This window comes from Microplitis demolitor, chromosome 4 (genome assembly GCF_026212275.2).
Source record: "Microplitis demolitor isolate Queensland-Clemson2020A chromosome 4, iyMicDemo2.1a, whole genome shotgun sequence".
Taxonomy (NCBI): Eukaryota; Metazoa; Arthropoda; class Insecta; order Hymenoptera; family Braconidae; genus Microplitis; species Microplitis demolitor.
Window position 1 is genome coordinate 6,542,559 of NC_068548.1, and position 71,136 is coordinate 6,613,694.

Consider the following 71,136-nt stretch of genomic DNA (forward strand, 5'->3'; position numbering starts at 1 on the left):
ACGTCTTCAAGTATTTATTCATCCAATTAATTATTAATTATCAGGGGTTATCCATTTATTGTATGGTCAAATTACCCTCAGTGACAGAGATCCTCTCGTTCAACGGAATAGAAATTTGACTTGGCGCCTCGCAAGTTCTGCGCCACGGATTCAAATTAAAAATAGCGACCAATTAAATTCTTGGGTAAAAAAAAATCTATAAATTTAATTTTTGCGGTTTTTATTTTTATTAAATGTACACAATACGTGTCCACCGGCAAAATAAAGTAAATAGTAATTTAGATGAAATTAAAATGTTGCCAATATTTTTAATTATTTTATTGTCATTTTTTAATAAAAATTGTTACGCCGCGGAACAATCTCTTGCACTTTTTACTGATGAAGAATTAATGCAACATATTACTACTGATCCTGTTATTGTATTATTCAGTAAGTATCTGTAACTTTTTAAAAAAATTCATTAACAACCATATGTTTGTAATTGTTTTTTTAGCAAAAGATGATTGCGAGGAATGTAAAAAATGGGAAGAAGAATTAGTCGGTTTGCGCGATGAACTAGTCGACTCATTATCAGCGTGGGTTGTTAAAGTATCTGGGAGCTATTTACGTAAATTATACACACCATACAAAGAGCCGGCTTTGGTGTTTTTCCGAAACAGTGTTCCGCTGCTTTATGATGGTAATCATCATTATTTATTTATTAATATATTTGTAAATATTTACATTAAATTCTGCTAAGAATTTCTTAAAAAATGAGTACCCACATCAATATATTCGAAGTCGGATATATATATGTCATATATATAGTCAACGTAGAAATGTATGACAAGTAGATTTCATTATTTTCTAAATATAGAGTTGTAGGTACTCGTTTGAAGAAATTTGCAGGATTATAAAATAGTCAATTCATAAATTTGACAATTGGCCGTTTTACCCTCATGTTAATTTATAATGACGTTATTTTCCATTAATATACAAGCTACAAACATAATAAATAAAAATGGATATTTTTGTCATGATCTACATAAAATTTTCTTCAATATGAATACCCACATCAATATTTTCGCAAGTAGTTCATAAATATCTTATATATAACAAATATATATAAACCTTATTTTCAAAAAATCCGAACATATTCATGTGGGTATTCATTTGAAAGGACATCAAAAACCCTATTGATCTATCAAATCAGAATTTCAAATCCTGTTCATTACCCCCCCCCCCCCCTCCTTATGAACATTTTATCTCTACTGATTTTTTGTTAACCAGGTCCTTTGGATGACAAGGAAATTTATGACACATTTGTTCATAATAAAGAGCCTATTGTTAAAGAGCTAACTGATGAAACATTCGAGCATTTAACACAAGCCAGCAGTGGCGCAACTACCGGAGACTGGTTCGTAATGTTGTAAGTATTTTTATTAAAATATCACTAAACATTTAAATATTACTTTTTTTAAATATATTTATTCATTTTTTTAATAGCTACAGTGACAGTTGCGTCGAATGTCAAAGATTAGGGGCAAGATGGGAAGCAGTTGGCGCTAAAATAAAACGTCGGATAAATACAGCGCGAGTTAATAAACATACTACTGGTGCAGCAACTGCAAGACGATTTAGTGTCTTTGAAGTTCCGCAATTAATACTGTAATTAAAAAAAAATTTTTTCTTTTACATCTCAATTAATTTTTTTCTAATTTTCGCGTGGGAATTTTTTTTATCCGACAGATTCCGTCAGGGAAAAATGTACAGATACCAAGTCCCAAAATATGATGTCAATGCGATGGTGTCTTTTGCTGAGAATTGGTACAAAAATGCCCAAGGTGAAAAAGTACCAGTACCTCAGAGTCCATTGTAAGTATTTTTATTTTTAAGAATTTGGTAATTGGCTTTGAGAGAAAAGAGGAGACTTTTGATTGGGAGCATGTAACTTGGAAAGTATTGATTTGAGAGATTTTTACAACAAATGCTTTTTTATAGCTTGAAAAATTTCCTATCCAAAAATGCCCCATGACATTCGTAAATCTCTAACGCTTCAATAATTACAACAGTTGAAAATTTATAAGTAATAAATTCTTTAGAAAAATATAAATTTTTGTGATTAATTTTGTTAGAAAGCTCATAACTCAAAAAGTATTAATCTGAGACATTTTGACTTGGAGTAATTTTTTGTAGCCTGGAAAATTTTCTATCCAAAGTTGCCTCATGATGTCTATTATCTCGAATACTTTCTCAGTTACAGCCATTCAAAAATTTAACTCTTACATGAGTATACTGATTAGTTATAAAAATACATAATTAATTAATAATTAAATTTATTTCTAGCGATGATTTAACTTTAATGATTGCTGATACTCTGAGAGAAAACCCATGGATAATGAAATTAGGGAGTATGATAATTTGCATAATGGTTATCGTCTCAGTAGCCTCGAAATTGCGAAATAAAAATGAAGTTGCGGATAAAAAAAAGGATAAATAATTTTTTTTTTTTTTTTTTTAATTAAAAAATGTGGTTTCTTTGATCTTCCATTAGTATAATGAGTAAAAGTCAAAGAACCGAATTATTAAATAACTTTTTTTTTTTTTTTTTTTGAAAAAATGAAAAATTATTATTTTTTTAAATAAAAATAATTTTAAGTTTTTAATTTAATTTATTTTATTTTTTTTACATTTTATTTATATAAATATTATAAATTAATGGAATGGCGTTAAAGTTAAATTTTTTTTTAGAAAAACAAAATAAATAAATAAAAAAATTAGAATAGTTATACATCCAATTAATAGACTAATTAAACTACCCGTCTGATAGACTACACTTTCAAGGAACTTAGAAAAAATCTATTTCTTTACAAATTTATCTTTAATAAAAACTTCCAAGCATAATTACTTTACGCTTATTTTATAAAATTACCTAGAGCTCCCATTCATACATAGTACAATAAAAAACAAAAGTATTTAGAGAGCTTACAATTAATAAGATACTTAAAAGTTTATTTTTTGGGAAATTTAATAATTTAAGAAATAAATTTGTTTTTCTGTGGGCTGAGTAGGTAGTTGGTCACAATAAATATTATTAGTGTTTAGTAGAGCTGATTTACTATAAAATGAGTACCCACATCGATATATTTGAACTAGATTATATATATGTTATATATATGTAAGAGTAAAAATGTATGAAAAGTAGATGTTTCGAAAATGGGATTGTGGGTATTCATTTAAAAGGGAATTTTACACTCCACAAAATAGTCGAATTAAAAATTTTTCAACCAGCCATTTTACCCCACTCATTAATATTAATTAATGATATTGTACATTTGGTACGTTACGTACAAAATGATTCAAAATGTATAATTTTATCGTAACGTGCACAAAATTTTCTTTAAAATGAGTACCCACATCGATATTTTTGAACAAAATTTTATTTATTATATTTATATATATATATATATATATATATATATATATATATATATATATAATTATAAATATATAACTGTACTTTAAAATTTTCTAACCCAGGCTTGTTGGTACTCATTTTAAAGGTATTCCGAAAGTCTATAGATCTATCATATTAGAAATTAAATCCATGTGTATTTTACCCCAAAAAATTAACTTTTAACGCACGTTATAAATCGCAAGCATGATTTTTTGTGCTATATTAACAATTATAAAAATAAATTAAAAAAAGTCTTAATAAATAATAATTAATCTAACTAAATCAGTAATTATACGTTAAATAGTATCAACACTAGGATTAATTCGAAAAACAGTGGCAGGATTCGCAAGAGCACAGCGAATAGTTGTTTCGAATTTTTCCGAAATAGAAGAAAACTCCATCATATTGCTGGGCTTTGACTCAATCCAGAACTCGTCGAATTCATAAAACAGGTAACTATAAAATTGATGAAAGGCACGAACACCTGGTAGAGTTTTCGACGAATTGTAGACGTGAGTTTTAGCGCTACCATCTCTGAGCAATCTTAAGGCCATACTTGTTATATTAATACCAACAATTGCAAATGCGTAGCCATAGCGTGGATGCACTGAGTGCAATAACGCGTGTCGAGCTGCATTTGGATACTCATTGGCAAAAAAAACCAAATTTTCAAGTCCCAAAATTCCCATGCCACGAAAATCCGTCTTTGGGTCATCGCCCTAGAAATTTTAACTCAATTCAATTCAAAAGGCCTCAAATTTCAGTTTTCTACTTTACTATTTTCCATTCATAAGGCAAAAAATCGAGATTTCATAGAAAAAATAAAAAAAACTTCAGAATTTACCAAACCCCCAGATTAGGCAAACGGCCTATTTTGCCCCAAATTCCAAACAAACTCTCCCACTACTTTATTATTCTCTAAAAAAACCTCAAAAAAATTTCAAAATTTCCTAAAATTAGGCGGCATAAACCCGGCCCATTTTGCCCCAAATTCTCCCGAGATTTCATTTTTCCCTCTCGAAAACTCTTTTCCTAAAAAATCTCAACTTTTACCTCAAATGGAAAAAAAAAAAAATTTACCTGAAATCCAATGTCCTGCCATTGCTTGGTAACGCGGGCTTCAAGCTGCTCATCTGGTTTCAAAAGATTCCACAATTTCAACAAAAGCAACTCGTGCTCAGGATTATCAGAATCGTACCCAGTCTTTCTGAGCTCCTCGATCCCGGAGATGAGCTGCCTGTACCCCCAGATCAGTTCCACGCATTTGCCGAAGGACCGGGCGAAATCGGGATGCGCGGTAGGGTTTATTTTTTTAGCCAAGAGGACGGTTCTGATCGCGTCTTCAAGAATCTTCCTCTCAGACTTGTTATTGATACCGCGTTGCTCGGCCACGGTATTGAGATTACCGATCATGGTCTTAAGCTCGGGGTTTCGGGACTGGTATAGAGACCGTTCGACTGCGAGAGTTCGCGCCGCCCCGGATGGTTCCCCATAGCAAATGCGTTGCAACTCGCACATAGAAGTCGTTTGCCTTAGAAACCACTTAATTATTGGCCTGAGGTACCAACAGACTATCGACCAGACATACCGATACATTTTTATTTAAATTGTATAACTTTTAAACTAAGGAGGATCGGGATCAAGCGACCGGATTATCTGGGGGTGAGACAAGACACTTTTTTAATGGAGGTCAGGAAGCAAAACTTGGACCCAAGTGACGACACATTTTATAACAAGGCTTGTTTTGAAAACAATTTGTTCGGGCGCGAGCAACCTTTGTTTTGATTTGTTTACGTTGGAGATCTTGGAGGTTATTGATTTATTTTTTTTCCGACTAGAGTTGGAGGTTAGGGATGCGCGTGCGTAGATTACAGATTTAGATTAAGATTGGCTTTTGTTTATAAGGTGGAAAAGTCTGTTTTAATTATTGTAGAGAGAAAAATGTAGAGACCTAGTGATAGGTGGCGATGAAGGTAAATTCTGAGGAAGAGTTCAAAGATTTTTAATCACCGTGATCGGTGAAAAGTGTATACCCTGGTTGAAAAATCAGATTCACTTCAAAAGAATTTGGTTGGAAATTTCCTATAGAATCCTATTCAGAATTTTTATGGAATGAATCGGTTCCAATCGGAAAATCATAATTGCATAACTCATGATGCGAATCATCAGAGAGTGCTTTACGATCGAAAAATTTTTTTCGCCTCACTTTGGCAACTATTTCAATTATTATACCTTTGTTGATTCACGGAATTAAGATATGTTGCACACCATTTTGAAGATAATTTAATGGAGATTAATTTCATACTTTTCAAAAATTTATTTAGTTCAATACAAACCGAAAAACCATCAAAATAGTTTACAAAAATTTTCTGTCCGTCAAGTATGAAACCCGTAGACACGATAACTTGCGAAAAAATCCAGTAATTGAAACAAATTTTTTTAAAAAAAATTCTTTGAAAAATTTGTAGATCCTCTATTGAAAATGGCTAGGTAACTCAGTGTCGTTTAATTACAATTAATAAAAGAATAAAAAGGCTGTATAACTATACATATATATATCTACGTAAAATTAATATGGATGGTGATATATCTACACATTATACGTACATTACTTCCACCAGGGGCGCTTGCACATTACCATGTGTTCTATAAAAGAAAATTAATAAAAATACTAAATTACTTTATTTTCCCGCTAGAAAAGTATTTAAATTCCGTAGTTATTAAGAACTTATAAACTATTTTTTCATTATTCTGTGCTTTAACTTCGGAAAAAAATCATCAGATCTCGTTTTCAGTTCTATTTCAAGGATCGAATTTTTTGGCTTAGCTCTAAAAGCTGGTCGTTAAAATCTCAGACCATTCGCTGCTAATCTACGAATATTTAAACCAAACTCTTTATTTATAGGCATCATCTGATAACTAACCTTCCAAATTCGCGAAACATAAATTTTGAAAAATTTCAATTTCATCTAGGAGTACCTATTCTAAGTTTTTTTTCATTTATATTCAATCAAGCTAAAAAATCATTGTCAAACTTACCAGCTCCAGCAACCGCAATCACCAGCGTCAATTAAAGAATCGCCATAAATTTTTTTCAGTTTTCTTTCTCCTGCAAAATAAAAATCGTGATCAAAACAATTATTTTATTCTTAAAAATCAATAAATATGTAAATTAATTAATTATTACTTTTTTTTTAACTCAATTAATTTTTTTCCCTCCGAAAACTTAAAACAAAATGGGACTTCTTTCTTACTTGCACTTTTTTCAAGAAATTCAATTAAATTTTTGTTAATTATCACAATTATTCATATAATTATCATTAATTGCACTTCACTACACTCACTCACACTTAGACACTAATTAATAAATCACTAAACTAATGAAAATTAAATTTTAAAAAACAAAAAAAAAATTTTAAACGAAAAACGAACGACGAAATTTGAATGAGACTGAAGTTAGTCGACGTCTAATAATTTTTGGATTTTTTTTTAAATGATAAATTATAAACTAAAAAATATTCGAAAAAATTGCGCCTACAGTTTTTAAAATTTCCTACATGTGCATTTTTTTAGTTTTTTTTTTTTTTTTTTTTAAATTAAATCGTTAAAAAAAAAGTAAAAAAATTGTTAATTATCTGCCAACTTCAGAATCATAATTTTTACACTCCCGATCCGGAAAATTTAATTTATAATCAAAAGCATAAGTATCGAATTTCTATTGCTAATTATTATATCACTATACTTTTAATTACTTATTTTAATTATTTAGTAATTAATTTCCGCTTCAAAATAATTACTGACACTTATAAATTGAATTTAATACAGAGAAAACTTAGACGCGCACGATATAGAATTGGCTGCTGACGCCATTTTGATTCAACCACGCGCGCTTTTATTTGAACTCGAATGGTGGCGCTGCGAACGCAATTAAAATTCAAATTACAAAAAGTTATTATTTGATAATATATACGTGAATTAATTTATATACAATTAAATATAAATGAATATAAATTTTTCATAAAATTTTTAAAAATAATTAAAAATTTTTATTTTCAAATTGAAATCCACTTCATTTAGAAATATAAATTCTAATGAGTATAAATGTAACTGACAATTGTTAATTTTTTAAATTTTGAAATAAGTGACTTGAATGTGAGTCGAATGAAATAAAAAAAAATCACATTTATAGAATTTTAAAATCAGAATGTGCATTTGTTTAAATTTTTATATTTTTTGGTCTGTTCGGACTCTCCGCCCGGCGCACTGGGGTGGTTGCAATATACCCAGAAAAATTTTAATTCATAATTAAATTTAATTAGTAGAAAAAAAATGAATTACCAATTAAAAAAAAATGTATTAATTATCAGTGTATTGATTAAAGTAAAATTTGAGTGAAACAAATCTTAGTATTTCGAATCGATCATTAATTAATAGAAATTAATGTTAATTTCGTGTGCGAAAAAAGCGTCAAAGTACCCTCGGGTAGCGGGTCCGGCTTTGTCCCTTGACTGCAATACAATCTGCGAGACAGGTTGGTGACACGAGACTACGGTCCATATATACATGTGTATAAATATATATTACAATACATATTTGTATATATATTTAAAATAATTTGTTAATTATATATTTTTTGTTGTTTTATTTTTATTGGTGTGTTCGGACCCGCCACCCCAGGGTACTCTGACGCTTTTTTCGCACACGAAATTAACATTAATTTCTATTAATTAATGATCGATTCGAAATACTGAGATTTTTTTTGCTCAAATTTCACTCTAATCAATACACTGATAATTAATACTTTTTTTTTTAATTGGTAATTCACTTTTTTTCTACTAATTAAATTTAATTATGAATTAAAATTTTTCCGGGTATATTGCAAGCGCCCCAGTGCGCCGGGCGGAGAATCCGAACAGACCATTTAATTGTTTAATTCGTTTCTTTGTAATTTAAAATTTGTCTTATATCTACTACATTCACACTCATAAATTTTAAATATTTAATCGACAAATAAGTGCCCATATATAACGAATGTGAATATAGCAGACATGAGACAATTTATAAATTTCAAATAAATAAATTAATTAATTTAAATAATAAAGTTTAAAAAAATGCGCGCGCTGATTTTTCGATTAACTAAATACGCATTTAAAAATTCTTTCTCTACTCACATTTGATTTATTTGTTACAAAATTTAAAAAATTCCCACTTGTCGGTTACACTCGCACTTATCAATCATCATATACATGATGAATGAATTCAGCTGACAATTGTCAATTAAAAAATTCGTAAGCATTTGAATTAAATGTAAATATAGACTAAAACATAGAAAAAATTCGCATTTATAGAATTTAAAAATCAGTATGTACTTTTTTTAATTTTAATATTTTTAATTGTTTAATTGGTTTATTTGTAATTTAACATTTGTCTGATATCTGATATTTTCACACTCATTTCATATATTTATAATAATTTATATTTGAAACAAAAAAAAATCAATTTTATATCAAACAAATAAAATCTAATTTTGAATTATTTCCTCAATAAAATTAAAAAATTTCAAATTTTCCGCCATTTCTCCCTCGCCTCCTAGCGTAAATAAATTCACCTAAATTTCAAATCCCAGCACTCGGAACACGCCTTAATTTTCTCTCTCTCCCTTTCTCTCTTTAATTCTCATGAGTCTGAGTCATTTTAAACAACCGCGTCTACAAAATCCCGAGTTTACAAGCCAGTAACCTCTGCCCTGTCAGCCCTGTCTACTTTTGTGTCACATTGTAACGACTCCTGACAAAAAAAAAACTCTATAGTTAAATCAAATCCATTTTCTTTATTATTTTTTTTTATACGCGTCCCCCAGCCCCAGTATATACTCAGCAGTTCGTGTACAGTACGTAGCTAGTGTACATCATAAAATAAGTATTCAATTCTAGACAACAAATTTAAAAAAAACACTTTTTTTAAAAATATGTCACAATGAATTTATTCTACGTATTTTTTTTAACGGCTTTAGCCGTCACTACTGCCTGTAAGTATTTTTTTATAATTAGTTTTATATTATATATTAATTATAATGGTAATAATAATAATGATGATTAGTTTACTCGATCGACATCATCGATATTAATTGAGTAATTTAAATGTATGTGATTGTACACATTTTTTAACCGTGACTCCTTCATGACCAAGCCCATCATGGCGTTTTTAAATTTTTAATTTAATATCATTACTATAATTACTATTATTATTATTATTATTATTATTATTTATTTGTTTTTTTTTTATTGTTATTATTTGATACTGAAGATAACAATTGTATAATAGTTTTTAAATTTTTATAAATTAAATAAAATTATTTTTAAAAATAACAAAAAAAGATTTTTCACATGAGTGTGAATGTAGCAGACATCAGACAAATTTTAAATTACTATTAAATAGAGTAAATAATTTAAAAAATAATATTTATCATAAATGCACTTATTAATTTCAAAATTTTTTAAATGCGCATTTTTTAAAAATTTAATTTTATTTATTATTTACTCTATTTATTAATAATTAAAAATTTGTCTAATATCTACTACATTTATACTCATTTTTAAAAAAATATTTTTTATGCTTTTAAAATTTTTTCTTATTCTAAAAAATAATAAAAAATGTTTAATTGTCTGCGACTTCTACTATTATACTTTTTATTTATTAATTATAATTATTATATTTTTCTAATTATTTTAAATACTAATCAGCTTGTAGAATTTAATTATATGAAAAATTAAAAGTAATTTTATTCGTTTATTGATTTTCATTCATAAGTTTCAATTTTTTTTTTTTAAACAATGACTATGGATCAAACAATCATTTCTATTGTAGCAACCATGTCCCAGATTAAGTTTATAAATACACTCCATTAATATACCATTATATATAATATATTTATTTTCTAATTTTAATAAAATAATTGATTTAATTATGTGAAATTTGAAATTTGAAATCTTGTTTTTTTTTTTTTTTTTTTTTTTTTTTTTTTTTTTTTTTTTCAAATAAATTTTTAATCTTTTATTTATTAAATTGATTGGAACTCTTTGGGAAGTAGAAATCGGAAAAAAATGCATTGAAATGAATTCGTGGAAAATTTAATTCCGTACAAAAAAGGTTTCTTTGGTTTTTTTTCGTAAAACCCATAGTTCAATTAGAATTTTAATTTAAAAAAGAAAACCAAAAAAAACTATTAGATTCGATATGAAATGTTACTTTTACTATCTTTGAAACAAATTTCCGGATGAACTATTGAAAATAACACGAATATCATCAGGAACATTTTTGTAGGAAATTTAATTCTCTCCAAAAAAGGTCTCATTCATTTTTAACGTTAACTCAATAGTTCATCTACAATATTGTTTTTAACGAAGCTCTGAAAATTTAATTAATAATTAAAGATACAAATTATTTAATATTGATAAAAGTTAATATTAGTACTATTATTATTTTACAGATGATTACGAATGTAATACACCATTATTAGATCGAGCTCAACTCCATGCAACTTCTTATATGAAAGATCGTGAGCCACATCAAGCACGACTTTACAGTATGTTTATTTTTATACTAAAATAATTATTCCACTACATCCAATAGTAAATTTTTTTATTATTATATGTTGTCGTTATTAATTAGTAATTTGAATTTAATTTTCATCTAATTTCATTTTTTTTAAATGTACGAATGATTTATTTGCATCCGTGTTTTCATGTATTTATTGTTTTTTCGCTCTAAAAGTCACTGATTGCTAGAAAAGATAAAAAATTACCAAACACGGAAACCCACTGATTTAAATAATACATCCTATAGTCGTAAAAAATAACAAAAATATATAAAAAGCTCATAATTTTGTGGTCTCAATTAATTTTTATGAATTATAAAGACGAGAGTAATAGTCAGCGGTAAATGCCCGTTAGTTTGAGTACCCACATGCTGGGTTTAAAAATTCAAAAAAAATTTCGAAAATAAAATTTCGATTTTTCCACCAAAACTAAGACTCATGGTGTGACTACTCAAACAACGCGGAATCAAACGCTCTACTCAGTCCCTCGACTCATTAGCTTCTCTAAAAATTTTTCCAATAATAATTTGAAAAAAACACGAGAATAAGTCACAATATTTTCTTTAGGTTAAACCGACGTGATTTCTACCTAAAAAAATATAAAATCGCAAATTTATAAAATGTCAACAAGTATTCGATGGTCATTTAATTGGTCAAATTGGAGTCCTTCGCCTCAGCAATTTCGTCAAGCGATTTCCTTCATCCAACCAGAAGAGAAACAACGTCTTGGACGTTTCGTTTTCCGTAAAGACGTACGCGCTTCCTTGGCTGGCCGACTACTAATTCGTAAATTCATAAATGACCACACGGAAATTCCTTACCGCGATATTAAAATTTCACGTGACGAAAACAACAAACCGTGTCTCGAAAATACTGTTAAGTCCCCCCTTCTCTTCAACGTTTCCCACCAGGGCTCTTACACTGTCCTTGCCGGGGAAATCAATCTCCCGTCAAAAACTGCCGGTGACTTAAAACTCGGGGTCGATGTTATGAAACTAGAGTACTCTGGTGGTAAAAAATTGTCTGAATTTTTCCGTATAATGGATCGCAATTTTTCGAAACGGGAGTGGGAAGAAATTCGTTACGAAAAATTTAACAAAGAAACGGGAGTGGGGGAAAAAGAACGGGAACGATTTCAAATTGAAATGTTTTGCCGGCACTGGGCACTGAAGGAAAGTTATGTAAAGGCAATAGGAGTTGGGATTGTTGTAGATTTAAGGAGTTTAGATTTTTGTACGAAATCAAAATTAATTGAAAATGAAGTAATTCGAGACACGGTTCTTTTTATTGATGGCAATGAGGCCGATTGGGTTTTTGAAGAGACTATTTTTGATGGCCACTGTGTCGCTGTAGCGATGCCTAAGACACTAAGGGAGGGAACGGATCTAGTGAGTGGGGGTGGGAAATTCGAAGAGCTCAGTTATGAAGATTTGGTCCGTCGAGCCGGAGCTCTATTTGAGGAAGATGATAAATATTGTGACGATTATTTTTTAAAAAGTGAAAAACCTTAATCTAAGAAATTTGTAATCAGTGGGTTTCAATAAAGAATTTTAAAAAATAAAATTGTAGGTCTTATTTTTCGAATTTTGAATTTGTGGATTGGGATCAAATTTTTTTGGATGTTTGACCTGATTGATGACTAGAATGCTCGATTTCCTGTAGAATAAGTACCCACATGCCCTAATTTTGATTTAAAAAAAAAATTTTGAAATTTTGACCAACACGGAATTGGGGCTTGTAGGTATTCGTTGAACGCAGTATATAAAGCTCTGGAAGATAAGAAGTAAATTGTTGTGAAAATTTTTGGGACAAAAAAATCCACAAATTTATGTCTTAGATATGTAATTGCTAGCTTATTGTATTTATTTTAGTTTTTGAGCAGATAAAAAATAAGATAATAAATTTAGTAAGTAATAATTTTAAGAAAAAAAAAATATGTAGTAGCATGATATTGATTATATTAGGCGAGAAATCATGGACGGCGAGCAGCTCAGATGCCAAGCAGTATTTTATGATCGATCTTGGCCAGGTGATGAATGTGTCATCTATCGTAACGAAGGGTAGAGAAAACCATGGCGAGTATGTCATGGAATACTCAATCAGTTACGGTTTCAATAATCTCGATTACATACCCTACAAAGATGAGAATGGCAACAATAAGGTAAATCCCTTAGGTCTCCTGAAAAAATAAAAAAAAAAAAAAACTAACAACTAATATCTGCTCAAAAATAATCTGTACTTTTTAAAGCTTTTGCTTCTGCATGTGGTAATGGCTTAGCTTTGTTCGCACAAATGCACTCGATTAATATAATTAATTATTCTAACGCTTATTCTTAAGGTAACAGTATCCAATAGTGACCGAATACCGTACATATTTTAAAATATTCAAATGAAAACTGATTTTTCTAGTTATTTCTCGTACTACATTAATGTGAGGTTAAAAATAATATGGTGAAGTTGTAGAATATTCAATTTCCTTTTTATTGAGTACCCACATCACTATTTTTGAAAAACAATTTTTTTCTTAAATTTTAAAATTCGTAAAATTTTGTTTTTCGAAATAGTATGATGTGAGTAATCGTTAAACGCAGAATTCAAAAATCTTCTTTGCACTTATATTCATTTTCTTTGTTCCCAAAGTTGAGATGAAAAATAATTAAAAATTGTTAATATGAAATATATTTTTTTGTATTTATGAAATTCAGTTAAAGTAAATAAAAAAATAATTATTAAACTTTTGAGAACTTTTAATTTCCTCTAGAATGAGTACCCACATCACTATGTTTTGAAGAACACTATTTTTTTCAAATTTCGAAATTCGTAAATTTTCAAGTTTTCGAAATAGTATGATGTGGGTACTCGTTGAATGCAAAATTCAAAGAGCTTCTTTGTACTTATGTTCTTTTTCTTTGTACTAAAGTTGTGATAGTAAAAAATTAAAAATGGTTATTGTGAAATACGTTTTTTTTGTATTTTTGAAATTCAGTTTAATTGAATAGAAAAATAATTATTACAATTTTGAGAACTTTTAATTTCCTGTAAAATGAGTACCCACATGCATATGATCTAAAAAAAAAATTTATTTTCAAAAATTACAATTAAAAATTTTGAATTTTCGAACCTCACGGAATCCAAGCGTGTGGGTACTTGATTAACGCAGAATTTCAAGCTCTCTAACACCCATCAACTAAATTTTTCTTAACAATAACTTGAATTGAATAAAAAGGTCTTAATTGAGATACTGTTATCGCAACCGCTTAACTAATATTTAACAAATGGTTATGGGGCAAAAGAAAATAATAAGGGTATTCACAGGCAAGAGTGCGTGGACACCGAGTGATAATTCGTACAATCAACACTTAACACTGGATTTGGGTGATAGATTTGAGATAAGAAGTATCCAAACTCGTGGGCGTGCTAACACTAGAGAATTTGTTACCGAGTTTATCGTCGAATACTCAGACGATGGTCAAGCTTGGACTAGTTACGAAAGTCAAGATGGTGTTGAAGAGGTAAAAAAAAAAGTTAATAAATAAATAAAAAAAAATTTTTATTTATTTTTCAGGACAAATTTTTTTTTTTTTTTATCACTAACAAATATCACAAACTAAAAACTTGCACATGCACATCAATATGCACGTAACACGGGGAAATATAATTAACTTTTTTTTTTATTTATTTTTTTTATCTGAAAATTTTTTTTAATTGACATTAATTTTAATCTAGATGTTCAAAGGTAACGTAAATGCCGAGTCTATTAAATTAAATAGATTTGAAGTACCTATAATTGCTCAATGGATTCGTATTAATCCTACAAGATGGCAAGATCGTATTTCCATGCGCCTGGAATTGTTCGGATGCGAATATGGTAATTATTTTTCCATTTTTCTTAATAAAAAATTCAAAAGTATATGGACGTTTTAGAACATCTAATTTCCGTTAGTTTGAGTACCCACACTCCTATTTTATTTTTTACTAAAAATTATCCATTTTTTAAAAATTAAAATTCGAATTTTTTTTATCAAAATTAAAACCCATCATGTGCGTACTCAAACAACGTGGAATTCCCCTTTCTACCAAATCCCCACTGTCTCAATTTACAAAAAAAAAGTTACCTACCGCAAAATAATAAAAAACCCCATAATTATTTAAAAACAAATGATGATTTATTACAGTTTCCGACGTAATGCACTTCAATGGAACCTCATTAATTCGACAGGACTTGGTCCGCGAGCCTATAGAAACAGATCGTCATGCGATGCGATTCCGGTTTAAGACAAACCATGCCGACGGTGTCCTCGTCTACTCGCGGGGCACGCAGGGAGATTTTATTGCCGTCCAACTCCGTGACAATAAGATGTTACTTAACATAGATTTGGGCTCTGGAATAACAACCAGTCTGTCAGTTGGGAGCCTTCTTGACGATAATATGTGGCATGACGTACAAATTTTTCGCAACCGTCGCGACATTTCATTTTCCGTTGATCGTGTTCTAGTCAAAGGGCGAATTAAAGGCGATTTTCATCGTTTAGATTTAAATAGAGCAGTAAGTTTGACCCTTGAAAATAAACAATTTATAAAAAGAAATTTTACAAATTTTTTTTTCTCTAGTTTTATATTGGAGGAGTTCCAAACAAACAAGAAGGTCTGATAGTAACCCAAAATTTCACTGGCTGCATTGAGAATTTTTTATTAAATAAAACTAATGTGATGCGTGACCTAAAAGAAACTGAAGCCCTGGAAGGAATTGGAGAAAATACACGTTTCCTTAAAATCCATACGACTTACACGTGTCCCGAACCTCAAATCGTGCCTGTTACTTTCGTAAAACCGGATAGTTTTGCAAAATTAGGAGGATATGAAGGTTCTACGACTCTAAATGTGTCCCTGGCATTCCGGTCTTATGAAGAAAAAGGGCTGATAATGTTCCACAAGTTTATTACAGATGGATTTGTTAAGGTGAGGAATTCATTTTTTTACTTGATAAGAGATAAGGTCATTTTTCGACTATGTCTATATAAGGAGGGTGTAGAGTTTTTGATTTGCTGTAGAATGAGTACCCACATCGATAAGTTTTGATTAAAATTTTTCTTTTTGGAATCTGGTTTAAATTTTGAAATTTTGGTCCTATAGAAATATAAGACTTGTGAGTACTTATTTGACGCGAGATTTCAAGTAATTTTTATATCACAGACTTGTTTTTCATTGATAATTTTTTTTTTATAAATTTTGTAAAATAAAAAAAATGGATTTTTACTCATATTTTGAAAGCTGGGTTAATTTCTTTGGTGAATGAATATGTAAGGAGTGTAGAGTTTGTAATTTGCTGTAGAATGAGTACCCACATCAATATTTTTTAATGAAAAAATTTTTATTTATAAATTTTAAAAATGTAAGTTTTAGATTTTTTTGGCTAAATTTAAACCCTATTATGCGAGTACTTAAACAACGCGTAATTTCAAGCTCTACAATATTTTGATACTTAATGTCTTTTATATTTAATTTGCAGCCAGAGATATCGAATTTAGTAATTGTACTAAAAAGTTTTATTTATATTTTTAGCTGTTTTTAGAAAATGGGCGTATCAAAATACAAATAAAGACAAAAGGAAACCCGGAAGCTGTACTAGATGATTTTGAGGAAAATTTCAATGACGGTAAATGGCATCAAGTCATATTAACCGTTTCAAAAAATAGTGTTATATTGAACGTCGACGGCAGGCCGATGAGAACAAAACGTCTGTTAGATATGTCAACTGGACCAATTTATCTTATCGGTGGTGGCCTTTTGGGACAGGGACGTGGTGATGTCGGTTTCGTGGGTTGTATGAGAAGTATCACTATCGATGGTACCACCAGACTACCGACAAATTGGAAAAAAGAACATTATGATGGTGAGGTAATTTTCGACGCTTGTCAAATGCTGGATCGATGTAATCCAAACCCTTGCAAGCATAACGGTATCTGTACTCAAACTTCTCATGAATTCACTTGTGATTGCGAGCATACTGGTTACATTGGTGCTGTTTGTCATTCACGTAAGTTTATAAAATTTATATCAAGTATATTTTTTCTTTACTACTAACTTATTTTTATTTAAAAACTCATAGAGTATGTAGAATTTTTAATTTTCTCTTGAAAGAGTACCCACATCACTATGTTTAAAAATAAAAAATTAAAAAAAAATATTTTTAAGTCTGAATTTTTTGACTTTTCCAAATAGTGTCATGTAGGTACTCATTCAACGCCTCTTCTCTCGCACTACACACTCCACATACCTATTTTTAAAAATAAAATTTCTGTGTGACAAAAAATGCCCAAAAATCCTCACGTACTTAAAATATTCTAGCCAAATATCTACTGTCATGTGAAGCCTACAAAAACTTGAACTCCGGGGACCAACATAAAGAGACGAAGATCGACGTAGACGGCAGCGGGCCCTTGGATCCGTTTCCGGTCACCTGTCAATTTTACCCCGACGGTGTAGTCATGACTGTTATAAGACACAGCAATGAATTATCTACACCAGTCGAAGGATATGAAGAACCTGGAAGTTTTCAACAGGATATTTCTTACGACGCCGATTTCGATCAAATCGAGGCAGTGATAAATCGATCGCTCTCTTGTCATCAGCATATTAATTATGCTTGCAAACATTCGCGTCTTTTCAATACTCCAGGTAATTATTAATATAAATATAATTGGATTAATAAATATAAAAATAATAATAATTATAATAATTTTTTAAAGTAAACTCAAACGATTTATTCCGTCCGAATTCCTGGTGGGTAAGTCGCAACAACCAAAAAATGGATTACTGGGGCGGCGCATTACCTGGCTCGCGTAAATGTGAGTGCGGAGTACTAGGAAATTGTATAGATCACACAAAATGGTGCAACTGTGACGCTGGTTTCGACAGTTGGAATGAAGACGGAGGTGACATTACGGAAAAAGAACACTTGCCTGTACGACAGCTGAGGTTTGGAGACACAGGAACGGCTTTAGATGAAAAGGAGGGCCGGTATACTTTGGGACCACTTATTTGTAGAGATGATGGTAATTTTCTTTATTATTATTCTGGAGTTATTTTAAAACCTGCATAGAAAAAAAAATTAACTTAGATCAAGTAAATTATTTTCTTCAAAATATCTTTCTTGTTTCAAAACATTTAAACTTTTTTAATTAAAAAAAAGTCCATTCTTACATAAATACATTATTACTCTTCAATGGAGAATAAAAATTGTTCTTTCAAAAATTGTAATTTTGAAAGAAGCATTTTTTGTTTTCAAACAAGATGCATACTTATTTCTGCTAAGAATTTTATTCTCTTGGTTTGAGGCCGATAATATTGACTCAGGATTGAGTCGGCAAATCTTGATTTAAGAATCCTGAAACTCCTTAAGCCAAGAAAAAAATTCTTGAAGCAAAAAAAATGGTATTCTTCAAACTAGTATCCTCGGTCCAAAAATATCCTACTTGAATCAAGTTAACTTTTTTTTCTATGTGGGAATTTTCGAGGGATAAATGAGTCCATGGTTGTTGTAGAGGCCAGTAAGACGAATAGTTTGAGTACCCACATCGTAGGGTTTTGGATTGTTTCCAATTTATTGAACTTGAAATTTTTGAAAAAGTTTTTGAATATAGTGATGTGTGTACTCAAACAAACGGAAATATTATTCGCTTCATTGTCCATGTAGTGAAAAAATTCCGCTTCAAACGAGTACCCAAATCATATTTTTCCAATTAATAAGAATTCAAAAATTTTTCAAAAAATATTTTCTTATTCAAACATATCGATGTGGGTACTCATTCTTCAGCAAATCAAAAACTTTACCGCCCTTAATATATAATTTCGCCTTAAAATCCTTCCAGCTTCTAAAAATACAAGATTTTATTATAACCAAATTTAATTTTAACTTTCAGATCTTTTCCAAAATGTCGTGACTTTCCGTAAAGCCGATGCGACTGTCGATCTCCCAACTTTTGACATGGGCCACAACGGTGACATCTACTTCGAGTTCAAAACAACAGTAGAAAATGCCGTCATAATCCACAGCACAGGTCCCTCTGACTACATACAAATTTCCATAAATTCCGGTAAACAAATTCAGTTTCAATACAAAGCCGGTGACGGTCCTCTAACTGTCAGTGTCCAGACCTCCAACACTCTCAATGACGACAACTGGCACACAGTATCCGTCGAACGTAACCGCAAAGAAGCGAGAATTACCCTCGACGGGCTTGCAAACCAGATCCGTGAGCCCGCAGGTCCCGTCCGCGCTCTCCATCTCACCTCCCAATTAGTCGTCGGTGCCACGACCAAATACCGCGACGGTTACGTCGGATGCATCCGTGCCCTCTTGCTCAACGGAAAGCTCCAAGACCTTCGCTCATATGCTAAACGCGGAACTTACGGCATCCACGAGGGCTGTGTCGGTAAATGCGGGAGCAATCCCTGCCTTAATAACGGCACGTGTATCGAACACTACGACAGCTACGAGTGTAATTGCCGATTTTCAGCTTTCAAAGGCCCCATATGTGCTGACGAGATCGGGGTAAACTTGTCCCCCAGCTCATTGGTCCGTTACAACTTTACCGGCAATTGGCGGTCGACTTTGTCGGAAAATATTAGGGTTGGATTCGTAACCGTCGACCCCCGCGGGTTCATCCTGGGCCTGTTTTCAAACACCACTGGTGAATACATGACCATCTCGATCTCCAACAGTGGGAAACTCAGGATAATATTCGACTTCGGGTTTGAACGTCAGGAGTTTATTTACGGAGAGAAAAATTTCCATAGAGGGCAATATCATGACGTGAGGGTACAGAGGAAGAATTCGGGCGCCACTATGGTAGTGACGGTTGACGGTAACGAACCGATGGAGCAACACTACAACATAAAAGCTTCAGCAGATGCACAGTTCAATAACATCGAGTACATGTACATTGGAAGAAATGAGTCGATGAACGAGGGCTTTGTTGGATGCGTGTCCAGGGTACAGTTCGATGACATCTTTCCTTTGAAGCTTTTGTTCCAGCAGAAGGTCCCGGACAACGTTCGATCGATACCTGTGGAAATAACGGAAAACTTTTGTGGAGTTGAGCCGATAACCCATCCCCCGAATATTGTTGAGACGAGACCGCCACCTATTGTAGATCAGGAGAAAGTCAGGGCTGCTTATAATGAGACAGATACGGCTATTTTAGGAAGTATACTGACGGTGATTGTAATTGCGCTGATTATAATGGCGGTGTTGATTGGAAGGTACATGTCGAGGCACAAGGGAGAGTATTTGACGCAAGAAGACAAGGGGGCGGAGCTCGCGTTGGATCCGGACAGCGCAGTCGTTCATTCGGCGACGGGGCATCAGGTGCAGAAGAAGAAAGAGTGGTTTATTTAGGGAGGAGAAGGATAGAGCTTAAGGAGATTGTGCTTTTACTTTTTGGAAGATGGATGGAATTTTAGGTTTGTTTTTTAGATGAGAAGAAGGGGGTCACGAATTTCAGGGAGCTTTTGTGGAAGTTTTTAGGTCGCAAGCTCAGAGCTTTAGGGTGCATCTAGAGATTGGGGAGGTCTAGAAATACTTCGATTGAAGATTGAAGGGATAAAGTAATTTTTAAAAGCTCTGAGCTATTTCTATCGAGTAGAAAATTTACTGAAAGCTTAATTACAGAACTGCTGGGTCCAAGTTTTTTATAATTTTAGAGAGCTTGAGGTATATAGTTAGAGCTTGCAGATATCGAGTGTTATTTTTAAAAGCTCAGTTCGCAATAAGCTTGAGCAATTTTGTTGCAAGCTCTAGTTTTTTAGCCTTGATGAATATTACCCTAAACTACTTACCTAAAAGCTCTCTACAAGCTTTTTTACAATAGTTCCGACCGGAATAACTTCATTTATTAAATGTCAGATTTAAAAGAAACAAAAAGCTTTGAGTAATTTTTACTTTATTAAAAAAGCTCGAGCTTGCGACAAAGTGATCAAATTTTCTCGCAAGCTCGTGCTTTTTCATGGGTTATGATTGATTTCTTGTCGAAATCAACGCTTTCAAGCTTCTCCAAGAGCTTTTTGGTAAAAAAAGCTCAGAGGGCTTTTTTGAAAAACCAAAATTTTTAATTGTTTCAAGTCGTACAAATACTTTATTTTTAATAGCTTCAAATGTCCATCTTGAGCTTTCAAATCTTGGCCCAATTTTCCAGAGCACGGTCCCAAAAATGTTATCTCATATCAAAAAAACTTTCACAAAAGCTCTAATAATATATCTAGTTTATAATTTAAAACAAAACAAAGGCCTCTTTGTATTTACGTACAAAAAATTGTTTGAGTTTGATATTATTTTTTATTTTTATTTTTATTTCTTATATTTTTTGTTAACAGTATTAGAAGTAATTTTAACCGTCCAGCGATGATGATTTCGTTTTTATTTCTCTTTCTTTATTCGTTTTTTTTTTAAATATTTTTTATTTACTTATTTTATCGTAATTTTTATACTATTTTTATTTTATAATTTTTATTTCGATTATATATTTAGTGTTGTCTGTAGCATTCCACATTCTTTTTATTCACAAAATCTCGATATTTTATTTAAAAATATTTAAAATTGATTGTTTAATCGATTATATATATTTAAAATGAATTAGATATACCAAACATTTTAGATTTTAAATTAACTAATTGTAATTTTTAATATCGAAAAAATAATAAAAATTGTATATAAGCCATTTTTATATTATATACTAAATAAAAAAAAAAAAAAAAAAAATTGTATTGTCATTTTATTCTGATTTTGGCAGCATGCTCTTTACGCGAAACACTTGCGTGTTTTTTTTAATATTTTAAATACTACTATCATATTCTGCCGCCATTTTATTTTGAATCATGATTTTTAATTTTTCTCCCATTTCTAATAATTTATTTTTCGAATATTTAAATTTACCGCGCAAGTAATAAGAATAATTAATAAATTATTGATGAAAATAAAAAATTTCGAGTATATTTTTTAGTCTAATTAATATAATTATTGGCACAAATAAATTTTAATAAAGTAATTAAATTTCAATTTTGAAATTGCGCGCCGAACTGGCGCTACTGCGCGTTGCTGTATTCAGCGTTTAATTTTGGCTAAAATGGAGGTAAGAGAATGAATCGAAAAATCGATTGCTTTGTATCAGCTGACGGTCTAATAGCGGCAGTCAATATCATTAAAATGGCAGTAGTAGTCCAGATTCTTCTTTACGTTTAAATTGAAACACAGTATTGCAGTTAATTCGCGGAATTATTTATAAAATTTATTGCTCATAGTAATTGTTTAATTAAAATGTGTAGTGTTTGTAAAATTTAACTTGTGCAAAGTGTATGGGGTGTCGTTAAGTGTTGAGTGTTTAGTGTTAGTATAAAGTGTTGCAAATTGCTGATGCTGATAACCTCCAAGTTCCTGAGCAAAATCATCTGGCATCGTCTGGTGGGAAATAGCAGTTACGTGACGTTTGTTTAGCTGCTGTACACTTGGAGCAATTTAAATTAAATCTCCAAGTGTATTAGGATACCCTTCTGCATATTATTTCTCCACCAAGGTTTGTTCAAGCACTTGCGTATACTTTTTAAATTTTTTCATCATTTTTCTATCATATTTTGCTGCCATTTTATTTCGACATACGATTTTTAGTTTTCTCCAGTTTCTAATAATTTATTTTTCAAATATTTAAATTTACCATGCAAGTAATAAGAATAATTAATAAGTATGCACTCCAAAATGCGCTACACTACAGCTTCTCGCAGCGCATTTCGGAATGCACACACGATGGAGGAAAGTTTGAAAAACACAGTTTTGAGAAAAACGCGTTTGAAGTTTTGAGTAGGGTTTATATTATAACAATCTTAATTAATCATCAATCTGTGATTTTTTATCCATAAAGTACTCCATTTTCTTGCCTATTCTTCTGTTATGTGTAAGCTTGTATAGAAAAATCTCAGGTACCAAGTTGACATGTCATAATAGACCTAGCTTTCTATCAGTCAACTCAGCGCTCCGAACTTCTGCTTCTTCTAACTGCTGTATCTTTATAACAACTTGGAATTTTAAAAAATCACTTTGCTAAAATATTCTACATATGTTAAGGAAACAATTTAGGCAAAAAAAAATTTATTTTTTGAATCCATCACACGAGAGAACCCCCTTAATAAGCGAATGTTGGATGATACTAGTCGGCCGACGTCTAATAATGTTTGGATTTTTTTCTAAACGATAAATTATAGAAAAAAAAAATATTTGAAAAAATTGCACCTACAGTTTTTAAAATTTTCTACATGTGCATTGTCTTAGTTTTTTTTTGCAGTTCATCTGTTGAAAACAAAATCCGAAAATTGTTAATTGTCTGTTAATTTTAGGATCATGATGTTATGCTTCACGTATATGCCTTTTTAAAATAACTATGGGTTGTTGATACTCATTTTGAAGCTCATCAAATTTTCAATTTTTCACACATAAATAAATTAATTTATTAGATGTATTCATAGATATATATAAAAGTATGTACACATAAATTTAAAAAATAACTATGTCTTGTTGGTACTCTTTTTAAAGGGCATCGAATTTCCTATTTACTGACGGACATAAATCAATTATAGGGTAAAATGGACCGTGTACATAACAAATTTTTTTGAGCTGCCGACTTCTATACAAATTTATTATATCACCATTTTCACCCTTGTCCACTCTTCTGTGCTTATATTTATATAAAATTTAATTTAATGTAGCACATTATATGTGATATGACACGTAACGTGACACGATCATGGCGAAGGCTCTGTAACATCTTTCCTTATAAGGAAATCTTGCAAGACACTGTAGTCCGATTGGCTCCTTTAAATAATAATTTAAAAAACTCCACAAGGTAGGATAGGAATTACGAAAAGGAGAATCTCAGCGGGAGAGTTAAGATAGTGACACTTAAGACTACAGAAAACTCGTTTTTATATTTACTGGTAGGGGAATTATATAAAAATTATCGGGTATAATAATAATATATGCTAATTATAGACAAGAGTGAAAAGTGAAGAGATTAAACTCTACAAATATCAGTTATAGTTGAGCAACTATAGAGTAAAGTGAGAATATTGCCTTTTGGTAGCAAGAAATAATAACGACCAAGTTGATAAATAATTGGAAAGTTATTTTTAAAAATTGTAATTATTTATATGATGTGAGTTGGTTACTGTGATGGCCAGCTGTTAGTAATAAATTCCATTGAGTTTATTAATTATTTAACTATTTGTTGATAAATAATTATTGTGTCAATTGTAGTTTATTTTCATTATGAGTGATAATAACAATATGGTTTTTTAAATTAAATTTTTAATTGGTCCTGATTTATTAGTGATAAAATGTCCTGTCGACTAAGTACTCACATCACAAACTTTCGAAATAAAACTTAAATTTTTGAAATTTTTATTTTTTCAAAATAATATATTTTGTAAAAATTCATGCAAATTATTCATAATTATTAAATTTCCGGCGAAACGAGTACCCACAACATTATATTTAATTGAAATAAAAATTTGAATAATTAAAAATTTTGGAAATTATCGGAATTCGAGTATTTTTGAACCTAGTGATGTGGGTACTCATTAAATGGAGAATTTTGAGCTATTTAATACCTTCATTTTTATTTTTTATTTTTTTCGAGCTAATTTCGGGAACACAATGAAAATTTCGAAAATTTTTATTTTTGAAAATATTTAATTTTGAAAAAATTTCTATAAAAGATAAGAATTTTTTCTGAAAAGAATACCTACATAATTATCGTAAAATAAAATGAAAATTTTTAAATTTCGAAAATTTGACGTTTTAAAAAATCTTTCATGTGGATACTTATTTGACGGGAAATTTTAAGCTCTACAAAATCCTTATAAATATTTATTTAAGTTTTTCTATTTACACCAAATTTTTAAGTATTTAAAGCTCAACAGTATTTCATTTACTAAAATTTTAATTTACTAAAATATTATTATTTTTTTTTCATTGATATGAAACTTGGATATAATTTAGGTGAAGATTCAAGTTAATTACTATTGAAAAATGTCAAAAATACTGATTGGATTAATTGCCATTCTGGTTTTCATCTCCATGATGCAAGCAGTCGTTGCGCAATGTGCTGAACATGAGGAGCCTGTAAATATTCAAATTCAGTCTTGTTGACCTTTCGTTCGTCGCGTTGTGAGAAATTCATGTCTTTTTTTTTTTTTGATAATTTTCGAAAAATTAATTATTACTTTCTTAAACCGGTTCATCAATTAGTGTATCAGTGTATTATTGGTAGATATAAAAAGTTTCTACATTTTCTGTTGCTTTATTTTTTTTTTATAAATTTATGTTAATGCGAAGAAATTGTGAAATCGCGGGGATTCCCTCACTGTGCGACTACTTTTGTAAGTCAAATTTGATGTGCAACGTTGCCATATTGATAAAAAATGTTCTCAGCTGATTCAATCAGTTAACAAAATCGGAGCTTAGTCATATAAATAGTAAATAAATTTTATAGAACATATTCATTTTAAAAAAATGTAAATAAAAAATGAATAATCTGATCTAAAGTAGAGTAACCAAAATCGACGTGGCAACATTGCACTTTAATTAACGCTGTGGCGATTTCCTCACTGTGCGACTAACGACGTTCGGCAAAAGATAAGCGACGAACGAAAGGTTAAAAATAAATAATTTATGATTTAATAATTATGACAATAAAATTAGTGCACGCAAGATAGTGACTGCTGTTCTGGAAAATGCGTTTGGATGGAGATAAGACCCATTTCTGGTAACAATGGACGCTACTACGGATGCTCAAGAGTATGGAATTTCTAATATGGACCACTCCATACTACAGTTCATTCATTAATCAAAATTATGATTCATAAAAAGCATATTAATTTTAAAAACATTTTTTATCTGCACTGACAATATCAAATATTTTCTACTCGATTGAATAAAAAAAAATTACTGAACTAATTCATTGACTTGATTTTTATACCGTGAGTTTTTTTAATAAAGAAGAATAAAAAAAATTTGTTAACTTCCCGCTGAGAAAATTGAAAAATTTCAAAAATTAGGGAAGTTATTGGTTTCGGTCCGATTTTTGAAAATCGAATTTCTATCAGATTTTCACGTTTTAAGATTCTAGGAAGCTATTCTGACTAATTTCAAAATGATCGAGTGTATGTATGTACACGGAAAAAAATTTCCTGTTGCTGCAACAGGAGGCAGGCATGTTGCAGCAACAGTATTAATCCTGTCGTAGAAACAGGATTAACACTGTTGTAGCGACTTAATAGAAAAATATACACTGTAAAAAATTATTTGAAAATTACAATACAAAAGGAATTGAATTTTCATAAATAGATATTTGAATTGTATTTTCAATAAAAAAAGCTCCAAATTTAATGTACGTAATTTAATAATCAAGCTGGTATTTAAAATTAAGAGAAAGAATATGAATTTTAATGAGCGTACTTAAAATTTAGACTTGTTTTTTAAATTTTCGAAGCAAGTATTGAAAATTCTAAACACATTGAATTTTAATAATTCCATTTGAAATTTCATAATACTTATTTTAAAATTCAAATACTTGTATATGAAACTTCTGCGCGTGACGTGCTGCGCGTTCAGTAATAAAGGATTGTGTATTAATACTAATTAGTTAAATATATAATAAATTTGAGTAATGTGCGCGGTATGCATTAGACTTTATTGTTGTTAAGTTTTTTTTTCCTCGATAATATAAAGTAAATAAAAGTTGTGACTGAACTGAACATCATTGACAGTATACAGTATTAAATGTGATATAGCATAATGCTAATAAACATAATATAGTTTTATAGTGATTTAAATATTAAAATATTTACTTAACTTCTACTTTTTTAAACGTTTAAGGAAAAAAACTATAATCACCCGCTATATTATATAAAAAAATTTATAATGTTGTTTATAAGGAATTGATGACAGTTTACAAAATTTTGAAGTTTTATCAATAAACATTTTGTTACTTTACATACCTAATAGTCATTAATTTCCATATAATCATACACTGTTAAAAAAAATGTTTGAATTTTCAAAACATTGTTTATAACGCAATAAGCACATACGATTGTGTTTGAAATTTCATTGTAACGATCGTATACAGTTCAAAATACATGCGTTTGAATTTTCAAATAAACGCTTCAGATTTTCAAAACATTTCTTTGAATACAAGTATTTGATTATTAAAAAAATTGTATTCAAAAATTCAAAACGAAGTATTTGAAAAGCCAAAGTGTTGATTTTAAAATTCAAAAACGTGTATGTTAAATTCTATATGAAATTAGTAATGAAATTTCAAGCACAAATGTATGTGTTTATTGCGTTATATACAATGTTTTGAAAATTCAAACAATTTTTTTAACAGTGTAGTTACACAGTAAAAAATTTTGCGTCATTGCGTCAAAAAACTTAGTGTTAGAAATTTTTGTGTTAAATATTTAACACTTTTTTGTGTTGACTAAACAGAATAAATGTTAAATGCACACATAAAACTATTAAATATTTAACAAAAAAATTTTTAACACTAAGTTTTTTGACGCAATGACGCAAAATTTTTTACTGTGTAACGATATTTTACTATTAAATCGCAACAATAGTTAATCCTGTTGCTACAACAGGATTTTTTTCCGTGTAGGTATGTAAATATCTGTAACTTTTAAATGGATGAACTGATTTTGATCGTCAAGGTGTCATTCGACGCAGCTTGTTAATATCTAAAGCTGTCAAAAATTGAGCTTGATCGGTAGAGTGTGTTTGAAGATATTCCAAAAATAAAATTTTTTCAAAAATGTGTTTCTTGGATAACTTTTAATGTGTCCGGTGGATTAAATCTGAAATCTAATGAGCTCTAAAACTTTATAAGCCGCGTCGAATGCCCCCTCAGCTATCAAAACAGGTTCATTCGTTCAAGAGAGACCCTCAACAAGAGAATTAAAAAAAATTTTTTAACTTCCCGCTAAGAAAATCGATGATTTTCAAAAATTTCGGGAAGTTATTGTTTTCACCCCGATTTGCGAAAATCGAAATTTCATGAGATGTCGACGTTTTGAGGTCTTAGGAAGCTATTCTGACTGTTTTTAGAATGATGTCCGAGTTTCTGCATGTGTGTGTGTGTGTGTGTGTGTGTGTCAAATTTCAGATCATTTGATCAAGTAGACTCGAAAATATTGGCGAATTACGAAAAAAATTAAAACAAAATTTAATTCAATCAAAATTATTCAATATCCAGAATTTTTTTTTGACCTTTTTTAGGGGGTACCCCATTTTGTCCGCAAAAATGAAATTTTTTTTTTTTAATCGCAACTGAAAATTTTTTTCTATTTACATTGTATATCATTAAGAAAAAAATATATCTAGTGTATTTGAGTCCTCAAAAACATAGTATTTCCTTAAATATATCGTTTTGTCCCGCCCTCCTCTACTTTGATACATCATATTCTACAATATATTCAGTTTCACGAATAATTATTTATCGATGGTCATTTTTTGACTTGAACTTTTTTTTTATAAGAATTATAAAATCGCATTAACCAGTTAAAAAATTATTAACTGTATTTGATAATTAAGTTGAATAAAGAAAAAATTTTTTAATATTTTAGAAATAATATTTTACCAAGTTAAATTAACAAAGTTATCATTACTTATATAGTTAATTTTACTTTGAAACGAGTACTAAGATCAATATAATCCATAAACAAAAGAATTACAAAGAAAATTAATTTTGATTTTTTTTTTCTTTATATAATGAGTTAAAAAAAAGATCAATATCATTAGTAGTAATTAAATTTTCTTTGGAATGAGTACACACATCAATATATTTGGCAAACTTAAAAATTTGGGAAAAAAAAATTTGAATATTTGAAAAAATTGACCGTTTTGAAACCTGATGATGCAGGTACTCATTCGAAACAGAATCCAATGAACTGAAGTTTTTTTAAATTTATTTTTATATATTTGATTGTATTTATTTATTTCTTTTATAAATTTTGGGTATCGAGTTAAAAATAAAAAAAAATAAAATAAATGCATTTTTTTAAATACTTATATTTTCGATTCAGATTATATATTATGATTCAAATTAAGAAGAATGTGATAAAATTGAACTGTAAAATCTGTATGAAGATTTCTAGTGTTTCGGGTGCAAGTATGGGCAATCTGCAGCTGTCTGCCCAGGACCGTGTGCATGATCACAGCTTCCCTGATTGCACCAGTGTCTTGCAGGGCAATCATCGTCTGTTATGCAGCTCTGGAATTAAACAAAAAATTTTTTTTCTCTGAGTATATTGAGCGTGTTTATATAGAATGTATGTTAGAACTCGTGATTCCCTCCAAACTGGTACCACATCAATGTATTAGTAAAAAAAAAAAATTTTTTTTTTTTTTAATTCATACCTATCAATACTAATTATCGAATTTCCTCACGAATGAGTACCCACACAAATATATGTTGAAGACAAAAAAATTCCAAAAAATTTTGGCTTTCAAATATTGAAAATTTGACCATTTCGGAATCTAGTCATGTGGGTACTCATTCAACGCGTAATACAATGCTCGACAGTATAAGTAGATCGTCTCACTAATTCCAAAGGGACTCATATTTTTATATGTCTTTTTAGCTTTAGTCATCAAGTTTAAAACCAAAAGTGTGTACGATTTCTTTTTTAATTGCTAATCATAATGTCAATTTATTTTAAAGTTGACAATTTGAAAAAAAAAAAAAAATGTGAAAACCAAAAGGGTTTATACTTTAAGCTATATGCCCTTTAGGTTTTCAAAATTTTTTTTTTTTCATTTTTAGCTATAAAATAAGTCTACAAAGCAATTGGCAATGAAAAACAAACTATACGTCTTTTTGGCTTCCTAAAGCTAAAAGGGCGTGTAAAAGTATGTCTTTTTGAAATTAGTTACGCGATATTGATTTTTATTTTTTTGAATATTTATAGTAATTAATAGAAATTATTATGAGTAGCCGTTTCAAATTGATAAAAAAAAAAATTAATTAGATAGTCAGTTACCGAGACAGCTGATGAGAGGAGTAGAACAGCAAAAGTCATGACGAAAAACAAAAAAATTCCAGACACCTTCATTTCTAGTTTTCTTTTATAGTCAAGAATTATGAGGATGTGTTTAAAAAGACTGGTGAGTATGATAGATTTAGGCTGAATTATATACCAAAAGTTCAAAGCAAATAAAATGGAGTGGGAGCTGATGACTGTACTGCATAGTGTGTCAATTTTATCAACTATAAGCACTGTTGACAACAAAAATTTATTTTATTTTTTTACTTTTTTGAAGCTAAATTGATAAGTATGTAGATCGTGTATATTATCGAATTTGCTTTTCAATGAGTACCCACATCGATATATTTAATGGAAAAAAAATTTTCTTATATATTACGATTTAAAAATTTTGAAATTTTGAGAACTTGGAACCTTTATCATGTGGGTACTCCATCGACGCGTATTTTTACGCTAAAAAAATTTCATGTATTTATTTTTTTTTTAATATTCGCAAGTATATATTTTGTTTAAAATAAAAAAATATATATAAAACAATAATTTATTGGTTCTTATATTTTTTTTTATAAGGCATCGAAAGCTATTAATTATTGTTTTTTTTTTTACTGATAAGCTTCAAAATTACTCAAGTCTAAATTAATCAGAACATAATAATAGTTGTGATAACATCTGAAAAAGTAATTAAAGTTGTTTACAATTATTTTTACTGCGTAGTTTTATACTTGTTATCTTTTTTTTAAATAAATTGATAAATAATATTTTCTATTTTATGACTTCAAAAATATTTGTAGGATAAAAATTTTCGCTGATTTTTTAAAAGTATTATAAATATGTAAATTAATAAAGAATTTCATGCTCTATAAAATGAGTACCCACACCACGTATTTATTTTCAATGTTTACAAAAATACACATTCAAAATTTCCCATATTTTTAGTATATTTCACAGAAAACTAACTATTGCATTTGACTTTATGGCACAATTTTCCAAAAAGTTTAGTGTGTTCTGTCTTAGATAGTCGAGTAGGTTTCAAAAATACTATTAGCTCAAAAGTTTACAAACGTATACATATATTAGAGTGCTTCATTTGAAACGAACATTTTTTTTTTTAGCGAATACAAGAAAATTTTGTTATTTATGTTGAGAGAAAAATTGCCTGAAAATTTCAGCTCTTAATTTTAATTTTAAGTACTTCCTCTCGAGCATCAAAGTTTTCCCATTTAAAAAGTATGTAAATCAAACAACTTTTCTTTTAAATTACTATAACTTAGCCCGATTTTGAGCTATCGTTTTGAAACTAGTTTTTATTTGTAGAGTAATTGTTGCTTTTCAAAAGTGTATAGAACGGTTTTAGTCTAACTCGATCTAGACGATTGTGTCAGCTCCAAAAGTCAATTTTTCACTTTTTTCATTTATTTTTGTTAATAGTGAAGAAACGGATCATCTTACAAAAAATATGCATAGGACCAATCTTTTAGGTAATTTTGTCCTCTACAAAATTCCTCATGACACTTATATTCCTAAAGTACACTGTTCATGAGATACATGCATTTTAAGATTTTATAGTAAAAAAGATTAGTACTACAGTAAGCTTACATAAAAATGTAAAAATGTTGAAATGCATGCATATGGTCATGTGGGTATTCATTCGACGCGGATTTCCATACTCTGGACATCCGATTTATTTATTTTACTAGCTTTATAAATTTGTATGCTTATTATTGGCGTTAAAAAAAAACTGGAAAACAGTTGCGAAAGTTGATTAGATTTTGGAATCAATTCCTCAGGTCGTTTTGGAGAAATTTAAAAAAAAAAGTGAAAAAAACAAAATTCTTTTTTTTTGTACTTTTCAACTTTTTTTAGAATTTATTCAAGCTTGGTCGATTGCCGCAAGAATCATCTAAATCGGTTACAGAGAGAAGACTTCTCTGTCGGCCAATTCATTGAAAAGATATAGGAAGTTTACACACACACACACACACACACGCGCGCGCGCGCGCAAATAGCTTCTAAGGACCTCAAAACATCGACATCCGATGAAAACTCGATTTGAATAAAAAACAATAATTTTTCGAAAATCATCGATTTTCATAGCAGAAAGTTATAAATAAAATATATAAGATTGTTATTTAATTTTTTAAATACGTGATTAATTAAATACTAAATTAATCATGATGTCCAAATAATGATTCATTTCTTATCAATTTTTATAAATCGTTGTTTGATTTTTTCTGTTATGCGTTGTTACGAAACTATCATTATGTTTAAAAAAAATTTTTTTCAATTTTATAATCGCGATAGCTCTTAACGGGTTTAAATTTTCGGGTATATATATATATATACTTTGTTAGAAAATTAAAAGCTATTTAAAATGAATACCCATTACCCAAAATTATTTTTTCGTACAAATAAATACGTTGATAAAATATATATGTACATTTAAAATTTTTTTTTTAAATTATGAATTTAAAAAAAAAAAAAAAAAAAAAAAAACATCGATATTGTGAATTACTATTAAATTTCCTCTAAAATGAGTACCCACATCAGCATACTATTAAAAATATATTAAAAAAATTTTTTTGAATCATTGTAAAATATGGTGTTGTGTATATTCATTCGAAGCAGAATTCAAAGCTTCGTTACTTCTGTCTACTTATTTTTTTTTTATTTTTACATTTATTGAAAAAAATTTTTAAACTTTCTTTTGAATTTGAGTTTGGAATTAAAATAAAAAAATTCATTGATTTATTGTAACATTTTTATATTTTTTATTTCAAATATATATGTATTATCATACAAATTATGAGACTTCAATTGGAATGAACTGTAAAATCTTTATAAAGATTTTCATCATGCACGCATATGTGGGCATTCTCCAGGTTTAGGCGGATTTATACCTGCCCACAAACACTGACCGCTTGACTCGTCACATCTATGCTTCGGTGGGCATCCGAAAGTTTGGCAATTCTGAAATTTAATAAATTTATATTTATCTGGCTTACATAATTTTTGGGGACTAGGTTTTTACTTTGCATCACTACATATATACAGTAGAGTGGGCCGAAAATGAGCTTTTTTTGAATTTTTATTATTAATATCAAAAATATTTTTCTTTGAAGAAAAAAAAAATTTTTCAGAAAACAAAATAAAATTTAGGTTGATATCTTAGGCTCGCCAAATCCCGCTAAAGTTAGAAATTGTTTAAAATTTTTTTTTCAACTTATTTTGATATGAAATTTCATTCTCCACAAAAAAGGTCCTATAATAAAATAACGTTAAGTCGATAGTTACTGAGATAATTCCAATTTCGCTCTAAAAGATAAAATTTTTCAAGATATTATCACTTTTTCATGGTAAAAAATAAATTTTATCATAAAAAAAAATTTCATAGGAAATTCAATTTTCTACAAAACAGATTTGATCAAAATTTTTTAAAGTTGATAGTTACAAAGATAATGGCGATTCTTGGGAAAGCCACTAAGTAACGAGAAATGTGACTATCTAAACATAATACTGCCAGTTTCTGAATAACTGTAAATTTCAAGTTTGTATCAGAAGGCCGATTTTGTAAGAAATTTAATTTCCCATGAAATTTATATGATAAAATTTATACTATACCCTGAAAAAGTGATAATATCTTGAAAAATTATATTTTTTAGAACAAAATTGCAATTATCTCAGTAACTATCAACTTTCCATATGTAATTTTATTGTAAGTCCTTTTTCGTAGAGAATTAAATTTCAAATCAAAATGAGTTGAAAAAAAAATTTTAAATAACTTCTAACTTTAACGAGATTTTGCGAGCCTAAAAAATCGACCTAAAATTTTTTTAGTTTTCCGAAAATTTTTTTTTTCTACAAAAAAAAATATTTTTGGTATTAATAATGAAAATTCAAAAAAAGCGTATTTTCGGCTCACCCTAATGTACAGTGTGTAGAACTCGTGATTTTTTCTCAAACGAGTACCCACATCGATATATTTGTAAACGACAAAAAATTTTTTAAATTTGGATTTAAAAAAACAAATTATTTAAAAAAAAATTTATTTACATTTGCAATAGTTATTTAATTTCTGCTCGAATGAGTACTCACATCAATATATTTGAATGAAAAAAAAAAATCTTTGAAAATTTTAACTTTGGAATTTTGAAAATTTTGGCCATTTCAAAACCTAGTCATGTGGGTACTTATTCGACGCGTCATTCAATACTGTACAACACAAGCTAATGGATCTTAATTTTTTTTTTACATTTGCAGTAATTTTTAACAATTTTTGTAACAGGGTATTTCAAATTAATGTGAAAAATAAATTAAATAATAACTTACTTCGTTTGCTGATGATGAAAGCAGTACGGAGAAAATCAGTGCGAAGAGCAGAAAAATTTGAGATATCTTCATCTTTAATTTTTTCTTTACGAATCGGGGATAACTTAAATGTATCCGAAGAAACTGATGATTATGAAGGATTTATACCCGGGATTATATACTCGAAATTAAAAGAAAAAAAATGTAGTGGGAGGTGATAAACTTGCTGTTAAGTGTCGCAAATTTATCAATTCATAGAATTTACAAAAAAACAAGTTTTTTTTTATATTTTTCCAATTTTTTAAATCTAGGTTGTTTTTATAAAAAATGAGTACTCTAATCTTACGAAATATTAAATTTCCTTTCGAACAAGTATCCACATCGCTATATTTTAATGAAAACAAATTTTTCAAAGATTTAAAAATTTTTATTGTTTTTAAACTTTGTCATGTGGGTACTCATTCGACGCAGAGTTTAACACCTGAAAAAGGCTGGGACTCAATTATTTTTTTGTCAAAACAATCGAAAAATTCACTCCTAATACAATTGCTTATTTTTTTTTAGATTTGAGCTATTATCAGCAAAATGGATTATAAATAAATTTGTTATCATCAAATATGTATTTGTCATTACACAATATTACTCGGTTATTTTTAAATTAAAAATGTGTCCCAATCGTTTATAGCTTGGAAATTCCCACCTATTATATCCCACCTTTATCCTGATAAATTTTTACCCTCGTGTTTAAAAATATCAAATATTTTTTAGATCAATAGATAACGTCGCACCTTGACCTTAAAACCCCACTCCGTGTTCAGGCAGCTCGCTGTGAAACTGGAGTGTGTCCGTAGCACCCGCAGTAGGGGCGTATTAGAGAAAATATTTTTTTTTTCAATATTCGATGTTGTTAGCCGTGTAAATAATCCTAATTACGGGACTGTTACTGTACACAAAATAGGATTAAAATCAGTGGAACGGGACAACAGTAACACTACTTTTGGCACTTTGTACGCATACGAACAAAGATGTTTTGAGCTCCCAAACGCTTAAGGGTTCAAATGAGTACCCACAACCCATACTTATTTTCACTTGAAAAAAAAAGAAATATATATATAAATAATATATATATGTATATCTTTGTAACAATTGAAGGTAAGCATGTCTTGTTGGTACTTATTTTAAAGCTCTCTGAATTTTCAATTAAACTACATGCATAAAAACCTCCCGGGGTAAAATGGGCCGCGATATAATAACTTCTTACGAGAAGCCGATTTCATTATTTCAATTTTTCTCCCGAATTTTACTACTTATGACTATTACAGCTATTTTAAAATAAATATAAAAAACTTTTTCAATTATTTTAAACTTTATTTATTAACATTCATGAAAATAATTAAAAATTATATTAATAAAAAATAAAAAAATTCCTAGATAAATTTTATTTGCAGAAATATTTCATTAATATTAAATTGTACAAAATAAAAATTCCTAAGATAAAAGTCTTATTAAAAAAAAATGAGATTTACCTTTTTATCAAAATTTGTTTAACCTTAACTTTTATCAAAATTACCAAATTCTTTTCAATCAACGGATTTCCTTTAAAACGAGTACCCACAACCCTTCTTTCAATTCAAAAAAAAATTTCAAAATTTCATGATACCCTCACCTTTTTCAAACCTAGTCATGTGAGTATTCAAACAAAAGGTGGCACCACCCTTGAACCAAGGACAATTGATCCGCTAATAATTGATTCGAGACGCAATGGATCGAATGATATAAACTTCGGTGGTAATTCTGGTATTAAGTGATTTCACTGGATTATTTTTTCAGTACTATTGCAGGCGTGGGTGTGTTAAAATACTATTGTAATTACGTAGACACAAAACATTTGAAAAAAGGCCACATTACCACTGCACACGTTTATGTTTATATATTTAACTGATATTTTATTCGGGGATATTACCATGTATAACTAATACTATTGTATGCATTATCGTTTGGATCAATTGTCTTTGGACCAAGGGTCAGGTAATCACTGAAACAACCGGAAATCCGCTCTTTTCCTCCCCATCCTTTACTTTTCTCCTTCTCCTCCCCCTACCAAATTTCCAGGCTCTCATTTAATCTGCTTCACTTTACTATTTTTTCCGAAATCCTCTTCATCGCTCAAATCATTATCACTCAAATTTCTCGGTGAAAGTCTACAGCCCCTCGCCAAATAACTCTTCAACTTTCCAACACTTGCCAAAATAAGTCCCAAAAATGGAGCTGAGGGTTTCATCGGCCTAGACAAATACTCCGGATGATACTGAGTAGCGACATAATAATCATGGCCATCCAATTCAATTATCTCCATTCTCTGTCCACTGTCATCTTGACCGACAAATTTCAACCCCGCAGCCTCAAAATCATTTACAAACGCCGGATTGACCTCGTACCTGTGCCTGTGTCTCTCTTCAACTGCTTCGACATTCCCATAAAGAGCTTTGACCACCGAAGTGCACTCTTTGAATTTAGTTGATCTTTTTCCTAACCTCATGGTCCCTCCCTTCTCATTCCCATTGTACTCTGGCATGTCGATAATAACTTGATGGGCAGTCCCAGGATCAATCTCCGTACTGTTGGCGCCCTCCCATGCCAAAACATTCCTCGCGAATTCAATAACCGCGACTTGTAACCCTAGACAGATTCCTAGCATGGGTTTACCATTAACCCGACACCATTTGCATGCAGATATTTTACCCTCAATCCCGCGCTTACCAAACCCACCGGGAACTATAACCCCGTCGGACTTGCAAAGCTGCTGCCAGGCCTCGTGATAGAGGACCGGATTCTCTTGTAAGGTCGCGGTTTCAAGATTCGCGGCTTCGATGTATCTAAGATTCAATTTGTAGCCGACCTCGAGGGACGCATGCTGGAGGGCCTTCGTTACGGAGGCGTACGCATCCTCGAGCTTCGTGTACTTGCCGACGAGGGCAATGTTAACTGACTTACGAAGATGGTCGAAGTTGTCTGCTAGGTCCCGCCATTTTCGCATAAAACTGCGAGGACGCTCAGGTCCGATGGGAAGATTCAGCTGGAGACGCTCGATGAGAAATTCTATTACTCCTTGGGACTCCATTAGAAGGGGCACGCGGTAGATGGAACTAAGATCGTGGATGGTGATGACCTGCTCGGGAGCAACATGACAGAAATTTGATATTTTGTCTTTTACTGAGGGACCAATTGGCTGCTCGGAACGACAGACTATCAAATCGGGGGAGAGACCTAGCCCACGAAGCTCGCGGACTGAGGCCTGGGTCGGTTTGGTCTTGGGCTCGCCAGTTGATCGCGGCTGGGGTACTAGTGACACGTGTGCGACACAAAAGTTTTCTTTTTTTACACGGAACTGGAACTGACGGAAGGCTTCTACAAAAGGCATACCCTCGATGTCACCAATGGTACCGCCTAGTTCGATCACGCAGACCTCGGGAGGATTGTTGTCTTCGGTTACTGGGATCTGGGCGACACGTTCGACCCACTCTTGGATGCAGTCGGTTATGTGAGGCACCACTGAAATCATTTAAAAATTATTAATCAGAATATTGTCTAAGAATTATTTTAAAAAAAGGAGCGGAGTAAAAATTCAATTTTTTTTTTTTTTTTTTTTTGAAAGACTAGTGATACGGGTACTCGTTTAAAAGAGAATTTTGAATACTTTAATCTGGTAATTTTTATTTTATTAAAATTGAGTCATTTTGAATTTTATAAAATTTTGGTAATAATTTTTTTTTCCGTGGGTACTCAAACGAGAGGAAATTTACTTTTTTATACATTCCGTATACTCGTTTTTAGTAAAAATGAAATTTTATAAATTTTGACAAATTTTCAACGCTCTTTTTTCCACATCAAAATATAGTGATGTGGGTATTCAATCAAAAGAAAATTTTATTTTTATTACAAATCACGTATTCATGTTAGAAAATTAATATATTGAATAATTAAAAATTTTTTAATGGAAATATATTGACATAGGTACTTAAACTTAAGGAAATTTAATTTTCTATACAAGTATAAGATAAATAAATAAAAAAGCTAATAAGAAATACCTTGAACTGTCTTTCCTAAATAATCGCCACGGCGTTCTTTGGTGATAACATGTTGGTAAACTTTTCCAGTCGTTATGTTATTATCGCGGTGCAGTGTGATATCGAGAAAACGTTCATAATTGCCGAGATCTAGGTCAACTTCACCGCCATCGTCCAGTACGAAAACTTCGCCTGTAAAAAAATTAATATGATTATTATAAAAGGCTACTATTTATTCTATTGTAATCATCATTATTAATCTTTTCATTTTTTAAATCTTACATTACAAAATATTATTATACAAAAATTGTAAATTAATTTATAAGTAAATTTTCTTCTCCTAATTTTAAGTTACGATAGCACGGAACCTATTGCGTTTTTCTAAGAAAATATCAATGTTTTTTTTATAGGAAACTCAATTATTTTCAAATTCATTTATATGCATTTTTATGATATTTTTGATAAGTAGCCAGTAAATTTAATTTTTTGTACTTAATCAATAAAATAAATAAGTAAGAAATTCTGTAAAGGTATTTTTTTTATCATCAAACATCAATTCTGGCTAAACTATCAGAGGTACGATAAAAATGGTTACCAACAATTTTATAGCTCTTTAAACTCTCCACATAAAAAGTCCTTATCACTTTTTCTGTTAACTCATTGCTTGAGCCGCAATTACAATTTAAAAGACGGAATTTACAAATTACTAAACAAAATGAGTGTGAATGTAGCAGACATCAGAAAAATTTTAAATTATTAATAAACAGAGTAATAATTAATAAAAGAAAATTTTTTAAAAATGCGCATTTGAAACATTTTGAGATTGATAAGTGCATTTTTTATAAATATTATTTTTTTAACTATTCACTCTATTTATTTATAATTTTAAATTTGTCTAATGCCTGCTACATTCCCACTCGTAAAAAAATTTTTAATTTTCATATAAAAATTTTTAATCAACTAAAAAAAACATCAAAAATTTTATCATAATTAATTATGTTCCTTCTTAGTAAAATAAAAAATCTGGGCGTCGGTTGACCCTGCGGGCCAGCCCCAAAACTTCCCGCTGTTTTCGACCTCAAAGAGCTCGAAAACATTAGTGTAGATATATTTTCGAGCTCTTCGATCAAATAATCTGAAATTTTCAGGAAAGTTGATGGCCAACAAGCTCTTTCGATTGCCACCTCAACCATCCAAATCGATTCATCAGTTCAAAAGTTACAAAGAGTTTAGATACATACACACACACACACACACACACACACACACACACACACACACACACACACACACACACACATACACACACTCGGACATCATTCTGAAAATAGTCAGAATAGCTTCCTAGGACCTCAAAACGTCGACATCTGATAAAAACTCGATTTTCGAAAATCGGGGTGAAAACAATAACTTCCCGAAATTTTTGAAAATCGTCGATTTTCTTAGCGGGAAATTAAAAATTTGTAAAAATTAACACAAAACTGTGTGTTAAAACACAATTTTACACAAATTTTTAAGTTGTTTTAACATTATTCATTTGTGTTAAATTAAGGGAGGCCTCTAGTGTGAAAGCTTGAATAAATCGATTTTTTTTTGCATATTTCGATAGTCTATACTTTCACAAATAACATACTAAAATTTAAAGTGCATATCTCAAATAGTTTTTTTAAGTTACAGCCATCTGAAGAGCAGCCGCTTGTCGGTTCTCGAAAATACATTTTTGAAAATTGCTGCATTTCTGATTCGAAGACAAATCATCCGATCGATTTGATGGAAATTGCAGCTTCTTTTATAAATGTTTCTACGTACCATGAACCTTCAGTTATCCAATCGAATCAAAGGTGTAATTTTGGCAGGCTAAAAAATCATCAAATGTTCGCGCAAAATTAAAATTTTTTTTTTTAAACTCTCCCATTTTATTAAATATCAATTTTTTTTTTAGCCCGAGGGTCATGGTATGAAAAATATCCTATAGTTTAATGAATTTCTTGGTTTTTTTAAATCATGCTCTGTGAAGGTCATTATTACCGCAGCAGTGGGGGAACTTTTTTTTTGGGCGTTGGGAAATTATAAATGTAGCAGACATCAGATAAATTTAGAATTATTAATAAATAGACTAAATAATTAATCAAATAAAATTTTTAAAAAATGCGCATTTGAAAAATTAAAAAATTAATAAGTGCACTTTTTTTAAATATTATTTTTTTAATTATTAACTCTATTTATTTATAATTTTAAATTTGTCTGATATCTGCTACATTAAATGAGTGGGGAGTGTGAATAATTCGCTAAATTTTGAATTTTTTGGTTTAAAAATTTTATCTTATATTTATTATATATCCACAAATATATCCTTAAAACAAAAAATATTTCATGCAATAGTTTCCTTTAGAAAAATTCCCAAAAATAATCTTTTTTTACAGGTGGTCACACCAGTGGTCCCTCTGAACACACAAAAATGTAAAACATCTAACATAAAATTTTTAACAAAGACTTTTTCCTTTGTATAAATACGAAAAATTTGCAACTGTGTTGTTAAATTTCCCAAGAAAAATTCCTTGTAAATTTTGCCCTAGTTAAATTCCATGCTCATAATTTAAATTCAACTCAAAGTATCAATGAAATTAAATGGCCGCAAAACCACGTGACTAAAAAAGCGGGACCGCGTGGTCAATTATTTATTATTGTTGCTGCTATACATTATTTCTAATAATAAAAATAAATATATCATAAAAATTTCTACGTCTCAAAAAATAAAAAATTGCTCAAAAAATATATAACTCATACATAAATATTTATATATATTTAATTAAAAATAACCTACTAAAAATAAATATCAATATTCATTGGAACTTTTTTTTTTTTTACCGAAACCAAAGAAAAAAAAATTTAATTCAGAAAAAATTCATAAATAAAACAAAATTTAATTTAATTTATAAATCACAAAAAAATGAATGGGTAATCAGAACAGAAAAAAGAAAAGAAATCACAAAAATAAAACCAAAAATTTTCAATTACAAGAAAAATTCGAGATAATAATTAAAAAAAAATTAAAATGATAATAATTTTTACCATGTTCATATGGAGAAAATGTACCAGCATCAATATTAATATATGGATCTATTTTAATAGATGTCATAGGTATTCCACATTCTTTCAATATTGTCCCAAATGAACTTGAAATAACTCCTTTCCCAATACCGCTAATTACTCCGCCAGTAACAAGTATGTACTTCATTGTAAATCTTTAGAAAAAAATTAATGAGAGAAACAATTTTTGATTTTTTTAATTTATAAAAAAATTCTTGTTACCTCTATTTGTTTTCACTAATTATTAACTATTTTCTACCTATAATTATATACATTTGCTATTATATTGATTTACAAGCACATGCCAGGCTCGAGAGAGACTGGATGGATTTTTTGCACCGCAGACAGTATATTCATTAATTCTGTAATTCTTCACGCTCATTGGCGAAAAATCGTCACTTAACCACTACTTGATACAATAAACTATTTATTTTTAACACTTTCAATCTTTTAAACGACCCCTGGTGCGTAGAAACTCGATAAATTCAGGTACCGCCATTTTGAAATAAGCGCGGGAGAAATTAAAAATTTGAATTTCAAAATTAGAAAAAATAGATTTTTTTTTGTTATTATCGTTAATAATTATAATAATTAATCAAATTTGACTACTTGGAATTAAAAATTAAAGTTAATTATTATTATTGTTTGAAGACCAGTAAAAAAAAAGATTTTAAAATTACTCACGAGCGTGCGCGATTGAAATTTTGATGTCAAATTTATTTTTAAAAAATTTCTATTATTTTTCATAATTTTTAATTTTTGCACGTAAATAAAATTCACAAAATTTTGAAAATTATTTTCAGTTTGTTTTTAAAAATTTTTTTTTCGAATCTTTTATTTTTTTTAATCCTAACCTAAGAAATTATTTTTAAAGTAATTATAGAATTTTTGAGCAAAAAACGTGAGTAGAATTTCAAAAAAGTTGTTACAAATTTTACTCAACAAAAAAAAAATTTTTTGTCTAAAGAAAATAAAAAAATTAATTTTCATTTTTATGTGTTCATTTTTATTTGTGCGGCCACGTGGTCTAGAATAACTTGAAATAATTGCTGGGTCACGTTAAACAAATTTTTAAAAATATAAATTTAAAAACAACAAAATGTCAAAAATTTTGAGCGCTAAAATTGGACCCTCGATTTTAAACGCCGATTTATCAATTTTGTATGAAGAATCAGTTAAATTAATAGACAATGGTGCTGATTATTTGCATCTTGATGTAATGGATGGTCATTTTGTGCCAAATTTAACTTTTGGTCACCCGGTGGTAAAATGCCTGAGAAAAAAAATAAAAAATGTTTTTTTTGAAACCCATATGATGGTTTCGAAACCCGATCAGGTACGCAAATATTTGATAAGCATGGCATATATATTTGTAAATATATAAATATACTTTCAGCTTCTCAGAAGTTGGAGATAAGGAAAAAAAAAAAAAAAACTAATGGAATTTTTTTAGTGGATCGAGCCAATGGCTGATGCTGGTGTTGATCAGTACACTTTTCATGTCGAGCCTGTTAAAGATGTTGGGGCTGTTTGCAGAAAAATTAAAGAAGCCGGGATGAAGGTAATGATAAATTAATTGATTGGATTTGACAATTTTTAGGAAAAATGGGGGACATTTAGCTGTTTGTATCTTTAAATGACAATTCTGGGTAAAGTATGAGAGATAGGGTAAAAATGTCAATAAATAAACTTGTAGGGAATTTAATCGAGAATAAAAAAGTAATCGATGATTTTTTCGTAAAATTTAATATTTCATGAGATAATTGAATTTTAAATCCAGGGGTTTGGTAATTGAAGTAGAAATTAAATATCTGAAAATTTTTATTACTTTGAATGTAAATTCTGGCTAAATTATTGGAGATACGATAAAATTGTACTAAAACAAAGTTGTAGGGAATTAAATTTTCTATAAGAAAGGTCCCGATGACTTTTTTTGTAAATCTAATAGTTTGCTAGTAATTTGAATTAAAAGAATTGGAGCTAGAAATTGAGGAAAAGGAGAAAGAAAAGATTAATTGTATTTTTTAATGAATAAATTTTTTTTAAGGTCGGTGTGGCATTGAAACCTGGTACGGAGGTAGATGTTGTTACGGAATACATTGAACTAGCAGATATGGTGTTAATAATGACTGTGGAGCCAGGGTTTGGAGGACAAAAGTTTATGGAGAACCAGATGGTGAAAGTTAAATGGCTGAGAGACAATTATCCTGGTTTGGATATTGAAGTTGATGGTGGAGTAGGTCCTAATACTATTGACATGTGTGCCAAGGTATTTATTAATGAATAATAATTATAATATTCATTGATACTTACTATAAATTTCATGTTTTTTTTTTTTTTTTTTTATTATCTCTTAGGCCGGAGCAAACATGATCGTTTCCGGTACTGCTGTAATAGGATCTGCAGATCAGCGTAAAGTTATGTCGAGTATGAAACAAACAGTAAATGGATACTTAAATAATTGATAGTGATAATGGGCATGTTTTATATTTTCTGGGAATAAAATTTTATTTTTCAATTTTAAATTTGCTGGTATTTTTTTCAGAGAATTTTCGATACTGAAAGTTTGTAGAGAATAAAATTTCCTGAAGAATGAGTATCAACATGATATGGTTTGGGTGAAATAGAAATAGTTGATTTTGGTTTTGGAAAATTTTTCTTAAGGATTAAATACCGTGATGTGGGTACTTGAACGACGGGAAATTACAAAACAAACTTAGTTATGCTAGTGATGTAAAAATACAAGTTGTTTTTTTTTGTTTATTTTTAAAAAATATTTTTAAAATCGAAACGAAGAAGTACGTACTCTTTCAAGTAGAAATATTAAATTCTATGTTAGTAAACTATAAATACTCGAAAATTTGATTTAAATAACTTTAGTAGACAATTTTACAAAATAATTTTTTTTTTTATTAATTTTCTAATGAACTTGAGGAACAATTTTGATACCAGGGTTTTGTAGAGATTGAAATTCTGCGTAAAATGAGTACTAACATCACTATTATTAAATCACAAAAATCTCAAAATCCAGCTTTTGCGAATTTAAAAACAAAATCATGCAATTAAAATATACTCATGTGGGTACTCATTTTTTGTAGAATTACATTTTCTGCCAAAATAAAAATACAAAATTTACAAAAATTCACTTTATTAATAATAAAAACTTCAATTCTCCTCACTCACAGGAACCATTTTCTTCCTCATCTCCGCCAGAGTGATAAAAATTGCTTCCTCAGTCCTAATAGTTCTTGACCCCTGATCCGGACACGTGTTGACATACTCCCCAAAAAGCAGCCTCGGGTCCTCAATGTCCAGCTTTGGATCTCCCTCGACCGCGGCCTCCAATCCCGCAAGTCCTCCAAACACAATCAGACCTCTCTTGTACTTCAGCCCACCGTCTTCAATCTCATCAACACTTTTTCCTTTGTCCGAAGTTCCTACCGTCAGATCGTAGCCTTCCTCATAAGGGCATTTTTCAAAAATTTCCGTAAGACTTCTCGCCAACCTGACCGTGTAGCCCCAGTACAAACCCTCTTCCCTAGGAGTCCTGGGACTCACCACCAAGCCCTTGATTTTCTTGCCCTCCTGTTCTTCTGGAATCCTAACCGTGACCCTCAGGTCGGGGGTCAAAGTTTTGTCAATCTCTACATCCCTCAGCAGGCCACAGTTGACCTGTGACCCTCTCCCCGGCTTCAGAGGCTTGTCCACTACGACTCCTTCCCGGAACTCGCAGTGGTCATTCTGCCTCAGATGATGGGGCGCATCCAGAGGGTTCAGAACTCCCGCGTACTGAAGGTCTTTGTGCAGAGGGAAAAAATATTTCCTCAAATACTGCGGGCACTCTAGATACTGGAGGATCCTGGCCAACTGCAGGCAAGCCCTCCGGTAGGCAAAATTATCAACACCTTCGACCCTCACCCTTTTCGACTGTCGCTCCTCTTCAGTAATTTCTCCTTGGTCATCGAAGACCACGATCTCGTCAACCTTATAGACGCAGGCCGCCCTAGCAATTTGCCCTGCCAAGTACGTCCTCAACTCCTGGGACTGGGCGTTGTCTAGGATCGACCCTGGCACGGCAATGGTTAAACTCGGTACTATTTTTTTAACTTTGCTCGAAATTTTCTCTTCTTCCAAAACTTCTTCGACTTTTGGTTCCTTTGTTTGAGATATTTTCTTCATGAGCTTTTGTTCCCGCCATTTTTTTCTGTTTTCTTTGTGAATTTTGTTATGTTCCTTCCAACTTTTTCCCAATGGAATTGCTGCTGCCATTGTTTGTTTTTTTGAAAATTTATTGGTTAGTTTAGCACGTGGTTCCAAAGTTTTTTGACTACTGGGTCTATATGTGATTTTGTTTGGGGTTCAGGGAGTTGGAATTCAAATTCTAGTTGCTAGAGCGCGCCAGTGGGCTGGGAGAAAGGTTTCTGGAGAGAAAGCTTTTTTATCGGTTATCTTTGTAGAAGTGGGGTTGAGAAACCAGTAGATGGCAGAAAAAGTCTGAAACTGAAAACGCAAGAAATTTAAATGATGGCGGGAAATTTTAATGAGAAATGACAAGTGGGTGAATAGCATTAAAGAGATGGAAATCCGACCAAAAACAGATTCTTTGTAAAAAGAAAATTACGCCAAGTACTCGTTCGACATTGATCCAGTTCAAGAGACTCAGTACCTGATTATTCATGTATTAGTATTTATTTATTTACTCATTTATTTATAGTTAATTACAAAAATAAGTTCAAATAATTATTAACTTAGGATTGATCCCGCCAGAGCTCGTTTTCATGAAAGAAAGATACGCCAGCAGCTCATACAATATATAATTAATAAAATTAATAATTATAGACATTATAGACAATTACATTTATAAATTCTGTTACAACCCAGACAGCATTCAAGTTGGAATGACTGCTTTACAATGTCGTTTTGATGCATCCTCAAAAAGTCTCATAATGAGACGTATAAATCATAAATAGGAATTCATTTAGAACTCATCAAGACGTCATTTTGCTATCTTAAGGAAACTATTTATTTAAGGGAACGTCCTTAAATATTTATAAAATAGATTCTTAAAAATACTCAGGCTTTTAGCTAATGTTATTTTTATCGGTAGCGAATTCCAGAAGTTAATACCTGTTACGAAACGACTTTTGATAATGATTGTTGTGACAAAATGGTACCCATAATGAATTTGTTTCTCGAGGATCTTGTCGTAATACATACATATTATTTTTGAACACAAGACTATTCCCTATAAATCCAGTTAGACCTAAATAAAAAGCCTTATAAAATAATGTACTAATGAGATACAGTCTTCTACTTTCTATAGACAGCCAGCCTAGCTTTTGTCTATATTGCACGACTCATGATGCGAAGCATCAGAGAGTGCTTTACGATCGAAAAATTTTTTTCGCCTCACTTCGGCAACTATTTCAATTATTATACCTTTGTTGATTTACGGAATTAAGATAAGTTGCATACCATTTTGAAGATAATTTAATGGAGATTAATTCCATACTTTTCAAAAATTTATTTAGTTCAATAAAAACCGAAAAAACATCAAAATAGTTTAATAAAATTTTCTGTCCGTCAAGTATGAAACCCGTAGACACGATAACTCGCGAAAAAATCCAGTAATTGAAACAAATTTTTTAAAAAAAAATTCTTTGAAAGATTTGTAGATCCCCTATTGAAAATGGCTAGGTAACTCAGTGTCGTTTAATTACAATTAATAAAAGAATAAAAAGGCTGTATAACTATACATATATATATCTATGTAAAATTAATATGGATGGTGATATATCTATACATTATACGTACATTTATTCCACCAGGGGCGCTTGCACATTACCGACCTAATACAGCTGTTTTTTTTTTGTGTTATTGCTAATTGGTAAGCCTGAATTTTTTCAATTCAATTCTTTTTTTTTATTTGTTTATATATATATATATATATTTTTTTTTTTTTGTTATCAATCGAGATATTTTAAGAAAACTCTTTTATAATTATAAAAAATTACTAACATAATTAAAAAAAAAAAAAAAAAAAAAAAAAAAAAAATAAGTTTATTCGTGCTTCCCGCCATTTTTTTGTTATTATTTTATTATTTCATAATAAATGAGCATTATGAGTCGTGCACTTTTAGATTTTACAAATTTTTTGACATGTGTTCATGCTTACTTAGACGCAGTATATATTTAACTCAAGCGTTAAAGTTACGCTGTAATTGAGTGCATAACACACTAGGCATATCTGTAGAAGAAACAGCACAATAGTCATAAAAAGGAAGTATTAATGATAACACTAACTGTCTTTTATTGATAACGAAAAAATTTTTCTGTTTATTTGTATATCTATTAAATTTCTATTACATTCTCCAGTATTCTTTGAAAGAAATATGGCAATGTGGGTATTAGTTCTAGAGGAAGTTAAAAATGCTTCAGGATCACATTAAGATTCTAAAATTATTTAGTTACAGAAGTATTCAAAATGTTGACGAAAATAATTTAGTATTTTCTTATAAATAATATAAAATTCATTTATAACAATAACCATTTCTAAAGCTTACCTCGTTTATAACATCTATCAATTAAATAATATTTTCTCACCAACACGTAACTTGTTATAAAATATAACCAAGTTAATCAGTAATTTATCAATTATTTATTTCAAAAACAGTAATGATTCTCAGCAGCCAAGTGTGTAATTATAGATAAATAAATATTTGGATTGTCGATGATTTACAATAATTTTAGTCGCTTGACAATAAGTGAGCCTGCAACAATCAAAATTGGTTAAAAAAAAATAATCAAAAGTCTTTTAGTGAGTGAGTACAGAGCTAAAGAAGATCTAGCTGGTGGTGACTGTACGTCAGTCAGTTTCTTACTGAGGAGCTCTGTCCGCTCGAGCCTCCCCATCGTTGGCTTTCAGTCGGAGTGGGGATGAAGTATCGATCACTTAATGACGGGGTTCCGTCACGCAACCATTTTTCCATCATACATTTGTCATTTTTTCCTCGTATTTTATACATTTTCTATTTAATATCGATTAGATAATTTACCTATTATTTATTTCGCAGAAATAATATGTAGAGAAAAAAAAATTTACCTCTCTAAGGATATGACATTTCTTTTTATATAACCAGTTATTATCTATCTCCTCGTCATCGTATTTTTTTATAAAGTCACTTCTATAAATATATATAAGACTTGAATAAAAGAAAAAAATAAGTATGGAAAATAATATCAGAAATATTGAAGAGGAAGAATTGCCGACATGCGATAAATTATTTAGCCTCGAATTATTGGCGTTCAAATTGATCGGGTTGGGTTCACTACAAAGTGCATTTGAAAAAAATAATAAAATTGCTGTAACTTTTTTAGAAATATTTCTATTTTTATGCGGCTTCGGTGTTTTAATTGTTCTCGTATTTAGTGCGTCGTATACTGTGAGTATTTTTTTAAGCATTGACTTAACTCTGGCTTGTGAAATACTGACATTTATATTTTCTACAACAATAACTTTGGGCAAGGTAATTTTTTTTTTCTTAATTTTCAACAAATTTTTTTATTTAAAAAATTTTTATTTTCATAAATCAGGTATTGAGATTGTGGATCTATAGGATGGATCTGATTAAAATACTGAGGGAATTTAACGACCTGTGGGAGGAAAACGCGAGAAAACGGCAAGATTTAAAGGAAGAGATTTATAAAATAATCAATGATTCTAAGCCAATACGTTATAGTTATTTTATTGTCGCTGGTTTGTTGAGTATGAGTTACGGAATGCGTCCTTACTTGTAAGTTTAAAACGTGGTAAAAAATGGGAACAGATTGTTTTTTTGCTGTCATTAAAATTTGTTATTTTTTATAAAAATCTTACTCTTGGAAGACAAATGATAATATTTTTTTATACTCAGAGGAACGGTGAGGGGACAATTTTTAAACGTTTTGAAATTTTGTAGAGCTCTTTAAAATAATATATAAATAATGAGAAAATCCGATGTTACTGGAAAAAACCTTGTGAGACCTCACAGATCTGCTATATTTAACCCGTCAGCAATCCCGTTATGAGCATTTTGCTCATAGGACACTTTTCAACTTATAGGATGTCGCTGTCCCACAAGTAAGACACTAAAAATCACGGGAGTGCTGACGGGTTAATGCTGCTACGGTGAGTCTGCACTCGCGTATTTCATTGAGCTGAACCGTAAGAACCACTGGAACTCGGGTTGCCGGCCCGATATGAACAATTAACTCGTGCGGATAAAAAATTAAACATAAATAGTTATCTCAAGAAAAAAAAAATTATATTTTGAAGTTTATAACATTCAAATTTAATCTTTTCTGAATATTGTCTGATTTTTTTTTACGCTAGGTTTTTTTCCTCAGGAGTAAAAACTACTATTTTATCACTGTGAAAAATTCCCAACAAATTTTACTATGGGTGCATAATAACACTGGATTATAAAAAAAATGATACAAAATTTACAAGTGTCCCATAGTAAACGTATGCGCATAAGCCAAAATCGTATAGTCTGCGCATACGTTTACTATGGGACACTTGTAAATTTTGTATCAGTTTTCTAATAGTCCAGTGTTATTATGCACCCATAGTAAAATTTGTTGGGAATTTTTCATAGTGTACAAATCGAGCTATCAGCGCAGTCAGAGCTCAAAAGGAGCATCTTTTCATTCTCACCGAAAATATGTATAACTATACGAAAATATTAATATTTATTATAGATATAGTCAATGTTTTATAAATTTACGATTTTGACTTTAACAATTTATTCCTTAAAAAGTTTTAAATATTTTGATTTGAAATTTGGTGTAGACTTGTTGGTTTACGCAGTCGCGGCAAAAATAGTATTTTGTTTATAAAAAATAGCCGCACAGAGTTTTTTCCAGTTACATGAGATTTTCTCGTTATTTATATTATTTCGAACAATTCCTCAAAATTCCAAAAGCGTTTCAAATTTGTCCACCTTAGCATGTATCTGAAATCCTTATTTGACTGGATTACACTATACTTATAACATTTTACCTCACCTTTTTATGTGGATTAAATTTGAAAAGAATTAATTTTTACGTAACAATAATTTATTTTGACAGTCTAATGTTATGTTATTTTCTAAAACAATCTGAAAACAAGACAATGGATCTAAAAGAAACGGTTTATCCAATAATTTACCCGATACCATCAGGAACATGGCCAGGTTGGCTCTCATGCGTGACATACGAACAAGGAATAATTTTCTTTGGAATGATATATTGGATTGCTTGTGACACACTATTTATTCTACTTACTTCTCACATTTGTGTCCACTTTATGGTAAAAATAAAAAAATTAAAAAATCCTATTCATCTAAATTCATTATAAATAAATTCGATAGATTATATCTAACGACTTATACAAATTACACGATAATCATCATGAAAACAATAACGATAACTACAAATTAATAGGAGAACTATCAAGACGTCATCAGAAAATGTTTGTGTGAGTATCAGAGGCCTGAAGCACCGCGTTGGCCGCATGAGCCTTCGGCTAATGCTGCCAACATGCGCAATATTTCCATTCTAGATGACGTAATCAATTATTTATATAAATAGTAGACTAAATATTCCCCTAAAGTTGCTCTAGATGTTATCAGAAGTGGTCAATAAATAAATAAAATTTTTAATTTTTTCAGATTATGTCAAAAAATCGAAACTCTTTATAGTCCAATCGTTTTACTAACAGTATTATTTAATGGCGTCGATTTATGTTTTTGTATTTTTGCACTGGACAAAGTAATTTACTAACAATAAACTTTTAATTAATAATTAATTTGTAATAAATATGTTTATTTATATTAAGGAAATATCTGAAGGTCATTGGATCAAAGTTGCAAGAAGTATCACACATGCATTGACACTGTTTATTCAAATAATTATTTATTGTAATTTTGCGCACATGGCTACTGAACAAGTTGAGAATTTTTTTTTCCCTATCGATTTAAGTCTCATTCCATACGTACGAATGTACGGATTCTCAAGATCTCAAAAACTAATCAACCGTTATTTAAAAATTTTTGTAGCAGTTTTAAAAGCTACTGGTCCTATAGACTTTAAAGTATAACTAGACAGAGATTTCGATAAATATTTTCAATCTTTGTGGGAGTAATTAAAATCCACGAGCAAATTATCATGATATCGAGGACTCGTACATCCGTACATACTTTGGAAGCAGCTCGAATCGTCTGAAATTATTTTCTCCGGGGAATAAATTTTAATTAATTTTTTTTTTTTAGACTAAAACAGTAAGCGACGCCATCTATAATTCGTCATGGTTAAATTGCGATACAAAAATGAAGAAAATAATGGGAATAATTATGATGCGGGCTAACAAGGAGTATAAATTTGCGGCTTATGGTTTATTGATACTCGATCGTGAACAAATGACTCGGGTATAGAAATAACTCATATTTATCGATATCATCACTAAAAAAAAAAAATTTATTCATTTATTTATTGTGATTATTAGATTGTCAAGACAACGATGAGCTACTTTACACTCCTGAGAAGTTTTTCGTAATAATATCAATTTAACGCGGATCCAATATGTGGATTTATACTCTCTAAATCTGAAACAGTGACTATTCATTGTTTCAGATTTAGAGAGTATCCAAGTATGTTTAATAAATAATAATAATGTTAATTAATGTTGTAAGTTATTTGTTTTTATAAAAATCAAAAAAAGGTATATAGAAGTCACTATACGGATTATCGACCCATTTACCTCATTAAATGTTATGCAAAATATATTTATCATCTCCTAATAAATCATATTGATTACATTTATATTATTGTTTCAATTAGAAATTTGACGACGGATTGTAATAGATGATTAAATTATGCGTAAAATGAGTACCAACATCGTAAGGTTTGAGTATTCAAAAATTTTTGAAAAAAATATGGCGGTTTAGGTATTTATTTAATATAAAATTATAAAATATGTTTAAAAATTACGTTAATATTTAAAAATTATTTAATTACACAAGTATTTAAAATTTCGACAATACATACACTGAGAAAAAAAAGTACTATTTTCGAAACAAGAATTTCTTGGTTCAAGAAATCCGTTCAAAATATTTATTTTATTATTATTAATTATCAATTTCTTGAGAAAAAAGCATCAAATTTATTTTTGTTATTATATGAATTTGATATTATATTATAAGTAAACAAAAGAATAGCTTTACTTGAATTAAATAAAAATTATTTCCTTCAATTCTACGAATTCTTGAGACAAAATTATATATTCTTGAAAATTATCAAGAATATATGTTCTTGTATCAAGTAAATGTTCTTAACAAAAGTATTTTTTTTTCTCAGTGTATAGTGTATTGTGTGACAAGGGATGAAACAAGACGATTTCAGACTAGGGTGAAGTTGGCTACCCAAGCCGTAGGCGAGGGCTAAAATCACCCGCAGTTTGAAATTGTGTTTCATCCTTAGTAACACACTATATTTTTCATGATTACCTGAATCGGGACTTCAAGATTCAGTGTCAGCAACCAGTAAGAAACAAGTTTATTTCAAGCCGATGATACGGACAACTGTTAGAGAATGAGAAATCTGTGATTTATAGCCTCTTATTAAATAATAAATAAGACAAAAATTATATTTTTCCGCCTCCGGACGGAAAGCGCCAACTTTCGTCCCGCTGTGCAAAACCAAGTTGCCATTTTCCGCCTCCATCGACGAGAAAAATAGTATACACTCCTCGGGAAGTAAATAAGAAAGCCTTAGATCACATGTTTGTTGACCTCGGCTTCGCCTCGGCCAATCACGTGTTCTGAGACATTTCTTACTTTCCTTCCCTAGATGTGTAATATACTATTTCACTCATTTTTTAGTAATTTTATTTGGTTAATTACAACTGTCATTTAAAAAATGGAATAAGTAAACTGAACTAATAAACAAGCAAATGATAGTCATAAGGCTGCAAATGAACATTAAATATAACTATTATCACGCAGAAACAATATCAATATAACTAACACCAGGCAGAAACTTCCCAAGGGAAGAAACACGCATGTTTCTACCCGTTGTATGCATTCAGGTATTTGTGAATTATGAATTCGCTAGAAGTTGTTTGCAGCATCGGCTTGAAATTAGCTTGTTTCGACTGGCTGTAGAAACACTGAAACTTGAAGTTTCGATGATAGTATCATGAAATAGTATATTGCGTGACAAGGGATGAAACAAAACGATTTCAGACTAGAATGAAGTTGGCTGCTCGAGCCGTAGGCTACGTTTTGTGCAAAGTTTCGATGCTGTTATCATGAAAAAATAATTTATTATTTATTTAGAAATAATTAAAAGTTTATTCATAACGATAAATATTTATAAAGTTCACTTCATTAATAACATCCATCAAATAAATTAAATTTTTTTCACCGACACGTAACTTGTTATAAAATATAAACAAGTTAATCAGTAATTTATAAATTATTGATTTCAAAAACAGTAATGATTCTCAGCAGCCAAGTGTGTAATTATAGATAAATAAATATTTGGATTGTCGGTGATTTACAATAATTTTAGTCGCTTGACAATAAGTGAGCCTGCAACAATCAAAATTGGTTAAAAAAAAACTAATCAAAAGTCTTTTAGTGAGTGAATACAGAGCTAAAGAAGATCTAGCTGGTGGTGACTGTACGTCAGTCAGTTTCTTACTGAGGAGCTCTGTCCGCTCGAGCCTCCCCATCGTTGGCTTTCAGTCGGAGTGGGGATGAAGTATCGATCACTTAATGACAGGGTTCCGTCACGCAACCATTTTTCCATCATACACTTGTCATTTTTCTTATATTTTATACACTTTCTATTTGATATCGATTAATAAAATATACCGTTTATTCTCTCTAGAGTCGTTTTTTCAACCCTACAATTTTTTTTCTTACCCTTCTGCATTTGTCATATTTTTCACATATATTATTCATACCCTATCAAGTACCTACTTTACTGTCATCCTCGACCTTTCTCACTATTACAGTATCAGTATCAAATTACAATTGACAAAAGTCAATGACATAACTTATATTCTAACGTTTTATCAATTTTGTTTAAAAAAAAAAATAAGTCCATAATTATGAAAGAAAACATTCCATCTTGCATAGAAATATGTGCCATTGAGTCATTTGTTTTTAATTTAATTGGTTTAAGCTCATTAAACACAGCATTTTCACTTAATAAAGATCAACTTCTGCCAAAATTAAAATCTTGGGAAAAATTTTTTTTTTATGCCGCTTTTTTTCCCTTTATGTTTTTATTCTTTAGTTTAGTGACTACAATACCTCAGTATGTTGGCAAAGATTTTTCATTAACATGTGATAATGTATCAGTACTTTTTACCACTATAATAATAACAACTAAGGTAAGTTATTGTATTTTCAATTTTTTTTTCTACACGCTTAATTATGCATTGATTTTAGGGATTATTCTAGTTTAGGCGGTTAAAAAAAAGGCTATTTTCATTAATTTGTTTACAAAGGAATTGTGTTAAATATTCATAAAAAGTTTATTTACCTTGACTAATACACTCTTAAAGTACATAGAATTTTTTTTTTTGTTACGATAACTAAAAAAATGGCGACATTTGAAAAAAATTGCGGAAAATACGGTTTTTTTCCTTGTTTGTGGGCCAAAAAAATAGTTAAAATTAAAAAATTCAATTCAACCGTAGTTTAGGCGAGAGCTACACGTCTACTGAATGTAAATAATTTTTATTTTTTTATTTTAGATGAGCCATTATCGAAATATCGCCGCCGCTAGCGAACTATTTTTTTTTTTTTACGGAGTTTCCTTCATCTGCCATTTCAACATATTAGAAGAGTGAAAAAAGAAAGAAATTAAATTTTTCTATATAATTTAAGAGTCTAGTAGTCAACCTAAATAAACTTTTTCTAAATTTATATTAATGTTTATAACAATTCTCTTTTAAAAAAATTAATGAACATAGCCTTTATTTTTACCACCTAAACCAGAATGACCTCGTAACTAAAAAATTTTTGGGATTATGGAATTCTGAGGACTGTAATTGGGGTTAAAAGTGTCGTAGGAAATTAAGTTAAAATTTTATTTGAGTGTTTACAGCTTGCATTAAAAAATGGTTATTGTAAATTTTGTTTAACATAATTTTTCGTAATATAGATAAGGGTGCATTCGGAAATGCTCTAGCCAAACGTTACTATATAACTAGAGCTACAGCATTTCCGAATGCACCCTAAAAAGTTATATAATTTTGGGAACTATACAAATTGGCGAAATTTGGATGTCAATTCTGATCAGGCCTAACTTTTCATGAATCATGATATAACAAACGTTTGAATCACGATGATCATGCCTTAATCAGTTTGGTCATACCTGAATCATGCACAATGACTTTTTCCCGAGTACATTAAGAAATAATAATAATAGTAATAATAATAATAGAAAACGACCAATTTTCTTACCTCTCACATTTGGAGCCTGAAATTTAACAAAAAGAGAATTTATTAGAAAAATAATTAGAACTACATAAAACTAGACTCTCGAAGGTTGAAAATAAAATTTATTTAGTTTCCATCCGTAAATTTTAAATCAAGTTACAGTCATTTTAGCCTCACTAAAAATTTTTAGCGATTTAGATTTTATTAGTCTTCCGAATAATTACACTGATAAAAATCGTGTTTTCTTCCGAAATACGCTGCGTACTTGGCCTATCCGTACTTGAGTCAACTGAATTTCAATTGATTTAAAAACATGGAAATTGAAACAAGTTCATAGGGAGATTTGAATGAAAGACTTTATGGTTTTAGGCTTACTATAGAAATATTTCTGTCAAAAACGATGTATTTGATGAAATGAAATGTGAGATTACAGTAAAAAATAAGAGATGGAGCTGAAGTCGTCTATATATGTGATAAAAACAACTATGAATTTGAAAAAATACTGTTTTGAGTTGATAGAAATTATTGATTTCTTTCAATCAATTTTGCAAATGTTGTTGATGAAAAGTTTTATGCAATTATCTTAACTTACTTTTTATTTTCCTCAATATATTATAGTGGTGTGTCAATCATATGAATTACTCAATAATAATACAAATGACTTTGAAATAATTGGATACTTTCTGGCTACAAGGAACTAGTACCGCTGATTAAGCTTTATTTCATTTTTATATGACTAATTATTTACTACCTACAATGTATTTTTGTAATAGGAGAAGTTAAATATATCATTGATTGTGTGTGTCCAGAGTAAATGAATATAAAAAAAAAAAAAAATTTACAGGAATTTATTATTTTTAGAATATTCAAGAGCATGAATGGAATACAAAAGTCACTGTTTCTTTTATCTAAAACATCCCTCGTGAAAAACGTTTATAAAAAAAAAATATAGTAAAAATACATAAAAATTATATAAATATATATAAAATATGTGTAAAAAATGCATTTCTAATAGCTAAATTTTGGCCGATTTTCGTATAAATTTTACATATTTTAAATGTAACTCAAATATACTAAAAAAAAAAGATGGGAGGATCAAAACGGGGTACTGAAGGAAATACTAAGCTATTGAGAATTCAAATACAGTTAATTTTTTTTTTTTTCAATGATATCCAAAGTAAATATTAGAATTAATTTTCAGAGACCATTACAAAAAAAAATTTCATTTTTGCGGGCAAAATAGGGTACCTTCTAAAAAAAGTAAAAAAAAAAAAAAATTTCTGAATATTAAATAAATTCGATTACATTAAATTTTCTTGTGAGTAATTTTAATAAAGAAAAATTACATTTCACATAATTATTAGGTGCAAGGCAAAATTCAAAATTTTTCAATGGTTTTTATCATAAAACAAAACTCATTAACATTTTTTGACTGAGACTTTCGATTTTTAAAAAAGTTTAACAAAAAACATTCAAAACAATGGTCAATTACATTTACAAAAATGATTTTGGAAGGTTTAAAAAACATTTAAAAAAAAAGGATTTCTTTTTAATGTGATTTTGGGGGTACCCTATTTTGCCTTCCTTTTTCTTATATCTTATAATATATAAAAAATACATGCATGAAAATATAAAGAAAAGATATTTCAAATACATAAGTATATAATTTTATTATATTTTTTTTCTTATGTTATTGGTTAAATTAAAAATATATCTTTCATATTTTCATAATTATATTTTTTTTTATATTTGAAACATGTTATTAATATAATTTTTATATATTTTCAAATATGTATTTCTTATACACCTTAAAATCTATTTTAAAAATATTTAAATAACATTTAAAATATATACAAAAATCGGCCAAAAGTTAGCTATTAAAAATTTACTTTTGATACATATTTTATATATATTTATGGACTTTTTATGTATTTTTAATGTATTTTGTTTTATAAATATTTATCATAAGACACCGAACTCGAATAAGCAGCGGTAGGAATGGTTCAGTGTTCGCCACTAGATCGCACGCAACCTTTTGTGCTGTTCCTGGTTAGATATATATTTCAGAGTTGTTATATTCCATACTTGAAAACAATTCTGGCACGGCTACTCCTCTGTCGGCCGACCTAGTGACAAGCGCCTCTTTTCACGTTAATATAGTATATTCTATATTACATTGTGACAACAAAATGTCTATTTTTGTTTACTTGGATAATTTTTTTTTATAATCCAGAAATATAAAGTACGTTTCAGGTAATAGAAAAAGTAATTTTTGTTTTCAATAAACGCTCTTGAATAATCTAAAAAATAACAAATTTCGGTAAATTTAAAAAAAAAATTTTTTTCAGTATTTATTTACTCTGGATACACTCTGGTTCCATTCTATTCTACAAAGTATTATTTTGATGCAAGATCGATCATTAATGACTCGACAACTTGAATAAATTAGAGTAACGTTATATGAATTTTTTACAATTTACGGTGTTTTAGAAGAAAGATATAAAGCAATCGAGTTGAAAAAAAATTATATTCTTACGACTAAATGTAAGTTTACTCCCCTAGTAGAAATAATCTAGACTTTACTCGATTTCAGACCAGTAACTGGCCAGCGATCCCGGCTAAAAACTATAAATCCCTCTAGTATTGTAGAAACAAAAGCAAAAGTAGGCGGAATAAAGTCTCTAGTATGTTGACTCAATTACATATATTTTTTAATTGAGTGCGTAAAAGTCATCGTAAATGCAAATGATATGTTCACAAGTACGCCATGTATTTGAGTAGATAATTCCCTCCAAATACGTGTGGCTTTTCAGCCAAAGTCGTAGCGTGTTTCGCCGTATTTAAAGTCGTGGCGTATTTGGCTCAACTCAAACCAAGTTGACTCAAAGGTTTCTTTTTATAGTCGTCCCGGAGAAAGCTTGGGATTTTTTCCCACTATTATTTTTTCCCCCTCTATTATAATATTCTGAAAAAGATATTCCGCGCATGCGCGCCCTGAATATTATGGTAGAGGTGGAATAATTGTGGTAGGGCAAAATCCCAAATTTTCATTGGGACGACTATATCAGTGTATCATTTGACTAATTACTAAAATATAATTTCATAGTTACTCAGACTGTGGAGTTGTCGACTAGATTTTTTTTTAGTATTAAAAAAATTAAACAAACTGTGGGAGGAAAAAATTGTTAATCGCCTTGATCTCGAGTCAGAAATAAATGAAATTGTTAATAATTCAAAGCCTATTCGCTACTGCTACATGATTAGCGGGCTGTCGTTAGGCGCTTGCTATGCGTTACGTCCACATTTGTAAATATATTAATGACATAAATTTATAAAAATTCCAATTAATTCATAATTAATATATTTTATTTAAATTAAAAATAGACTTATGCTGAAACATTTTTTGCTGCCCAGTGAAAATTCTTCGATTGATTACTCAGATACCGTATATTCAGCAATAATATATCCAATAAAGCCTCAAACATTGTCTGGTTATTTATTACTATTGACATTGGAACAGGAAATTGCTGGTTTTGGAATAATATATTTTATTATCACTGACATATTATTTATATTTTTGAGTTCACAGATTTCAGTTAATTTTACGGTTTTTATTTTTTTTTAATAATAACAATAATTCGCTAACTATTGATGTAAGGTCAAAATATGTTGTGTACAGTTTTTTAGGAAATTAAATCTTCTATAGAAATGCTCTTTGAAAATTATAACCTAAACCCAATATTTTAGCCAGAAATCAGGTTTAATAAAAGAAAAAAAATTATTTGTAGAAAAATTTCTTAACCCATTAATTTTCTTATATAAATTGTTGGTTCACTATCAAAGTTACGATAAAAATGATGACGAATGATCCTTTATCAAATTGAATTTCCTAAAAAAAAGTATCTTGTGTATTTGCCGTAAACTTAATAGTTTAGCAGTTATTTTGACTTAAGCTAACATTTATCTAATTTTTGTAGGTATTAGCTAAAGATTTCGAAAATATATATGATGTATACAAGAATAATAATAGTAATCATCATACTAAAACGTTGGGTAAAACAATACAGCATCATTGTGTGTTATTATCGTGAGTCTTTAAAAAAAATCTGAAAAACGGTTGACCCTGTGGGCCAACCCTGAAACTTCCCGCTGTTTTCGAGCTCTAAGCGTTAAACCATCATTATTGTTAAATTTTTGAGCTCTTCGAGCTCAAGATATGTCTAGATAGAAAAAAAATATATTTTGCTAAAAAAAAGTAATCTTTGTCCGACGATATCTTCGGAATAAATCAAACGATGTGCACGAGTTTTGCGGCAATCGAAAGATTTAGATTTAATAGAACTGAGAAAAAATCGGTAAAGCGATTTACGAGTTATGCAACAGAAACCTAAAAGAAAAATTTTTTTCAATTTTTACTTTTCATATAACTCAATTTTCGAAATTCGGACCGAAACCAATAACTTCTTTTTTTTTTTAATTTTTAATTTTTATAGCGGGAAGTTGAAAAGAAAAAGAAAAAAATACTTAAATTTTTCTTTATATTACGATAATATTTTTTTGTTAAATGTGTTGAATATATTTATATGCATAAAGAATATTAAGATTTGTGAGAATATTAATTAATAATGTAAATTGATAATAATTTAATTATATATTTTTAGATTATGTCAAAAAATCGAATACCTCTTTAGCCCAATTGTTTTATTGACCATGTTATTAAATGGGATAGATCTTTGCTGCTGTATATTTTCATTTGAACAGGTTAATAATCACACTGAAAAAAGAGTATTTTTCCTCCCGGTAAATTTTTTGTTCTGGTAGCAATACTATTGGCAAGGTCTAGAATATGGTGGGGACAACTGAATTGATTGCAGCGCTCGCTGTGGACACAATTTCGTAGAATCATGCTCTTGTTGAACATAAACACGTAAAAGTTAAAGATAAAAATGGTTCATAATAGTTGTTGTGTTGTAAATTGTAGAAATTGTAGAAAAAACGATCATGATTTATTGATTCAAATCCGGTTTGGATAATGATGTTCATCGTTGCCTAAATATTGTTAAAAAAAAAAAAGAAAGTATTATAAGTTAGTACCCAGATAGCAAAATGACGTCTTGATGAGTTCTGAATGAGTTCCGATTTATGATTTGGACGTCTCATCAACATCTTAAACAAGTCTTTAAGAAGTTCTCAAGATGTCGAATGAGCCACCTAGTGAAGTCGGTAAGACGTTTTCAAAAAGAGTTCTCAAAGAGTTCTTTTTTCTGATTTTGCAAATAAGACTTCAGTATAAATTTATCATGACGTCTTCAAGGAGCTCCTAATTTTGATTTCATAAAGAAATTAAAAGAAAAAAAATTTAGACGTCAAAAAACTGACTCCTTATTTACGGAGTCTTCAAGAACTCTTAATTAAGAGTTCTTAAGAATGACAGCTTTATGAAGTCATTATATTTTCTTGATGACATCTTCAAAAAGATGTCGTAAAGTAGTCATTCCAACTTGAATGCTGTCTGAGTACTGTCTCAGTTACGATTCACCAACAAATTATCATGAATTAAAATAATATTATTCACATCAATTTTGTTAAAAAACTCAAATTAATATTCTATTTTTTCAACTTTTATTAGTATAGCTGTCATGTATTATTTGTTTTAATTTTATCGGTCAACCTTATTCTATTCTAAAATAATAGTATTTGACATTTATTAAAATTTTTTATACGTATACGGAAAGAAAATTATAGGAAGTATTCCTATTTATTACGGGAATGCTTCCCATAATAGTATAGGAATTGTAGCAATACTATCCTATAATATATAGGAACCATTCCTATACCTTATTTTAATATTTGTTGTTACTTGCACTCATATAACTATCTCATAATAACATGAGGTAAAAACGCGGGAAACAAAAATTGCTATAGGATAAGTATGTAAACGCTGGAGACCAAGTTTCTTGCAGTAAGAATACGTTTATTTACTATATAGAAAAACTGGATCGATACTACTTTGGATTCTGGGAGGAAAAATACTTTTTTTTTCACTGCTTATATTTATCGATTAGAAAAGATAAGAAAAAAATTTTTTAATTTTTATTTCTAATAAATTTATTCACTTCAGGATTTGGCAAGTGGTGATTCTACGGGTTCCATTATAAGAAATTTACCTCATGCAGTTACATTATTCATTCAAATCGTTATTTACTGCAATTATGCCCACATAGCTACTGAGACGGTATTATTTATGTATAGTAATTGTTATGATTATTTGAATTATTATTACAACTGGAAATAAATAAAACCAAATTATATTGCTTTGGCGAATCCAAATTAAGAAATCGGACCAAAACCAATAACTTACCAAATTTTTGAAAATTTCCACAGTAAAAAGTGGACAGTTACACAGTAAAAAATTTTGCGTCATTGCGTCAAAAAACTTAGTGTTAAAAATTTTTGTGTTAAATATTTAACAGTTTTATGTGTGCATTTAACATTTATTCTGTTAAGTCAACACAAAAAAGTGTTAAATATTTAACACAAAAATTTCTAACACTAAGTTTTTTGACGCAATGACGCAAAATTTTTTACTGTGTAACTACACTGTTAAAAAAATTGTTTGAATTTTCAAAACATTGTATATAACGCAATAAACACATACATTTGTGCTTGAAATTTCATTACTAATTTCATATAGAATTTAAAATACACGTTTTTGAATTTTCAAATCAACACTTTGGCTTTTCAAATACTTCGTTTTGAATTTTTGAATACAATTTTTTTAATATTCAAATACTTTGTTTTTAATTTTCAAACACTTTGTTTTTAATTTTCAAATAGATGTATTTGAAAATCTGAAGCGTTTATTTGAAAATTCAAACGCGTGTATTTTAAATTCTATACGATCGTTGCAATGAAATTTCAAACACAATTGTATGTGTTTCTTGCGTTATATACAATGTTTTGAAAATTCAACTAATTTTTTTAACAGTGTATGGTTACATGGAAATTAATGACTATTAGGTATGTAAAGTAACAAAATGTTTATTGATAAAACTTCAAAATTTTGTAAACTGTCATCAATTCCTTATAAACAACATTATAAATTTTTTTATATAATATAGCGGGTAATTATATTTTTTTTTCTTAAACGTTTAAAAGAGTAGAAGTTAAATGAATATTTTAATATTTAAATCACTATAAAACTATATTATGTTTATTAGCATTATGCTATATCACATTTAATACTGTATACTGTCAATGATGTTCAGTTCAGTCACAACTTTTATTTACTTTATATTATCAAGGAAATAAAAACTTAACAACAATAAAGTCTGATGTATACCGCTCACATTACTCAAATTTATTATATATTTAACTAATTAGTATTAATACACAATCCTTTATTACTGAACGCGCAGCACGTCACGCGCAGAAATTTCATATACAAGTATTTGAATTTTCAAATAAGTATTATGAAATTTCAAATGGAATTATTAAAATTCAATGTGTTTAGAATTTTCAATACTTGCTTCGAAAATTTAAAAAACAAGTCTAAATTTTAAGTACGCTCATTAAAATTCATATTCTTTCTCTTAATTTTAAATACCAGCTTGATTATTAAATTACGTACATTAAATTTGGAGCTTTTTTTTATTGAAAATTCAATTCAAATATCTATTTATGAAAATTCAATGCCTTTTGTATTGTAATTTTCAAATTATTTTTTACAGTGTAAGACAAAATAGTTTTTTTCAGACACAAGTATTGAGAGAAGCTATTTATAATTCATCATGGATAAATTATAATAGAAAAATGGTTAAAATAATGATAATAATGATGATTGGAGCGAAAAATGAATACCATTTTACAGCATACGGTCTTATTACTCTTAATCGCGAGCAAATGGCTCGAGTAAGTGATTTTTTAAAAACTCGTTCTTATTTTTTAGTTCATGATGTTTTTTTTTTTTTTCAGATTTTCAACACAACTATCAGTTACTTTACGTTACTGAGAAGTTTTTCGTAACTCATGGAAACAAAATTAAAAAAAAAAAAATTTATTCAAGTTTTGATGAATGTGAATATTTGTTAGTTATTGTTTCAGAATATATATTTATTATTTATGTTCGTAGTTTAGAAAAAAAAGTTACAAATAATATATTCACTGCACATATTTATGGAAAATTATATTTTCTGAATAAATATTTTCAAAAATTATTAGCAGGATAATGAATAAATTGATTTATGGTTGACCGAATTGAATGAAAAAAAAAAAGAGCACAATTAATTAATATTTTATAAAATGTAGGGGTCTAAAATTTTACATTCTAATGAAACATACATTTATATTTAAATTATGAACAGTATTTATTTTTGGAAACAGAGTGTACAGAAATTAATTCTACGTAAAATGAGTAGGGGAGAGTGGGGTCAATTGAACCAAAAATACTTTGACATTTTTTTTTTTATGAATAAAAGCAAAAAGATATTTTTTTTTTTGACGAAATTAAAATTCATTATATAGACTATCATTTCTCGTAAGCACATAACTTGACAAATGATAAAAATTTTCAATAAATACGAAATTGTACAACTGCATCAAATGGTTCAATCGTCCCCTTTGCGGGGGCAATTGAACCACTAGTCGGGGACAATTGAACCAAGAGTATTAGAACCACAAACGAATGACTTTAATGAATAATTTACTATTCATTACAGCTTAAAACTAAAATTACAACACTTCTAATAATATTTATTATTTTATATAACATTATATGTTAAAACAATCACTTTAAAAACTTCTGTCAATATAATTATTTTTTTTCTTGGTTAGTTTAGCTTGTTTTCACATTCTGTCAAGATACGCGCGCATGTCTGATGCTCACAGTGTGATTCGTGTGGTTCAACCGTCCCCGAGAGTACTGGTTCAATTGACCCCATATGATTTTATTGAAATAATTAGTTTAAAAAAAAAATATTCAAGAACTATTTTACCAGAAGTAAAGTTTGAAATTTATGACTAATATATGTAAGAAGCTATTACAAAAAAATTTTTAAGATTACATTTGAAAATTAAAAAATTATTAAACAATTTGTCAAGAGCTGAAAAACAAAGTTCAGATGCCTAAAAACACAAAAACTTGAATTTTTTAAAAGTAAATCATCATATTGGTTCAAAATTTTAGTCAGACTGAGGTTTAGTGTATTGAAATATAATTCCATGAGGACGACTTATTTATATATTTTTTTCGATTTTTTAAGCTTACTGGTTCAATTGCCCCGTGATTCAATTGACCCCACTCTCCCCTACCATCATTGCAAGGTTTAAAAAATAAAAAATTTTTAAAAAATTAATTGAGCCAAAATACGGCAATGAGAGTACTCGTTCGAGAGGAAATTGAAAATGCTTCAGGATCACATAAAAATTTTATAATTATTTAGTTGCACAAGTATTCAAAATCTTGACGATAATAATTTATTGTTTATTTATTATTAAAATTAAAAATTATAATTATAAATAATTAAAAATTAATTTATAACAATAACCATTTCTAAAGCTTACCTCGTTTATAACATCTATTGAATAAGTAATATTTTTTCACCAATACATTTGTTATAAAATATAAGTTCGTTAATCGGCAACTTATCAATTATTTATTTCAAAAACAGTAACGGTTTCCAGCAGCCAAGTGTGTAATTATAGATAAATAAATAATTGGATTGTCGATGATTTACAATAATTTTAGTCGCTTGATAGTAAGTGAGCCTGCAACAATCAAAGCTAGTTAAAAAAAATAATCAAAAGTCATTTAGTGAGTGAGTAGGGAGCCAAAAAAGATTTAGATGATGGTGACTGTACGTTAGTCAATTTTTTATTGAGGAGCTCCGTCCGCTCGAGCCTCGCCATCGTTATCGTTGGCTTTCAGTCGGAGTGGGGATGAAGTATCGATCACTTAATGACGGGGTTCCGTCACGCAACCATTTTTCCATCATACATTTGTCATTTTTCTTATATTTTATACACTTTCTATTTGATATCGATTAATAAAATATACCATTGTCTCCAGAGTCGTTTTTCTCCCATCGCATAATTTATTTTCTTACCCTGCTATATACATTTTTCTTCTTCTTCTTCTTCTTGAATATTATACATACTCTATTTATTATCGACTTTATTCCTTAAATAAATACAAAATTTTGCGACAAAACTGACGTTTTCTTAGTAACTCGTTATTACCTCTCGACTTTTATCATCTATTGAAAAGCATCAATTTCGACAAAAATATATATTTAATTTTTCACTGTTATGATTTTAATAAAAACAGTTTTTAAATATAATTTATAAAAATGGAAATAAAAAGTAATAATGAATTACCGCCATGCGAAAAATTTTTCAATCCTGAATTATCGTTATTTAAATTAATCGGCTTCGGGATACTCGAGAGGGCGTTTATAAAAAATAATGATAAAATTTATGTTAAAATTTTTGAAATATTGTTGATTATATCCGGTTTTATGATAATGATTGTTTTAGTGTTTAGTGAATTTCGCACTCTCAATAAATATTTTTTCGATGACTTAACAAGAACGGGTGAAGTTATAGCAATGATATTTGGCTCGACTATAATTATAACAAAGGTGAGTTTTTATTATCAATACATTTATTATTTATTGTTATCAAATAATTATTAAAAATTAGTTATTTAGATTTTGGATGTCTAGAACAGACTTAATTTTGATATTAAAAGAATTTGATGATTTATGGGAAATAAATGTCAGAAAACGATTGGATTTGAAAGATAAAGTTAATAAAATAATTAATGCATCTAAACCTATTCGTTATTGTTATTTTATTGCTGGTGGATCGCTAATCACAAGCTACGGAGTGCGTCCTTACTTGTAAGAATAAGTTGGTGAGGTTAATTATTAACAATAGAAATACATTAATAAGAGAGACGAGACTAGAAATAAATTTTCCCCGCTTTAATTTGAATATTCATGTGTAAGAAGTTAGAAGGCGCTGTTGCCAAATCTTTATTAAATCATATGACTCAAAAATAACCGAGTCATTTCATTACTTTCTTTAATTAAATAAGTAATAAATATTCATTTATGAATTCGTTATGTTATTATAAATTAAAACAATGAATTTTTATAACTATTAGGAGCATTTAGCAAAAAAAAAAATTCAAACACTACTTTGATTCACTAGTTTCGGTCGAACCTCATCCTTAAATGGAAAAACTTCAATGCTTGAGAGAAAAAACTTAAAATAAAAATTAAAAACTGAAATTTTCGGGAAATTTTTTCTTCATCGTAAACAACAAAATTTGCTTGTGGCAGCTAAAAAAAAAATGTTTGTTTCGAACGAAGCACTCTTATAGACATAGGGGATACCGGGTATGGTTGTCACAGCGGTCATTTGTGGCGATCGGTTCATCAATCGGCGTCGAAGAATCGTCAAGGCAACAATTCCTTTTTGGACTTCGATTTTTTAACGTCGATTAATGTTCGTATTTCTTTCGGTATAAGTGGTCTCCCAGACAGCATTCAAGTCGGAATGACTGCTTTACGACGTCTTTTTGAAGGCATCCTCAAGAAGTCTTCTAATGATTTCTTAAAGGTGTCATTAAGAGTCCTTAAAGACTCTATAACGAGACGTCAGTTTTGTTACATCTAAATGTATTCCTTTTTTTAACTTCTTTATCACGTCAAAATTAAGAGCTCCTTAAGACGTCATGGTAAATTCATACTGAAGTCTTATTTGCAAAGTCAGAATAAAGAACTCTTTGAGAACTCTTTTTAAAAACGTCTTACTGAGTTCGCTAGTTGGCTCATTCGACATCTTGAGAATTTTTTAAAGACTTCTTTAAGATGTTGATAAGACGTCCAAATCATAAATAGGAACTCATTCAGAACTCATCAAGTCGTCATTTTGCTGTCTAGGCTGTTATGGTCGATGTGATAATCATACTCGGTCTCCCCTATATCTTTACTATTTTACTATTTATATTTATTTACAATTATGATAAACAAGTATAGCATGTTGGTATTCATTTTCAAGAGATTTCAATTTCTTCGCAACTTACGTTCTTAAAAAAACTATATAATCACTAGTTATTCATTTAACTCAATCTCTTCATGTAGAGTGACTTAAAAAAAAATAATTTTTACGTGATAATAATTTCTTTTAACAGTCTAATGTTACGTTACTTTTTAAAACAATCTGAAAACAAGACAATAGATCTAACAGAAACGGTTTATCCAATAATTTACCCGATACCATCAGGAACATGGCCAGGTTGGCTCTCATGCGTGACATACGAACAAGGAATAATTTTTTTTGGAATAATTTATTGGATTGCTTGTGACACACTATTTATTCTACTTACTTCTCACATTTGCATCCACTTTATGGTAAAAAAAAAATCCTATTGTTACTAGGAATAAAATCGGGTTTTTGTCCAGTAACTGGCCAGTTTGACTAGAGATTCAAAGAAACATAGCGGCTTTGAAAAAACTTACTTTCAAATTTAAGATTTTGAAGTTATCAAAATTATCAGTTGCTCGGGAAAATAAAACAAAATTTTTAAAACAATAATCAGGCAAATTATAGATTAATTCATATTATTGGAACTTTTTGAAAGTAATAACACCATAACTTAATGTACAACAGACAGATAAATAAATTAGGGGAGTGAAAATTTAAATTTACGAATTATTCGACACGAATTCAAATCGAATAATTCGAAATTTAGAATCATTTGATGATTTTCGAATAATTCGTAAATTTTCAAATTATTTGGAAGTTCATGATTTTTTGTTCATGACGTTGTTTATTTTATTGTTCTCATTATATCCCACGTTACTTCTAGAATCAAATGATTTAAAATTTCCAGAAAAAAACTCATGACAAACTACTGTGGATTTGTTTTATTGTTTGATTTCAAAACTATATCAAAAAGTACTCAAGAAAATAAAACTTTTAAATGCAAATTCAGAGCTGCCTAACATTTTAATTTTAAAAAATGTTAACGATATCGACGGTAGCATTGTTCAATGAAATTGATAGTTATCATACTTCATACACTGTAAAAAATTTGCGGAGTGAACGCGGAATAAATAAAATCAGCGTCACTCCGAAATCACTCCGCTGAAAAAAAAAATTCCCTATTCACAAAAATCATTTCATTATGTAAAAAATTCAACAATGACTCGGAAATTGTGAATTATACTAAAGCTTCATAATAAAAATAAACTATTTAAAGGATTCGAATTATGCAACAAATTCAAATAGTTTAAAAATTATTGAATAATTCAAAAAGTTACGAATTATTTGAATTTCGAATCGTCTAGTACTATTTGATTCAATTCGAACGCTATTCGCACACCCCTAAAATATATCTAACCGAAAAGTATATAAATTTGTATATCAATAAATGAATATTAATCTGCATTGACAGACATTAATAAATTAATTTAAACAAATCAATTATAACTTAAAATTAAAGTAATCATTAATGAACAAAATAATTATGAAATTTAATTATTTTTAATAATGAAAGTTTAATTTATTCATGTTAAACTATTAAATAGGTAACATTATTATACTTTAAGTATAAATGTACCAATTAAATTATTATTAAAATTTAATCATAGTTAAATTAATATTTATTACTTTTTCTTTTTAACTATTTTGGTAACTCTGGAAGTACTCCAGATTGTAAAATGTTCAATAACTCGTCTAAATGACAATCTGTAATATTTGTTTTTATTGTACACAGTCGCAATTTCATTATTTTATTAATTTTTTTTTATTGCATCCATTTTTTAATATGTATAAAACTTGTGTATAGTTAAGTCCGTAGAAGAATGCTCTTTTCTTCCACCATCTTTCTACCTTTAAGTTATTAAAGGTCCATTTTTTTGCAGACTTAAGAAATAATAAAATTATTTACACATTAACGTACACAAATCTTGATTTCTTTACACTGCTTCTTAATATTTATTGAAATAATTTTGGATAAAGGTTAGACGGAAAAAAAAAATATTGTGCTCACCACTCAACGGTATCGTGATATTCACTCTCCTCGGTTGGTTATACTTTGTACAAGGAAAGTGTTGGTCTATCGGATCGTGATTATCGCGATCCAGGCGGATCCCGAAATCATAAGATCGTTTTGCTATAGTAACGATCCGTTCTGTTATAATAATGGCGAATGCTTATTAAAAATTTGAGGTTAAAATAGATGAATTTTTAACTTTAATTTCATTACAATTTTATTTTTAGTTAGAATTAATAATTACATGTTAATAACTCTAATAAGTGCAATAAAAAATTATTATTTAATATCAAGAAATGTAATCAAGTAATAGAATATACGTAAATAATTGATTAAAATTTTTTGTTTAATAATTTGGTTATGAGTGGTGGCGCTTGAAAAGTGATCGCGATAATCACGATTTTCCGTGTAAATGTAAATAGAAAAAAATAAACACACACGCATACACATCAGTATAGATAAAACATTTGTGTGACCAATGCTTACACCCGAGTTGTAGATGGCGAGATTTCAATGTTTTACTTGATATCGCTAGCCAGTTACTGGTTTGAAATCAACTTCAAACTTGATTATTTCTACTAGGTTAATCTAAACTCATTGTAAATAAATTTAATAGATTATATCCAACGACTTAAACAATTTACACGTTAATTACCTCAAAAAAAACAACGAGAGCTTTGAATTGATAAGAGATCTATCACGACGACATCAGGAAATGTTTGTGTAAGTATCAGAGTCCCTATATTATGCCCCGCTTGGCCGCACGAGCGTTCGGCTGATGCTGCCAACATTCGCAATATTCCTATTCTAGATGACACAAATAATTCTTTATATAAATAGTAGACCAAATATGCTTTTAAAGTGGATATAGCTATTATCGGAAGTGGTCAATAAATAAATAAAAACAAATAAAATTTTTAATTTTTTCAGATTATGTCAAAAAATTGAAACTCTGTATAGTCCAATTGTCTTACTAACTGTATTATTCAATGGCGTCGATTTATGTTTTTGTATTTTTACAC

At 29.4% G+C, this 71,136-nt stretch overlaps 8 protein-coding genes and 2 long non-coding RNA genes across 14 annotated transcripts in view; 6 read left to right on the forward strand and 4 right to left on the reverse strand.

The window, feature by feature from the left end:
• The first annotated feature begins 204 nt into the window (after positions 1-204).
• On the forward strand, positions 205-2,494 carry LOC103580811 (protein disulfide-isomerase A4). The gene is made up of 6 exons (XM_008562699.3): positions 205-429; positions 494-679; positions 1,270-1,408; positions 1,486-1,647; positions 1,729-1,854; positions 2,326-2,494. The coding sequence occupies exons 1-6, from the start codon at positions 234-236 to the stop codon at positions 2,477-2,479; spliced, it is 963 nt and encodes a 320-aa protein (XP_008560921.1). The 5' UTR covers positions 205-233; the 3' UTR covers positions 2,480-2,494.
• A 3-nt stretch (positions 2,495-2,497) lies between these two features.
• Positions 2,498-5,299, reverse strand: LOC103580812 (ELMO domain-containing protein 2). Its single transcript, XM_008562700.2, has 2 exons — positions 4,517-5,299; positions 2,498-4,155 (listed from the first exon to the last, which is right to left on the reverse strand). Exons 1-2 carry the CDS (start codon positions 5,030-5,032, stop codon positions 3,733-3,735), a joined length of 939 nt encoding a protein of 312 aa, XP_008560922.1. The 5' UTR covers positions 5,033-5,299; the 3' UTR covers positions 2,498-3,732.
• Positions 5,300-9,120: 3,821 nt separating this feature from the next.
• On the forward strand, positions 9,121-21,700 carry LOC103580813 (neurexin-4). 3 transcript variants are annotated; one of them, XM_053738616.1, is made up of 10 exons: positions 9,121-9,464; positions 10,926-11,021; positions 14,349-14,545; positions 14,760-14,901; positions 15,209-15,579; positions 15,645-15,992; positions 16,596-17,070; positions 17,382-17,711; positions 17,783-18,088; positions 18,956-21,700. In XM_053738616.1, the coding sequence occupies exons 1-10, from the start codon at positions 9,413-9,415 to the stop codon at positions 20,431-20,433; spliced, it is 3,795 nt and encodes a 1,264-aa protein (XP_053594591.1). In that variant the 5' UTR covers positions 9,121-9,412; the 3' UTR covers positions 20,434-21,700. The 3 variants fall into 3 exon arrangements, with proteins under 3 accessions (XP_053594591.1, XP_014295850.1, XP_053594592.1); XM_014440364.2 differs by lacking the exon at positions 14,349-14,545 and adding an exon at positions 12,998-13,194 and having other exon boundaries at positions 18,956-21,699; XM_053738617.1 differs by lacking the exons at positions 9,121-9,464; positions 14,349-14,545 and having other exon boundaries at positions 10,956-11,021; positions 18,956-21,699.
• A 2,323-nt stretch (positions 21,701-24,023) lies between these two features.
• On the forward strand, positions 24,024-26,034 carry LOC128667583 (uncharacterized). 2 transcript variants are annotated; one of them, XR_008403520.1, is made up of 3 exons: positions 24,024-24,232; positions 25,078-25,200; positions 25,780-26,034. It is a non-coding gene; the product is annotated as an uncharacterized LOC128667583 (long non-coding RNA). The 2 variants fall into 2 exon arrangements; XR_008403521.1 differs by having other exon boundaries at positions 24,024-24,215.
• Positions 26,035-29,125: 3,091 nt separating this feature from the next.
• LOC128667585 (uncharacterized) lies at positions 29,126-30,623 on the reverse strand. Its single transcript, XR_008403526.1, has 2 exons — positions 30,117-30,623; positions 29,126-29,347 (listed from the first exon to the last, which is right to left on the reverse strand). It is a non-coding gene; the product is annotated as an uncharacterized LOC128667585 (long non-coding RNA).
• A 5,217-nt stretch (positions 30,624-35,840) lies between these two features.
• LOC103580815 (CTP synthase) lies at positions 35,841-41,941 on the reverse strand. The gene is made up of 4 exons (XM_008562707.3): positions 41,804-41,941; positions 41,564-41,736; positions 38,513-38,683; positions 35,841-37,976 (listed from the first exon to the last, which is right to left on the reverse strand). The coding sequence occupies exons 2-4, from the start codon at positions 41,727-41,729 to the stop codon at positions 36,541-36,543; spliced, it is 1,773 nt and encodes a 590-aa protein (XP_008560929.3). The 5' UTR covers positions 41,730-41,736; positions 41,804-41,941; the 3' UTR covers positions 35,841-36,540.
• Positions 41,942-42,058: 117 nt separating this feature from the next.
• Positions 42,059-44,106, forward strand: LOC103580817 (ribulose-phosphate 3-epimerase). 2 transcript variants are annotated; one of them, XM_053738272.1, is made up of 5 exons: positions 42,059-42,482; positions 42,613-42,917; positions 43,035-43,142; positions 43,629-43,850; positions 43,939-44,106. In XM_053738272.1, exons 2-5 carry the CDS (start codon positions 42,681-42,683, stop codon positions 44,044-44,046), a joined length of 675 nt encoding a protein of 224 aa, XP_053594247.1. In that variant the 5' UTR covers positions 42,059-42,482; positions 42,613-42,680; the 3' UTR covers positions 44,047-44,106. The 2 variants fall into 2 exon arrangements, with proteins under 2 accessions (XP_053594247.1, XP_014295913.1); XM_014440427.2 differs by having other exon boundaries at positions 42,060-42,917.
• An 81-nt stretch (positions 44,107-44,187) lies between these two features.
• On the reverse strand, positions 44,188-45,901 carry LOC103580816 (putative methyltransferase C9orf114 homolog). The gene has a single exon (XM_008562708.2). The coding sequence runs from the start codon at positions 45,848-45,850 to the stop codon at positions 44,747-44,749; it is 1,104 nt and encodes a 367-aa protein (XP_008560930.1). The 5' UTR covers positions 45,851-45,901; the 3' UTR covers positions 44,188-44,746.
• Positions 45,902-48,807: 2,906 nt separating this feature from the next.
• Positions 48,808-52,154, forward strand: LOC103580825 (odorant receptor 22c-like). The gene is made up of 8 exons (XM_008562721.1): positions 48,808-49,107; positions 49,175-49,374; positions 50,690-50,909; positions 50,971-51,077; positions 51,271-51,370; positions 51,438-51,548; positions 51,871-52,026; positions 52,104-52,154. Exons 1-8 carry the CDS (start codon positions 48,808-48,810, stop codon positions 52,152-52,154), a joined length of 1,245 nt encoding a protein of 414 aa, XP_008560943.1.
• Positions 52,155-66,656: 14,502 nt separating this feature from the next.
• Positions 66,657-71,136, forward strand: part of LOC103580827 (odorant receptor 47a-like) — a 5,929-nt gene continuing 1,449 nt past the window's right edge. Inside the window, exons 1-5 of the mRNA XM_014440305.1 lie at positions 66,657-66,689; positions 66,751-66,950; positions 68,249-68,468; positions 70,731-70,837; positions 71,045-71,136. The exon at positions 71,045-71,136 is cut by the window's right edge and continues 8 nt beyond it. Of these exons, the coding sequence (XP_014295791.1) occupies positions 66,657-66,689; positions 66,751-66,950; positions 68,249-68,468; positions 70,731-70,837; positions 71,045-71,136 (652 nt within the window). The remainder of the gene's footprint in view (positions 66,690-66,750; positions 66,951-68,248; positions 68,469-70,730; positions 70,838-71,044) is intronic.

Excerpts from the sequence above, each read along its gene's own strand:
- LOC103580813 (XM_053738616.1), top strand. The coding sequence starts at position 9,413 with ATGAATTTATTCTACGTATTTTTTTTAACGGCTTTAGCCGTCACTACT. Across the intron at positions 11,022-14,348 it reads ACATCAAGCACGACTTTACA|GCAAGAGTGCGTGGACACCG; the intron begins GTATGTTTATTT and ends GGGTATTCACAG. Across the intron at positions 14,546-14,759 it reads GTCAAGATGGTGTTGAAGAG|ATGTTCAAAGGTAACGTAAA; the intron begins GTAAAAAAAAAA and ends ATTTTAATCTAG.
- LOC103580825 (XM_008562721.1), top strand. The coding sequence starts at position 48,808 with ATGGAAAATAATATCAGAAATATTGAAGAGGAAGAATTGCCGACATGC. Across the intron at positions 51,371-51,437 it reads GTATTTTTGCACTGGACAAA|GAAATATCTGAAGGTCATTG; the intron begins GTAATTTACTAA and ends ATTTATATTAAG. Across the intron at positions 51,549-51,870 it reads CGCACATGGCTACTGAACAA|ACTAAAACAGTAAGCGACGC; the intron begins GTTGAGAATTTT and ends TTTTTTTTTTAG.
- LOC103580815 (XM_008562707.3), bottom strand. The coding sequence starts at position 41,729 with ATGAAGTACATACTTGTTACTGGCGGAGTAATTAGCGGTATTGGGAAA. Across the intron at positions 38,684-41,563 it reads ATTTTCTCCATATGAACATG|GCGAAGTTTTCGTACTGGAC; the intron begins GTAAAAATTATT and ends ATTTTTTTACAG. Across the intron at positions 37,977-38,512 it reads TTTAGGAAAGACAGTTCAAG|TGGTGCCTCACATAACCGAC; the intron begins GTATTTCTTATT and ends AAATGATTTCAG.
- LOC103580816 (XM_008562708.2), bottom strand. The coding sequence starts at position 45,850 with ATGGCAGCAGCAATTCCATTGGGAAAAAGTTGGAAGGAACATAACAAA.
- LOC103580812 (XM_008562700.2), bottom strand. The coding sequence starts at position 5,032 with ATGTATCGGTATGTCTGGTCGATAGTCTGTTGGTACCTCAGGCCAATA. Across the intron at positions 4,156-4,516 it reads GGCAGGACATTGGATTTCAG|GGCGATGACCCAAAGACGGA; the intron begins GTAAATTTTTTT and ends TAAAATTTCTAG.
- LOC103580817 (XM_053738272.1), top strand. The coding sequence starts at position 42,681 with ATGTCAAAAATTTTGAGCGCTAAAATTGGACCCTCGATTTTAAACGCC. Across the intron at positions 42,918-43,034 it reads TGGTTTCGAAACCCGATCAG|TGGATCGAGCCAATGGCTGA; the intron begins GTACGCAAATAT and ends GAATTTTTTTAG. Across the intron at positions 43,851-43,938 it reads CTATTGACATGTGTGCCAAG|GCCGGAGCAAACATGATCGT; the intron begins GTATTTATTAAT and ends ATTATCTCTTAG.
- LOC103580811 (XM_008562699.3), top strand. The coding sequence starts at position 234 with ATGTACACAATACGTGTCCACCGGCAAAATAAAGTAAATAGTAATTTA. Across the intron at positions 1,409-1,485 it reads GGAGACTGGTTCGTAATGTT|CTACAGTGACAGTTGCGTCG; the intron begins GTAAGTATTTTT and ends TTTTTTTAATAG. Across the intron at positions 1,648-1,728 it reads GAAGTTCCGCAATTAATACT|ATTCCGTCAGGGAAAAATGT; the intron begins GTAATTAAAAAA and ends TTTATCCGACAG.